Below are 72,089 nucleotides of genomic sequence, written 5' to 3' on the forward strand. Positions count from 1 at the left end.
TAAGAGAGTGTTGTGAAAACACTTTCTGGGGTTTCAGTTTATGCAAAAGGCAGCATCATATCACTAAAACTGGTTTAGAAATGAGAATTGTTTTTAGCCTAAGTATAACACCACTCATGTAATTTACTGATTGGAATGTACACAGTGCAAGGTTTTCTATATTTGACAGACAGAGAAACGCCTTCAACACCGCTTAGCGGAACACAGGTACACGTATAGGTAGGCTATGAAGACTACCCAATGACAAGGCACTACAAGTCTTTAAACTATGGTGACCCTGCCTCCATACTAGGTATGGGTCATGTTCCGGACTCAATTAGAAAAGGGGAACATCCTAAACAGCTAAACCAAAGGGAACGTTTTGGGATTTACAAACTACAGATCACTAAGTTAAGTATCCTGTTTTAATTGAAGATATGGATTTCTCAACTTTCCTGTAGAGTTGTGAGAAGTCCCTTTGCTGTCATCTAGTGGACATATTGCTTTATTGCCCTCAGCTATGTTTAGACTGCTGTGGTCTTGTGACCTCACACACCAGAACAGAAGGTGGCGTTGTATGCACCTAAAAGTTGGATTCAATCCACCAACCAAATCTCAAAGAAGAAGAAGTAGGATTTTCAATGAAAGAAGCAAGTGCAAAATCCCAAATTCTTGCAGGTCAACCTCCCAGGGTAGGCTCCTTAGAGGAGGAAGGGGAGGACTGTCCTCTTCAGAGAATTTTATGGCAATAAAAATAGTGAAACATTAAAAACGTTATCCATTTTAGATAACACTGTACTAATTATATTCCCGTCACCAAATAATTAATGAAAACACACTGTTTTGCAACGAAGGTCTATAGTAACCTCAACAGCACTCTGTAGGGTAGTTAATAAAATGCAAGTTTCTTTATTGTGGTGTATTCTGAGCATGCCACCCAAAACGTATACAAGGATTCGGCACTCCTGAGCTCATTCCTGATTTGACTTGATGTCTGGAATTCAAATCAACTCAGTTTTAATTGAATTGCGGCCTAATCAGCAAGGGTGTCGTTTCATTAGCAAGGGAGGAGAATTCTCCACCTGGGCGGACTGTGAGAGGAACACGTAAAAATGCAATGATATCCTTGGGCATGCTGTAGTCTTCCCATATGGTGGAGAAGTTGTCCCTCAGCTGTTTGGTGAAATCTTCCATCACCTCTGTGATAATGCTGTGGCCTGGTCCCCTCTGCCTGTCGTTTCTTCAGTGTACTGAAGTGTAGCAGCCTTCCAGATGACAAGTCCAAATCGAACAACTCAAGCTTCCTAGTAAAGGCCTCACATTTTCCCACCATGTAGGCTACACAACCGTTTTCCCTCTTCCATGTAACTGCAGATTTAACCAGTTTAAGTGACATAATATGTCCGCCAAAAAAGCCTTGTGTAGCTTGCAGTTATTAACGCTTCAATGTTTCTGCTCCGGCCTCTGTCTGGGGCGGGGAGGCCACTTTGAAAGTTATATGCTTGGATTTTTAATGACGTCTGAGATTGAATTATTTGCAAACAGGGATATTTTCATTGCAAATAAGACACATTGGCTCGGGATTTGGAAAATATGGAAAGATAAACCTATCTCTGTACGATCTTCCCTGAAACTTCAATTTTTATTTCCACCTTTCTTATGATACTTATCTCTTGCTGTCAAACGAATTGTTCTGAACAAATGTTGAAGTATAACAAAGACTTGTAGCCTACAGTAAGCTACATAGACCTTTTTTTCCCACCAATTAACCCACAGAGATATAGACGAAAATAGTAATTGAATAGAGATGTGATTTTGTGAGAATATTTATGAATTCATTATGTACTAATCAGATGAGTTAAAAATGTTGTTCAAATTGTAGTGTAGGCCGAATGAATTGAGCTAATATTACATTACAACTTATGTTCTGGCCCGACGACTATTGGCTCCGACACAATTTGGCCCAGGGCCAAACCTAGATGACAAACTCTGATTTGGGGGATGTCTATAGACACCGCAGGAGTGCAGGGACGGTTTTAAAATTGCCTTTTGTCTTTTGAAGAACACTTGAAGTACACCACAAAGGCTGCTGCTGGGATAAGAGTATGTTCATCCATGTCTCTCATCTTTGTGTGGGTGAACAACAAATACAATACATTACACACATAGTGTACCTCACATAAATAGAACACAGAAGCATACAAGGTAATACAAACTGCAAACAGTTTTGATTTGATTTTATTCGGATCCCCATTAGCTGTTAAAGAATCAGTAGATATTCTTCCTGGGATCCACGAGCGCAAGTATATAATTGTATAAGATCACAGTGAAATTCAAACTGTTCTCCAATCTAATCACAGGTTAATCGCAAATAAATTTAAAAAAGTAACCTTTATTTAGCTAGGGAAACCCCAAACCCCAATCAATAAATCATCCACATCGTAGAACTCTGCAATGTCCTTTCATTTGAATTATTAGGACAAACAGGATTTCACTTAAGGTTCAGGCGTAGTGGGAAAAAAGGCTGCTGTTATGTTCAGCACAAATAATTCCTTTAACATAATTACCACCATGTTAGGCTGCAATCAATAAACCAAAAGCACATAATTTAAGTTAAAAAAAGATAAACCTAGGCCTACATACCGACAAGACATACCAGCCTAAACTTAAGTTTAGTTCTCCATGTCCTAATGGTTAGGACCTTAAAGGTGTATGTGAGATCTCAACAGACCTGATCTCACCACCAACCTAACCTCTTACTCCCTCTGGAGGTAGAGAGAGAACATTACAACTCCATTTACAGTTGGTTAGCTGCCAGTCCTGTCACGAAACAGACCATCACTGTCAACATCACTACACCCTGTGAAGATGGAGGCCTTGGAGATGAAGAAGGTAAGATACATCATTATCCTTTATTGCCATCAGCTCTGAGCTAAATACACTGTTGTTTAAATCTTTTTGAGACGAGGGCTTAAGACACTAACAGCTTACAGACGGTAGGCAATTAAGGTCACAGTTATGAAAACTTAGGACACTAAAGAGGCCTTTCTACTGACTCTGAAAAACACCAAAAGAAAGATGCCCACAACACCTGCACAGGATCGGGACATCCGAACATCACACCTGCTTGACAGGTACAGGATGGCAACAACAACTTCCCGAGTTACACCAGGAATGCACAATCCCTCCATCAGTGCTCAGACTGTCAGCAATAGGCTGAGAGAGGCTGGACAGAGGGCTTGTAGGACTGTTGTAAAGCAGGTCCTCGCCAGACATCACCGGCAACAACGTCACCTATGGGCACAAATCCACCGTCGCTGGATCAGACAGGACTAGCAAAAATTGCTCTTCACTGATGAGTCCCGGTTTTGTCTCACCAGGGGTGATGGTTGAATTCGTGTTTATCATCGAAGGAATGAGCATTACACCGAGCCCTGTACTCTGGAGCGGGATGGATTTGGAGGTGGAGGGTCTGTCATGGTCTTGGGCGGTAAGTTGCAGCATCATCGGACTGAGCTTGTTGGGTTGGGATTGCAGGCAATCTCAAGGCTGTGCGTTACAGGGAAGACATCCTCATCCCTCATGTGGTGCCCTTCCAGCAGGCTCATCCTGACATGACCCTCTAGCATGACAATGCCACCAGCCATACTGCTTGTTCTGTGTGTGATTTCCTGCAAGACAGGAATGTCAGTGTTCTGCCATGGCCAGTGAAGAGCCCGAATCTAAATCCCATTGAGCACATCTGGGACCTGTTGAATCGGAGGGTGAAGGCTAGGGTCATTCCCCCCAGAAATGTCTGGTAACTTGCAGGTGCCTTGGCGGAAGAGTGGGGTAACATCTCACAGCAAGAATTGGCAAATCTGGTGCAGTCCATGAGGAGGAGATGCACTGCAGTACTTAATGCAGCTGGGGGCCATACTAGATACCGACTGTTACTTTTGATTTTGACCCCCCATTTGTTCAGGGACACATTATCCCATTTCTGTTAGTCACATGTCTGTGGGACTTGTTCAGTTTATGTCTCAGTTGTTGAATCTTATGTTCATACAAATATTTACAGCAGTTGACAGTGAGAGGACATTTCTTTTTTTGCTGATTTTATGTTCCCCCCCATTTAGTATGTTACATTACTTTCTGTTAGGTTACATTATGAATGGAAGGGCGTGTGTACATTATCACACGAAATAGAGGAAGGTATCATAGTTCCTCTGAATCGGATGATGTAACTTATCATACATTTTGGAGGATGTACAGTGCATTCGGAAAGTATTCAGACCCCTTGACTTTTTCCAAATGTTGTTATGTTACAGCCTTATTTTAGAATTGATTTTTAAAAAAAAATCTATCTACAAACAATACCCCATAATGACAAAGCAAAAATAAGGTTAGACATTTTTGCAAATGTAAAAAAATGAAATATCCCAAGTATTCAGACACTTTACTCAGTACTTTGTTGACGCACCTTTGGCAGCGATAAAAGCCCTGAGTCTTCTTGGTTATGATGCTACAAGCTTGGCACACCTGTATTTAGGGAGTTTCTCCCATTTTTTCTGCAGATCCTCTCCAGCTCTGTCAAGTTGAATGGGGAGCGTCACTGCACAGCTATTTTCAGATCTCTCCAGAGATGTTCGATCGGGTTCAAGTCCGGGCTCTGGCTGGGTCACTCAAGGACAGTCAGAGACTTGTACTGAAGACACTCCTGCGTTGTCTTGTCTGTGTGCTCGTCGTCCTGATGGAAGGTTAATCTTTTCCCCAGTCTGAGGTCCTGAGCGCTCAGGATCAGGTTTTCATCAAGGATCTCTTTGTACTTTGTTCCGTTCATCTTTCCCTCAATCCTGACTAGTCTCTCAGTCTCCTCTGCTGAAAAACATCCCCACATCATGATGCTGCCACAACCATGCTTCACTGTATGGATGGTGCCAGGTTTCCTCCAGATGGGATACTTGGCATTCAGGCCAAAGAGTTTGTTCTTGTTTCTCAAGGTCTGAGAGTCCTTTAGGTGCCTTTTGTCAAACTCCAAGCGTGCCTTTTACTGAGGAGTGACTTTCGTCTGGCCACTCTGCCATAAAGGCCTGATTGGTGTAGTGCTGCATAGATGGTTGCCCTTTTGGAAGTTTCTCCCATCTCCACAGAGGAATTCTGGAGCTCGGTCAGATTGACCTCGGGTTCAACTGTCAACTGTGAGACCTTATATAGACAGGTGTGTTCTTTCCCAAATCATGTCCAATCGATTGAATTTACCACAGGTGGACTCCAATCAAGTTGTAGAAATGTCGGAAGGATGGTCAATGAAAACAGGATGCACCCGAGCTCAATTTTGAGTCTCATAGCAAAGGTCTGAAAACGTATTTAGATAAAGAATTTAAATGTAAAAAACGTGTTTTCACTTAGTAATTATGGATTATTGTTTGTAGATTGATGAGGAAAACAAGTACTTTAATCTATTTTAAAATGAGGCTGTAATGTAACAAAATGTGGAAAAGGGGAAGGGGTCTGAATACTTTCAGTATGCACTGTATAGTATTATACGTCTTTCTCTGAGACCAGGTTGCTTGTTGTGTTGTAACAACAAAGAGAATTACGTGGAGAATTTATGTTAGCGGTTAGGAAAAGCAACAACAAAGGTTAGGATAATTAAGTAAAAGGTTACGTGAATCGGGATAAGGTTAGAATAATGGTTAGGGGAAGGGTAAGCTAAAATGCTACAGTTCACCCTGAACAACTTGAACACACAACCTTTGGATTTCTAGCGATACACACCTTTCCCATCCTCCCCAACCAACCTCCCTCCTATTTTTTTGTCTTAAGTAACCTTCTGTCTTTGTAATCAATAGTACTTATTGGAGGTGAAAAGATTTACATAAAATACCAAACATCTGTCGATTGAGTCCATAACTACAGAGTATGCCAACACTTGATTGGTTGTTTTGATTCACAAGACATGTGGAACAATTATTATAAACTCCACATTTATAGTGTCTGTGTCTGTTAATTGATTCATCTCTCGTTAGAATTTAACTGAATTAAATTTTCCTCTGAAAGATGACTTTCCTTTTCTCAAACTATAACAGGAATTGTATAGACTTGTTTGTGTTTCTGAGAAGGGAATTTATATGTTTAAGGTAATGACTAAAGAATTCCACCCTGAAACGTATAAGACTATATTCCAATAATACATGTGTGGGACAAGTTTAGAGGGAGAAATGTGTGGAGAAAACAGAGGCTGGTAGACTACACACGATAACTCTGAAAAATCTGACAACAGGAGGGCCCTTCCTATGCCTCTCTTATCAGGGGAGGAAAAAAATGGCGAGAAACTGGCAAGGCTGGTAGAAATGTAATAAAACTGTGTGTGTGTGTGTGTGTGTGTGTGTGTGTGTGTGTGTGTGTGTGTGTGTGTGTGTGTGTGTGTGTGTGTGTGTGTGTGTGTGTGTGTGTGTGTGTGTGTGTGTGTGTGTGTGTGTGTGTGTGTGTGTGTGTGTGTGTGTGTGTGTGTGTGTAGAGGGGGTTATAAAGACTGCTCACATTTTGGTTGACTTTAGAGATCTCATGAATAAACTATAATGGACCTTTGCAGAATCTGAGTCTTTGCCTATTTCGCATTAACCCTAGCTATAGGGTTAATTAAATTTTTTTTTTTTTTTTAAAAACCCTAGCTATACAACCTAGGGGAAATTGCTCAAAGCTATCGTGATTGTTATCATCACTGGGATTGAACATTCTCGTGACAGTTTCCCATTTCAATTAAGTTTGAGGACAATTCCTTCTGTGATGATGTAACTATATATGGAGGATGTGTCCAACCAATCTATTAGAACGTAATAACGATCAGCTTTTCATTCATGCATTTCATCCAAAGTAGGCATGGATTTACACTGCATCTTAAAGGTGAGTTAAACTGCTCCACTCTAAACAGAAAATATTGGTGGTTTCTGTCATGTAGAGGACAGATGGTAGAGTGAAAGACGAGTGGTTGAGGAACAGGTAATGTGTTTATTAAATAGATCATGGGCAGAGAAATGAGATGGGTGTAAGGGTTTTCCTGTGGTGAAGGAGTGGCGGACCAAAATGCGGCGTGGTGGTTATTCATGTTTTTAATAAAGACATGAACAGACTAAACAAAACAAGAAAAGTGAAAACCTAAACAGTCCTATCTGGTGCAAACACAGAGACAGGAACAATCACCCACAAACACACAGTGAAACCCAGGCTACCTAAGTATGATTCTCAATCAGAGACAACTAATGACACCTGCCTCTGATTGAGAACCATACTAGGCCGAAACATAGAAATACCCAATCATAGAAATACAAACATAGACTGCCCACCCCAACTGACGCCCTGACCATAATAAATAATGACAAAACAAAGGAAATAAAGGTCAGAACGTGACAATGGGTGAAAATGCTGCAGTTAGTTTCCAGACAAGTGTTGCAGCATGAGCAAAAAAAGACTGCCGTTTTTGGGGGTCTTAACTGGAAAAAAACAGGCTCTAAATTTTGTAGCTTATGTATATAATATATACTGTACTTTGTGAGAAGTATGTTGATACTGAGATATCTAAGCTATCTACTCTCTGAAGCCCAGCATTCAGCCCAGTCTGAAACTCAGCAAGTGAAAGAGATTGTAGAGATTGTAGAGATTGATTGGAAGTATTTTTTTCCAGAGCAAGTGTTGGAAGTGGGCAGTTAATTTATGAAGGGCAATGTTGCACAGTGTAGCTGGCTAAACAATGCATTATCGACCATAATCAGAGATTTGAAAAGATGGTGATGTTATGTCAGACCACTTTATCGTAAAGTTGTTTTTAAAATATAAAATATACATGTTATTTAACAAAACACCGGAATCACAACATTGCACAATCTGATCTTTGTGGAAAAATACATCACATAAATGCACAGAATGATAAATGAAGCGCTCATGTTTTCTGACCAAATGTGTTTAAACATATCATTGGCATGGCATAATATACAAGACATGTTTTTATATAAAATATAAATTGGCACAATAATGAATGAGCACAGTCCAAATGTAAAAGCATAGAAAGGTTTGAGAACATTTTGCTGACACATCTTTCAAGACTTACACTATACGGTACACTGTCTCAGTGTACAACATGGTGTAATATGTACAGTACAGTATACAGTATACTGAAATATAAAAATGTTAAACCACTATATGTGGAAAATACATTAGAAGAAAAAAACATTAGGATTAGTCAATATTTTAATATTAGAAATGTACAGCTGCCTGGCATTAAAAGTAACAGAACAAAATGTCCCAAATAAACAGGACAAAATGTCCCAAATACACTTAAACTCAATAAATAGAGAAATACACTTGAAAACCACCCAAACAATTACAGTGTTCCCTCCTAATTTGCCGCTAGCAGTAGGCTACATTTGGTATTTGGTCATTTATTAGGATCCCCATTAGCTGTTGCAAAAGCAGCAGCTACTCTTCCTGGGGTCTACACAAAACATGAAACAGGACATATTATACAATGGGGGTCTAATCCTGAATGCTGATTGGTTAAATGCATATTCCAGCCGGTGTCTATTCCACAGGTTTCCTCCGGATAAATCTATAACGTTAAAATGCCTATTTACTCTGTTCCATCTGACTGCGCAATCTACTGTCTCATCAGCCCAGCCAAGCAATTTATAAACTTGATCTCCACTACAAAAAGCATCCAGACATTATCTCATATTTCTTTTAGACTAACATGTAGTTATCAACAGCAGAGATTTGTATAAACCTTGTTGTCTGTCTCTCCAACATATGCAATATTTTTTCAATATTCAGATTTGATCTCCAACTGTCCCATTAGTAATGAATGTGTAGGGGTCGGGAGTTGGGACGAGAGAGAGAATTAGGCAGAGTTTCTCAGCCTGTCAAAATCATGAATCAGCTGGCATCATTTTTATGGATATATACAAGGAAATGTCAATTGAAAAAAGGTAAAACAAAGTTAGTTTGCAGTCTTTCCAGTTTCAGATGGAAGTAATTGTGTTAGCTGTATTGTTGGCTAGCTCCTCTGAAACATTTTCTGTAAGTCTTCACAAGGTTTTCACACACTGTTGCTGGTATTTTGTTCCATTCTTCCATGCAGATCTCCTCTAGAGCAGTTATGTTTTGGGGCTGTTGCTGGGCAACACGGACTTTCAACTCCCTCCAAAGATTTTCTATGGGGTTGAGATCTGGAGACTGGCTAGGTCACTCCATGACCTTGAAATGCTTCTTACGAAGCCACTCCTTCGTTGCCCAGGCGGTGTGTTTGGGATCATTGTCATGCTGAAAGACCCAGCCACATTTCATCTTCAATGCCCTTGCTGATGGATGGAGGTTTTCACTCAAAATCTTACGATACATGGCCCCATTCATTCTTTCCTTTACACGGATCAGTCGTCCTGGTCCCTTTGCAGAAAAACAGCCCCAAAGCATGATGTTTCCATCCCCATGCTTCACAGAAGGTATGCTGTTCTTTGGATGCAACTCAGCATTCTTTGTCCTCCAAACACGACGAGTTGAGTTTTTACCAAAAAGTTAGATTTTGGTTTCATCTGACCATATGACATTCTCCCAATCTTCTTCTGGATCATCCAAATGCTCTCTAGCAAACTTCAGACGGGCCTGGACATGTACTGGCTTAAGCAGGGGGACACGTCTGGCACTGCAGGATTTTAGTCCCTGGCGGCGTAGTGTGTTACTGATGGTAGGCTTTGTTACTTTGGTCCCAGCTCTCTGCAGGTCATTCATTAGGTCCCCCCGTGTGGTTCTGGGATTTTTGCTCACCGTTCTTGTGATCTTTTTGACCCCACGGGGTGAGATCCTGCGTGGAGCCCCAGATCCAGGGAGATTATCAGTGGTCTTGTATGTCTTCCATTTCCTAATAATCGCTCCCACAGTTGATTTCTTCAAACCAAGCTGCTTACCTATTGCAGATTCAGTCTTCCCAGCCTGGTGCAGGTCTACAATTTGTTTTTCTGGTGTCCTTTGACAGCTCTTTGGTCTTGGCCATAGTGGAGTTTGGAGTGTGACTGTTTGAGGTTGTGGACAGGTGTCTTTTATACTGATAACAAGTTCAAACAGGTGCTATTAATAGTGGTAACGAGTGGAGGCCTCTAAAAGAAGAAGTTACAGGTCTGTGAGAGCCAGAAATCTTGCTTGTTTGGAGGTGACCAAATACTTATTTTCCACCATAATTTGCAAATAAATTCATTAAGAATCCTACAATGTGATTTTCTGGATTTTTTTTTCTCTCATTTTGTCTGTCATAGTTGAAGTGTACCTATGATGAAAATTACAGGCCTCTCTCATCTTTTAAGTGGGAGAACTTGCACAATTGGTGGCTGACTAAATACTTTTTATGCCCCACTGTATAACAAAGTATTGAGATAAACTTTTGTTATTGACCAAATACTTATTTTCCACCATAATTTGCAAATAAATTCATAAAAAATCCTACAATGTGATTTTCTGGATTTTTTTTCTCTCATTTTGTCTGTCATAGTTGAAGTGTACCTATGATTAAAATTACAGGCCTCTCTCATCTTTTAAGTGGGAGAACTTTCACAATTGGTGGCTGACTAAATACTTTTTTGCCCCACTGTATACTGTATGTGGGCTAATGTAGGTGGAGCACAACATGCTCTAATAGGGGAGTCTGCAGGAGGGAGTGATTATATTCTTAAGAGATCATGAGCTACATACTGTGTACCTAGATAAGGACAAGCAATAAAAGGTCCTTCTTAATAAACTAAACTCTGACTTTCGTACATTCAAACTGCATGAACACAGTTGTAGTCAAAGCAAGATCTGAACTACACTTAATCATGTCTGCATTTTGTGAAAAGCAATAACAGTAAAATCTCACCAAAGATCACTTTCTGAGTCAAAAGGCAAACCAAGATCTACCACTCAGAAATGTTTCAACAGAATCTATATGGTGGTTTCCAACGTAGCCCAATAGCCATTGTGCTGAGGAGTAGGCGGCTTTATCTCACCAAACATCTGTTTTTTTGTACACAGCTGCTATCTACTGGCAAGCTAAACAATGACCAGCTATAAAAAGATACAGGGGAGGCACCTACATTTAAACAACAGAACAGACAGAACTGAAAATAAGTTTTGGCCCAGCTGTAGCGTAGCAAACACACTAGTGAATTGTATTAAAAGAGGTTCCATTTGTTTTGATCTATACATTGGGATAATGGGCACTTGAAAAGAGGGATCACCCTACTAATAACCCTAGGTATAGTTATTTAATTTGTCTGCATCAGTGAATCTCATCGAGGCCCCAATTCAACAAGAGACTGAGAATGACCAACAAAGGAGGTTTGAAATGATAACAGCACAATTGTTAAATGGGAATTTTATCCAGGAACAACTGTACAAAAGTGTTCTAGATGAATATTTACTATAATCTTGTCTCAAAGTCCACTTGGATGTGGATTATCATGTCACCCTCTCATTAACTTCTTGTTCTCTCTCAACCTTCATGCAGTGTTAACATCCTCGCTGGCAGCCATGCGATGTTACTGGAGTCTATAATAAACTAATGTCAGGTCAGGGTTGTCTCTAAGTGACTCCAGTTCTGGCATACATCTTCGTTCCTCCTAGACAGGGAGGGAGGGAAGGATTGAGAGGGACAAGGAAAGAGGAGCAGAGATGGGGGACGAGAAAAGGTGTAAGAATAAAGTTAAAGAAAAATGATGATGTGTTTGGTTATTAGATACTTTGTACCAGAGGAAGGAAACAAGACACGTCTGATGCTCTGTTGTTTAATCTCATTGTTCTGCAGAAAGTAACTCAACAGTCAACACATCTAGAACCATTCCTAAATATAGTGGGAGGAACAAAGAAGCCAAGCTTAAAAGTTCACTGACTTGACACATACTGTTTAAGGCACAAGAAGATCAAAGGCATTGCTATACTGAACAAAAATATGAATGCAACTTGCAACAATTTCAAAGATTTAACTGAATTACAGTTCATATAAGGACATCAGTCAAATGAAATGAATTCAATAGGCTCTAATCTATGGATTTCTCATGACTGGACAAGGGCGCAGCAATGGGTAGGCCAGGGAGGGCATAGGTCCTAATGTGGTGGTCCTGGTTGGTATGGTTACATGTGGTCTGCTGTTGTGAGAAAAGTTGAATGGGTAGGTGTGTCCAAACGTTTGACTGGTACTGTATGTACAATATGCAGTGTGGCGTCTCATTGTGTAACCCAAACATTTAATTTTGGCAAAACTGATTGCAGTGACATCAGACCGGTTATCAAACTCAGGTGGTAGTTGCAACTCAATACCACATTAGCCCACTGACACAGAGCTAAAGCCAACAGTTGTAGACAAGAGGGCTGATAAAGCAGCTGTATTACATCTCCTATGTTTATCAGCCTGTAGAATTATTACTAACCTGGTTTTCTGCTGGTTTAATGTGAGTTATCTCTGCATACTGAACGTCATCTTGCTCTCTTTCAGGTGAATCTATAAAGGCAAATAACGTAAATTAAATATACAGTGTGGGTGGGAGTAACTGACAGATATGCACAAATGCTCATCCCCAAGACAGGTTCTACAAACACTAAAAAATCATGTTACTATGGATTCCTGTGTCTGTGAGGTCTGTTTGGCACCAGAGAAGCTATAAAGTAATGATTGTCAGACTGTGCTTGTGTGTGTGTGCCTTCTGCTTTTTCAACATTTAGAGAAGTGGTCTGAGATAATGCAACTGTCTGACCAAGCAGAGGAAGTGTGGAAGATACGCCACTTCATTTGACCTGCATCTGTTGTTCAGGCAAACATTTCCTACATTTATAAAACACTATCCATGATAATTAAAAAAGGTTGTGCACAAGATGTTTTGACTTTGACAAGGAGAATGACCTCACCCCGTTAAAAGCTAAATACCTGCATGTGAGTGTCCGTTTCTCCTCTTCTTCAGATATATTGCAAGTCCAACAAGTCCTGAGGCAACCAGAACACAGATTACAGCAATAATAAGACAATCACCATCTAAATTAAAAAGAGAGAAAACAATACTTTTATTAAAACATTGGGTTTCATAAAATGAGCTCTACCATACTTATTGTTTCATATAGAAGTTGGTATTGTCTGGATGTCTGTAATGTAACATTACTACTGTACATGTGTTTACCTGTCACCTTGAAGGGATCACTCTCTATACAGGAATGTGGAACAACAGCTGTCTCCTTGCTGACTGGGTTGGCAGCCTCACATCTGTAAGAGTCTCTGTTCTGTTCATCCACCTTGAGAGGTATAGAGAGGGTGATGTTGTGGTCAGGGCTGCTGGTCTGGTTGAGTATCTCCCCTCCTTTGTACCAGGACAGGGTCACCTCTCTCCCGTTCTCCACAGAACACACAACACTACAGGAGATGTTATCATGGACTGTGACCTGAGGTTTGGACAGAACATCTGGAAGACAAATAATGAATTAATGGGATTTGGTGAAATGGATCTTATCTTTAAAGTAGCAAAGAGCAGTTTCTACATTCATTTTTGGATTTAGAAATGAATTAAATGTACCCATTGATTCTTGAAGAATATTTATAAATGCTTTTTGAGCTTAGAACCCATAAAAAGTTTTACTCTGGTGTTTGTAAACAAAGAAATTGTAAACAAATACTATATATCACCACACTATAATGTTTTACATGATGGCTGATCAGTCCTTGAATCCATAGCTCGGTCTATGAATTTGAGAGTGGTTACATTTCTCCAGAAACATCCCTCAGCTCTTTACCAAACCAAAAGGTGACAGCTTTAGTATTGTTTCTACTGCTGATTGCCACTTTAATGATGTTGTAATTTACAGCACACACACACACACACACACACTTACAGTACACAGTCAGCTGAAATGTATGTTTTGTCTTCCCTTCATCTGTATTCTCCACAGTATAAACCTCAGAATCATCTATTTGTAGGTCTGACAAAGTGAAGACTTCAGTAACATTGTTCCAGTGAAGGCGGTTTTTAAATCTCTTCTCAAGGTTGGTATTACTTTGTTTACCAGGGTGCACCTGTGCAATACTGCCAAGGTCTTGATTAAGTAAATTGCCAGAGTTCAACACCCTTTCTGGAAAATAGAAAAACGTTCCCACGATTCCATTCACCTGCCGAGTCTCAGGTTGGGCTGAATGCTGGGCTGAGCAGAGTACTGTGGAGAGGAAGAGAAACTCAATATCAACGCATTGCCTTAAATATCATAGTTATTCTCTAATAATATAGCAATGTAGCAAATTGCAGTTTTTCTTGATAAAATGTGTCCAAACAGAATTAACGTTTTCTAAACAATTAACATGCAGCCCAAAACTGAAACACGTTGGCCAAAATGATACATTTAATTTGCAAAATGCATTAAAACTCTCAAAACATTAAATACATGACACAAAATTAACTCCCTCCATCCATAACTACCTCCATCAAAACATACAACTTGTTATCTAATGAAAAGTTATTTCAATAAATCGTTACACAACGGCCCAATAAATACAAATTACAACTATCAATATACTCTAACATGGTTTACCCTCTTTCATATTTCTGTGCCATTTGTTGATACTATAATTATAGTATGCGCCATAAAAGACGAGTAAATATATTATCACAGCATGGGTTGTGTTATTTTTTCCTAAAATGATTTAACCAAAGATGACCAACACAGAAAGAATGTCACTGAAGAGCATGAATATCCAGAAACAGAAGGCTTTATTTGACCTTTTTCCATGTTGTCCTTCACAAATGCAGTGATGCTGTACAGTATATACAGAGAATCAAAATAAAATACACCAGGCTAACAAATCACTGCAAAAACAAAGCAATGTAGAAAAGGCAACATGTAACGGTTTTCTTCCTGGGAAGGAGAGGAGGACCAAAATGCAGAGTGGTTATGGTTGAACATCTTTAATAAAGATGATAACGTGAACAATATACATATACAAAATAAGACAACGTTGAAAAACCGAAACAGTCCTAACCTCCTGGTGCAAAACACAGAGACAGGAAAAAATCACCCACAAGATACCTAAAGCATATGGCTGCCTAAATATGGTTCCCAATCAGAGACAACGATAAGCACCTGCCTCTGATTGAGAACCACTCCAGGCAACCATAGACTTACCTAGAACACTCAGCTGAACACAACCCCATAGACTACAAAACAAGACACATAAATCACCCATGTCACACCCTGGCCAACCAACATAATAAAGAAAACACAGAATACTATGGCCAGGGCGTGACAGTACCCCCCCCCCCGCCCCAAAGGTGCGGACTCCCGGCCGCACACCTAAACCCATAGGGGAGGGTCTGGGTGGGCGTCTGAATAATAAAATTTACACACTTACCAAGAGAACATCCCTGGTCATCCCTACTGCTTCTGACCTGATGACTCACTGAACACATGTTTAGTTTGTAAGTTATGTCTGAGTGTTGGAGCGTTCCCCTTGCTATCCGTACATTAAAATAAACAAGAAAATGATGCCGTCTGGTTTGCTTAATTTAAGAAATTTGAAATGATTTATACTTTTACTTTTGATACTTAAGTATATTTCAAACAAAATACTTTTATACTTTTTACTCAAGTAGTATTTTACTGGGTGACTTTCACTTTTACCTGAGTCATTTTCTATTAAGGTTTATTTACTTTTACTCAAGTACTGCTTAATATACATCCAGTGATGCTGCCGAGATGGTGCTATGTCTTGTTCAGAAGCCTGACTGATGAACATTAAGATTAGATTTCGTAGCAAGCAAAGATCTAAGCTGACAGTTGATTAGAGATTCAACAATTTCGTCAAACTGGTTCTTGACTAAAAATACTTTCAATGAAAATGTTATTTCTTAATTTGTGTCCGGGAAACCAACCCTAAATGCCTACATTGACATGGTGCTCTGTGTTTTTTTTGTCTATTTGTTGTCATACTCATCCAGGATAAGCAAACACTGACATGAGAAAAAACAAAGATCAGAGTATAGCTTTATGCACTGTTTAATAAAGTGTTAAAATAAAACACATTCATCTTCGTCGAAATTGACCAAGACAAAAGAGGACAAAAGATATTTGCATACATGACTTGTTACACAAACATACAGCTTCAGAACTGGCCAAAATATATTTTGTACAGGCTAAATGCAGCGGTATGATTTTGTTTATATTGTTAGGGACAGATACAATATATACAGTGCTCTCCACTAATTTTGGCACCCTTGGTAAATATCAGCAAAATGGGCAGTGAAAAAACGTCTTTATTGTTTATCCTCTTGGTCTTTCATTTACAAAATCACACAAATACAAACTTTAATTAAAGTTAAATAATTGAAAGAAAAAATACATTCTTATCATAAAACATTTTTTTTCTTCTCAAATATAGAGTACCAGTCAAAAGTTTGGACACACCTACTCATTCAAGGTTTTTTCTATATTTTTACTATGTTCTACATTGTAGAATAATAGCACATATGGAATCATGTAGTAACCAAAAAAGTGTTAAACCCTTTGCCTTGAAGACAGCTTTGCACACTATTGGCAATCTCTCAACCAGCTTCATGAGGTAGTCACCTGGAATGCTTTTCAAACTGTCTGGAAGGAGTTCCCACATATGCTGAGCACTTGTTGTTTGCTTTTCCTTCACTCTGCGGTCCAACTCATCGCTAACCAATTCAATTGGTTGAGGTCAGGTGAATGTGATGGCCAGGCCATCGGATGCAGCAATCCATCAATCTCATTATTGGTCAAATAGCCCTTACACAGCCTGGTAGTGTGTTTTGGGTCATTGTCATATTGAAAAACAAATGATTGTCCCACTAAGCGCAAACCAGATGGGATGGTGTATCGCTGCAGAATGCTGTTGTAGCAATGTTGGTCAAGTGTGCCTTGAATTCTAAATAAGTCACAGACAGTGTTACCCGCAAAGCACCCCCACACCATCACACCTCGTCCTCCATGCTTTATGGTGGGAACCACACATGCGGAGATCATCCATTCACCTACTCTGTGTCTCTCAAAGACATGACAGTTGGAACCAAAAATCTCAAATTTGAACTCATCAGAACAAAGGACAGATATCCACCGGTCTAATGCCCATTGCTGTTGTTTCTTGGCCTAAGCAAGCCTCTTCTTCTCATTGGTGTCCTTTAGTAGGGGTTTCTTTTCAGCAATTTGACCATGAAGACCTGATTCACACAGTCTCCTCTGAACAGTTGATGTTGAGATATATCTGTTACTTGAACTCTGTGAAGCATTTATTTGGGCTGCAATCTGAGGTGCAGTTAATTGAAAATGTCTGAGGCTGGTAACTCGAATGAACTTATCCTCTACAGCAGAGTTAACTCCGGGTCTTCCTTTCCTGAGATGGTCCTCATGAGGGCTAGTTTCATCATAGTGGTTGATGGTTTTGCGACTGCACTTGAAGGAACTTTCAAAGTTCTTGAAATTTTCCGGATTGTCTGACTTTCATGTCTAAAGGTAATGATGGATGTCGTTTCTTTTTGCTTATTTGAGCTGTTCTTGCCATAATTTGAACATTGTCTTTTACCAAATAGGGCTATCTTCTGTATACCAACCCTACCTTGTAAGACACAACTGATTGGCTCAAACTTATTAAGAAGGAAAGAAATTCCACAAATTAACTTTTAAAAAGGCACACCTGTTATTTGAAATGCGTTCCAGATGACTACCTCATGAAGCTGGTTGAGAGAATGCCAACAGTGTGCAAAGCTGTGGCTAGTTAGAAGAATCTCAAATGTAAAATATATGTAGATTTCTTTAACACTTTTTTGGTTACTACATGAGTCCATATGTGTTATTTCATAGTTTTGATGTGTGTTATTTCATAGTTTTCACTATTATTCTACAAATGGGCATTTTCAACCTTTATACAATGTTCTTTTAACCATTTCCTGATTTGTGCAGCCCAGCAACATTTTGTTGCACAACATTACTGTATTCTCGGGTCTTTACCATAGCGATGGATAAATATGGGAACTTGGCCTGTATGTCACCTCCTATTTATACCCCGGTGAAACAGGAAGTCATGGCTTACCACTTAAGCATTCCTAATAACTCAGGTGAACTTAAAAACGTAAAATATGAATGGGAATATACTTCAGTTAGATTTACTCATAAGAATTTCTAGGGGTGCCAATAACTGTGGCACACATGTTTCGGAGATAAATATTTATCACATTTATTACATATTTTTTTTCTCTTATTTAACAGCCTGTATTGAAATCACAGCCTCCCTGGTGCTGTAGCATGCGCTCATTCAGTCTCTTGCTCTGGTTTGATATTACAATATTCTGCTTGTCTCCAGTCATGTAAAATGAAGTAGAATTGCATAAATGTGTTTATAAAAGGCAATTTCTTCTCAGAACTCAAATAAGATGATAGATTCATGCAGTGCTTTTATTATAATGGAGATCTTTTCCCCTCTACCCTTGTCCGTGGTGGAATGTAAATCCACAACTGTCTGACAATTTTGGCATGTAGGCTAATGCTTACAAAATGAAGAACAGCTTCTAAAACTGCATATCTAAAGGCTCTGGTCTGTCCTAGGATTGAGGGTAAACGGTAGGCATGTTCTCTGCTATCCACTTTGTTTCATTTTGGGTAAAGGGGAGGGTCACTTGTCTCACTTGAAACGGTCAGGGAGTATAAAAATATATATTACTGAAGGGTCATCCATATTCATTTCAGAGAGGTCCGATTTTCTCCAGTTATCCCTCATTATAAATACCTTACAGTCCCTTAACAGTTCACAAGCACCTCAGTCAAGAAACTCAAGATAGATCTGACAGACAAAACCAAAACCTGAAAACCCACATCATTTCCTCCTCACACTACATCTTAAATACTTTGAGGGCTTGTTTCCCAGACACATATTAGGCCTAGTCCTGGACTAAAACCCTGTTTTAATGGAGATTCTACATTGTGCATACTTTTTAGTCCAGGGCTTAATCTGTGTCCAGGAAACAGGCCCTGAATGTTTGATCTATGGGGGTTCTTCATTTAGTTGATGGACCTACAGTATGCTCATTGTCCTTCAATGATACAACACCATGGAGGAGATTTCCAACTCTAGTTCTTATCATGACAATAATGTTTTAAAACGTCATACGAAACATAAACACAGTTGTTCATGTTACAGTTTCAGAAAAGGGGAAGTTGTTTAAGAGCAGCACTTTAGGCAAGTTGGACAAACATCTAATGCAGTGAGTTGATAAAATCTAGTTACCAAGAGGAAATGCTCTCTCTTCCCCATCCTGAACACAGAGGGGAATGACTTGTGTGAGCTCACATTCAATCCCAACATTCAAATAAGAGGCAAATTGGTTGCAGTCAGATCATTTGTCCCAGAGAAACAGATAAAGTCACGTTGAGTTACTCAAGTTGATCAACTTCGCTTTCTCTATGAGATAAAACAGAGAGTTTTTTTCACACAACTGTTGTTAGGTGTAGCCATCGACGCTTGTGAACATAGCCACGTGAAATTGGGGTGCTGTAGCACCCCCTGAAAAATAAAAGTGGAAAAAACGGACCAAAAAACATCACCCAGCCCCCAGTAATTGCTGTTGCACATAAAAACTCCCTACAACATTAGCAAATGGGTCGATGCCTCCTTTTTATATCAGCTGTGTAACTTGAGGGTGTAGGCTACGCCTGGAACAACAGTGGAAGTCCCATAACATTGTATAAAGCATCAGGTAGCCAAGCCTGCAGACACAGTAATTACATTTGGGAACATAACTAATAAGACTAATAAGCCTACATGTATAGCTTACCTATATATATATAATATATATGACGTTTCTGTATCACATGGAAAAATGTCTAAAGGTGTCACACATGAGTTTAACACAGCTGTCTCTAGTCTCAAGTCTCCACAACCACAGTCACAATAATCAAGAGGCACATACCGAAGAGATGCAGCAGCGTCACCTTCAGTTTTTTTCTCTGAGAAAACAGCATTGTAGCCTACAGTCCATACAATCATCCAACTGGTTCCACTAAATCATCTACAAATAACATGACATAGTCTGAGATTCTCGACAAGAGCGCCCAGACATTGAGTTTGTTAGTTTAAGCTGTCCCAGGGGCTGGGTGGGTGGAGTTTGTGAGGGGTAAAAAAAATTATTGCATTAATTTTGAAACAACTACAACTCCATCTACAGCTGTATTTGCTTTTCACATACAATACAAAAAAGAGGAGGGGCATGGAGGGAGATATTATCCTGTTATCAGAGCAGCAGCCTTGGTGGTGTACCCAGGAATCTTTGCATCTTTGTGTTTTTCAAAATGATGAAACCGCATCAAAGGTAACACCTTTAATTTGTCTCTCAAAAGACTGTTATAGATGCACTTATCCTGTGTGCATTCTTTCTATCCCAGATAATTGTTGAATGTTGAGTGATGGTGGATGAGCATTCCATTTCGAGGCAGAGAACAGAGAGAGAGAGAAAGAGAGAGAAGGGGGAGAGTGAGAGAGGGGGAGAGCGAGAAAGGGGGGAGAGATAGAGAGGGGAGGAGAGAGAGAAAACAGACAGGAACACTCTCTAATCATTCTCGATTAAACATTTTTTTAAATATTTTTTTTTAATATCAAATAACATTTTATTTTATTGGTCACACGCACATATTTAGCAGATATTATTGCGTGTGTAGCGACATGCATTTATTTAAAGGATATTGTATGTTTGTGAAGGATTCACCATCCTGCTTTGTTAACAATTTGACCAGGTGACACAATAATGATCCATTTGAACATGGCGTAATGTGTTTAGTGTCTGTGTGTGCAGACTGTCAGCTTTAAGTTGAGGGTATTTTCATCCATATTGGGTGAACCGTTTAGGAATTACAGCGCTTCTTGTTCATAGTTCCTCCATTTTAGGGGACCAAAAGTATTGGGACATTTGGTTTAGTTTGAAAATGTGTTGTTGGTTGTGTAGATCAGTGGAGAAAAAAAATCCCAATTGAATCCCTTTTAATATTTAAATTTGAGGTGGCAAAATGTGTAAACTGTGCAAGGGTGTGTTGAATTACACTAGGCACTGGGGGCCCTATTCAGACTTGAGACAAGTTGATTTAATATGGACTTAAGCCCCCCAAATTATACTTAAGCCATTTTTTGGTCAATTTATCTCAGTCTGAATCGGGGCCTGTAAGAACTAAACTACCTAACCCAACACTATCAACCTCCCATCTCCATAAGTTGGTTCCACATTAGCCTTATATTATCAGAGAACAATGTTTTTTTTTAAACTAATAATAGCTCATTGAAATCAGTTACAGTACACTCAATAATAACAATATCCCTACTTTTTAGCACTTTGAGATTGTTTTTAACTGAAAGCAGGATAAAAAAGAAATGTATTATTATTGATTACTTTTACTCTTAAATAACATGCATGTCGAGCAAATATGTCTACCTAGATAAGCTTAGTCACAGACACGTTCAGTTATTCTTCAGTTCCTCACAGCTCGTTAAATACATTCTTGTAACACCTGAACTGACACATTTGTGAAAGATAGCAGGACAGACAGGTTTCATCTGCATTCTGATTGGTTTTCACAACTTTTGTGACATTATTTTAAGGATATTGTATAGTATTTTTTTTCCTATTCATTTTTGGAGAAGAGTCTGTAGTTTGTGATTTATAAGAAATTGTGGAGTAGATGCCTTGGAATCAGGACAAGACCCGAGGTAAGACAACAACGGACATATTTCTGTAATAGGGTGAACTATAACTTTTATAAGATACACCGGACGCAAATGACATGGCGACAGACTGCTGAGCTGGATGTAGATGGGTCTTTAATGGTCATGGGACAGACGGCACAAGCTGTGGTCAAAGACAGACTCCAGAAGAAGATAGTTGCAGCTTAATGTCCCACATGGGAATAAGAGGACTGAGTAAGTATAACTTTTAATGCTAAGAAATATTGTAAATTTGAACCTTTAAAATCTTGAAATTAATACCACAATCATTTTGACATCCCGGGCAGTCACTCACATACACGATTTTTGGTAAATAGTAAGCTTCTTTGAATGGAACATGGATATGTTGCCAGTAAACAGTGTTTATATTGACTCATTACAATATCTCTAGAAAAACACATTTATGAAAACGATATTACCAATTAGAGATAAATATAGTATTTACTTATCCTTTAACCAGACCCTTGAGGTTAGAAACCTATTTTGAGAGGGTTATGTTAGCTAGTTAAACCATGTAGTGGTTAAGTCAGTTAATTCAGATGTGCTAATGGCACTAAATAAGTCTCTTTTCTTGTCCTACGGGAGTGTTTTTAAACAGAACAAGAACAGTTCACCACGTTCAGACACTCAACTGTGACACTATGACAACTGCGACACCCTCATAACCCACAGCTTTTTTTCTTCTCACGCTATAACAGTATCATTATTGAGACATTCACAGCATTCTCAACCATCTTCCCCATCTCATTTACTGTTCTGACCACATTTACTTTTTACGTGAAGCCCACTACCTGTATCCTCAACCACTTGTCTCTCGCTCTTCTCTATGTGACAGACATTTCCTTTTTAAAGAAGAACAGTCAACCATTAAATGCGACAAAAAGTTCAATCCACAAATAGTATAAACCTCAACTTACTCTGATCTTGCAGTTGTAGGGACAGTGCCTTCAGTGTTCCCGCAACTCTTCATCTCCTGCTCCAGGATCCTCCTGCAGTCTGTTCACCAACATCAGTCTGTCGAATATTTCCTTTTTGATGGTAAGCTGGCTGTTGCCTGTGGTGATACCACAGATGAGATGTAAACTCACAGAGGTATATAACCGAACAACAGCAATGATTGCAACCTACGCTGAAGATAAAAATTAAACCACAATAGATACCTTCTGCAGTCATATACTTACTGTTGCCAAGTCTCTCCCATGGCCACACAAATTTGTCGATATTCAGCAGCTTGTCCACTGTGGGGAGCCTAAACTCTGCCTGCTACTCGTGAAGTTGAGCAATGGCAGCTGTCAAGGCCGCCTTGTCCTCAACAATTTCTCAGAATCTGATGCCTCCTCTTGTTGCCATCTGAAAAAAAGGGTGATTAGATGGACTGTAGATTTAAACATTAAGGGCAGAGGGGGTGTGGTATATGGCCAATATACCACGGCTAAGGGCTGTTCTAATGCACAACACAACGGGAAGTGTCTGGATACAGCCCTTTAGACGTGGTATATTGGAAATATACCACAAACCCCCGAGATGCCTTATTGCTTTTATAAAACTGATTACCAACGTAATTAGGGCAGTAAAAAATATATGTTTTGTCATACCCGTGGTTTACGGTCTGATATACCACGTCTGTCAGCCAATCAGCATTCGGTGCTCGAACCACTCAGTTTATAATCAGATATATTACATGACTGTAAGTTATAGAGCTACAAGAGAGGCACAAACAAAGAGAGTACGAAGCATTCAACTCAAGTTACACTGCTGTTTAAGGTCACGTAATTTCACAGTTTAATTAAATGTTTACATCAATTAATAACATAGGTCATGCCAATATTTTATCAGAAACATGGTCTGATGTATATGAATCATGTATTGTATTTCACAAATGAGTTGTACTGCTTGATGAACAATGTGTTTGAGGTCATATTGTTGTTGGGCCTTACCTGTCAAACGGTAGAGGGAGTGATTCCTCGGTTTCACACTGAGGTAAAGCGCCTCAATCTTCTTCTGGAGATGCCCTGTCTGCCCTGTCTGACTATCCTGAAGTATGGCTGTCAAACATCAATGCAATTCCGAAGTTGAGAGACAGGTTTCTACCTTCAGGCCACTGCTGCACCTCAGCAAACCCAAGCCTGAAGCGCACCGTGGTCCAAGAGTGGGCAAAGCTGTCATCAAGAAAAAGGGTGGATAATTTGAAGGATCTCAACTATAAAATATATCCGTTTAACACTTTTTTGGGTTAAAACATGATTCCGTATGTGTTATTTCATAGTTTTGATGTCTTCACAATTATTCTACAATGTAGAAAAAAAATCTAAATAAAGAAACACCCTTGAATGAGTAGGTGTATCTGAACTTTTGACTTGTATTGTATGTGAAGTCAGCGTTAATGCACACAGTACACCACAAAGAGTCGCTAGAGCGCGATGGAACAAGGACATCCCGGCCGGCCAAGCCCTCCCCTAACCCAGGCGAGACTGGTCCAATTGTGTGCCGCCTCATGGGTCTCCAGGCCACGGCCAGCTGCGACACAGTCTGGGAATAAACCCGTGTCTGTAGTGACGGCTCAAGTACTGCGATCCAGTGCCTTAGACCGCTGTGCCACTTGGGAAGCCAATCAAATATATATATGGTAGATTCACACATGAGAGATGTAATTTGGTAATTATTGTGGATGGTGGATTTTCTTTATTGTGAGGACAGCGCTACATTGTGCAAAAGCAAAAGGTAATGCCTCCACAGTTAAACACACAAATGATACTAATCTGCTTTAATTCCTTAACATCTCAGGTGCAATGCTGATATTACTTTTTATGAACTATGTTTGTATATTCACATTTACACAATTGGTATACAGACAGCAAAAAGAGATTGACAGTTTACAGTTTTTACTGGTGAGGTCGGAAGTTTACATACACCTTAGCCAAATACGTTTAAACTTTTCACAATTCCTGACATTTAATCCTAGTAAAAATTCCCTGTCTTAGGTTAGTTAGGATCACCACTTTATTTTAAGAGGGTGAAATGTCAGAATAATAGTAGGGAGAATGAATTATTTCAGCTTGTATTTCTTTCATCACATTCCCAGTGGGTCAGAAGTTTACACACACTCAATTAGTATCTGGTAGCATTTGCCTGTAAATTGTTTAACTTGTGTCAAACATTTCGGGTAGCCTTCCACAACCTTCCCACAATAAGTTGGGTGAATTCTGGCACATTCCTCCTGACGGAGTGTAACTGAATCAGGCTAGTAGGCCTCCTTGCTCGCACACGCTCTTTCAGCTCTGCCCACACATTTTCAATAGGATTGAGGTCAGGGCTTTGTGATGTCCACACCAATACCTTGACTTTGTTGTCCATAACCCCTATATTAACCCCTATATACTGTACAATGAGGAATTCAACTACAAAATACTAGTCTTCTCCCATTTTGTGGACCATTGACGACACCCACAAGATGTATAAACAACAACCATAAATAACAATAAAATAAGATACAAAATAAAAACGTGAAGAACATAAATCAATCAACTCTAATTATCACATGTAGGACAGTATGCTAATGTGTGCATGGACTTTGTAGATGTATTTCTCACAGGTGCAGCACTTAGTATTTGTTTTACAGTCCTTCCTTGTGGGGCAGAATTGGCATCTCCTCCTCTTGCCTGCCCCAGCTGCAGCCTCAGGTGGATCAGGACACCTGAGGATGCGGCAGGGTAGCCTAGTGGTTAGAGCGTTGGACTAGTAACTGGAAGGTTGCAAGTTCAAATCCCCGAGCTGACAAGGTACAAATCTGTCGTTCTGCCCCTGAACAGGCAGTTAACCCACTGTTCCTAGACCATCATTAAAAATAAGAATTTGTTCTTAACTGACTTGCCCAGAAAAATAAAGGTAAAAAAAACATTACAAAAATAAGATTCAGCCCCCTGAACAGCTTTCACAAGCGCTGAATGTGTGGGGTTACAAGTGCCTTTCCCAGCTGCTCCAGGAACACCCTCCTCTTGTTCCACTTATCAGGCATCCAGGTAGGGTTGATCTTGTTCCATATCACGAAGGCATTGTATGAAGACACAATGATGTTATGGAAGATGACCAGGGGCCAGTGGGCAGTCATCCTCCTGCAGCTGTAAGTTTAAATCACCTTGTCCAGGTTGTCCATGCCTCCTTTATTGTGTTTGTAGTCCACGATGATAGCTGGCTTCCTATCCTCACGATCACTGATCTCAGCAGTTTTGTGCAATGAGCTCAGGAGGACCATATTCTTGTTCCTCTTTGGGAGGTAAGAAACTAGAGTGGTGGTGGGGGTGAAGGAAAACTTTGATGAGAAGGCCTCTCTCCCCCTTGACGCGAGGAGTGCAGGGGGGAGCTCAGGCTTGTTCTTTCTAACTGTACCCAATCATGGGGATCTTCCTCTTCAGGAGCTGCTGGCTGAGTTCAATCAGTAGCACACAATCTCAATTGTGTGTGTGTGTGTGTGTGTGTGTGTGTGTGTGTGTGTGTGTGTGTGTGTGTGTGTGTGTGTGTGTGTGTGTGTGTGCGCGCATGTGTGTGTGTCTTTGTGGTTTTTGTGGTGTGTAAATGATTTTAGAACTGCCGGGTCAAAAATGACCCTAAGACAATTTTTGTACCCTGGGGGTCTACAGCTTTCATGGAAATATGAATAAAGGTGATGTTTCGCTTTTTCTAATGTTGGGGTCACTCTAGGAAAAGACATCCAATTTCAAGTAGAAAAAATATAATTTAGGGGGTTTTCTCTGCTGTTAAACATAGTGGCTTTGGAAGTATGCTTAGGGTCGTTGTCCATTTGAAAGACCCATTTGCGACCAAGCTTTAACTTCCTGACTGATGTCTTGAGATGTTGCTTCAAAATATCCACATAAATGACCTCCCTCATGATGCCATCTATTTTGTGAAGTGCACCAGTCCCTCCTGCAGCAAAGCACCCCCACAACATGATGCTGCCACCCGCGTGATTCACGGTTGGGATGGTGTTTTTCGGCTTGCAAGCGTCCTCGAAACATAACGATGGTCATCATGGCCAAACAGTTCTATTTTTGTTTCATCAGATCAGAGGACATTTCTCCAAAAAGTACGATCTTTGTCCCCATGTGCAGTTTATAGCGGTTTTGGAGCAGTGGCTTCATCCTTGCTGAGCGGCCTTTCAGGTTATGTCGGTGTAGGACTCGTTTTACTGTGGATATAGATGCTTTTGTACCTGTTTCCTCCAGCATCTTCACAAGGTCCTTTGCTGTTGTTCTGGGATTGATTTGAACTTTTTGCACCAAAGCACATTCATCTCTAGGAGACAGAACATGTCTCATTCCTGAGCGGTATGACGACTTGCGTATTATTGTTTGTACAGATAAACATGGTACCTTCAGGCGTTTGGAAATTGCTCCCAAGGATGAACCAGAGGTCTTGGCTGATTTATTTTTATTTTCCCATGATGTCAAGCATAGAGGCACTGAGTTTGAAGGTAGGCCTTGAAATACATCCACAAGTACACCTCCAATTGTCTCAAATTATGTCAATTAGCCTATCAGAAGCTTTTTCTGGAATTTTCTGGAATTTTCAATGAGTTATAAGTTATAAGTGATACAGTGAGTTATAAGTGAAATAATCTGTCTGTAAACAATTGTCGATGAAAAATGACTTGTGTCATGCACAAAGTAGATGTCCTAACCGACTAGCCAAAACTATAGTTTGTTAACAAGAAATTTGTGGAGTGGTTGAAAAAGTTTTAATGACTCCAACCTAAGTGTATGTAAACTTCCGACTTCAACTGCATATATGGGACACATACAGGCCATAAATAAAGTAGCTACACCATCAAATATCTAATTAAGGGTTGATGTGCTACATAGATTGGGGCAATCAATAAATGGTCCATCATAAAGGAAATGAGCTAAAATAAAAGCTACAATTTATCCCAGCCCTAAATTTTGCGAAAAGCGATAAAATGTCACTCAAGATCAAACAGAAAAACGGAAGATCTTCCTCTCAGAAATGTTTCAATACAACATACACGGTGAAAGGAAAACATTGTACATATGGACCTTTTGTTTCTAAAGCAGCCTAACAGCCTTTGCTTCTAAGGAGCAGGTGGCTTTATCTCAAACGCCTGCTCTTTTTATATGATGTACACAGCTGCTATCCACTGGCAAGCTAAACAATGACCAGCTATAAAAAAGATACAGGGGTGGCACCTACATTTAAACAACAGAACAGACAGAACTGAAAATAAGATTTGACCCAGCAGTAGCATAGCAAACACACTAGTGAATTGTATTAAAAGAGGTTCCATTTGTTTTAACCTAAACTGTACATTGGGATATGGGATAAAAGGCACTTGAAAAGAGAGATGATCCTGATCCTGCTAATTACTCAATGCATAGCTATTGAATTGGTCCTTATCAGTGGATGTCATCGAGCCCCCTATTTGACAGAAAGACCTGTAAAGAAAGCCTGAAATTATAACATCAGTGCAAAAGTTCCAGGGGAATGTTCTCCCATAACAACTGTGCCTCTAAAAGGTTTTCTGGGTGAATATTTTTTTACTTTCATTTTGTTTCAACGTCCTCCTTATGACATACCGTCCTCTCCAGGATATGAGTTATCATGTTGGCCTCTCAGCATGAAGGAGCAAAATGGAATGTCGCTGTGTCAACATCCCCGCTGGCAACGCTGCGATGTAACTGGAGTGTATAGTAAACCGATGTCAGTTCAGGGTTGTCTCTAAGCCATTTCAGTTCTTGTGTACCTGTTCGCTCCTCCTAGGCAAGGAGTGGGAGGGAGGGGAGGGAGGGATGGAGAGCGACAGGGACATCATTACAACACTGTATATATACATAATATGACGTTTGAAATGTCTTTATTCTTTTGGAACTTCTGTGAGTGTAATTTTTACTGTTCATTTGATTGTTTATTTCACTTTTGTTTATTATCTTCTTCACTTGATTTGGCAAAGTTAACATGTGTTTCCCATGCCAATAAAGCCCTTGAATTGAAATGAATTGAATTGAGAGGGGAGATAAAAGGGGTAGGAAACCAACAAATATAAAAAAAGATGTTAGGCCTCTTTATAATAAAACTTTGTGCCAGGGGAAGGAGGAAGGAAACGGTTAACTGATCAAATGCATTATATTATACTATATGTGCTGTGTTGCTTCTCATTGTGCAACCCAACCATATCATATGGGCAAAACTGGTTGCAATGACATCAGGCCTGGTATCAAACTCAGGTGGTCTGTGCAACTCAATACCACATTAACCCACTGACACAGAGATAAAGCCAACAGTTGTAGACATGAGGGCTGCTAAAGCTGCTGTATTTTCAATCAGCCTGTAACATTTTTACTAACCTGATTATCTCTTCGTTTTTTAGGAATTATCGTTGCATACTCAATGTCAACTTGCACTCTTTCAGATGAATCTATGAAGACAGATAAAGGAAAGGAAATATGGGCCGAATGTGAGGTGTGAATAACTGACAGAGGCATACAGATGCTCACCCCCCTGGACAGGTTCTGTAAACACTCAGGACTCATTTGTTACTATGTAAATCAGTTTCTGTGCTTGCAGTCTTTAAGACAGTGTCAGATGAGATGAGCTTTTCAAGTAATCATTGTCAAGAGTGTGTGTGCCTTCTGCTTTTTCAACATTTAAAAGTCGTCTGGGATAATGACACTGTCTGACCAAGCAGAGGAAGTGTAGTATATATTTTACCTGCATCCTGGGTTCAAGCAAACATTTCCTACCTTTGCCAAAATACTACCATTGATTGTAAAAAAACACACACAAAAAAAACAAGGCTAAAGATGTTTTGACTTTGGGGAGTGAGCTCACACCTGTAACAGATAAATACCTGCCTTGTGAGTGTTCATTTCTACTCTTCCTTAGATAGATTGCAAGTCCAACCAGCCCAGAGGCAACCAGAACGCAGAATACAGCAATAATAACCATACCCAGAGTCATCTCGCCACTGTCTGAAATAAAACACAAGGAAATTATTTTTGTAAAATATGTTTTGAATGAGCTCAAATACACTTCAGTTTGACTTGGTAATTGTTATTTTCTGGATGGAATTAATTCAAAATGTCTCTTATCTGCATCATTAGCATGACCATATTCACTGCAACATTTTGGGACAAGAACTGTCTCAATGCTGACAGGGTTGGCAGCCACACAGCTGTAGGTGGAGTTGTAGTTCTTTCCCTCTACCTCCAAGTGGAGAGAGAGATCGGTGGTGAGGTCAGGACTGCTGGTCTGGTTTAGTATTTCCTCTCCCCTGTACAAGGTCAAGGTCACCTCTTTTTCGTTGTGCACAGAACACACCACACTACAGGAGCTGCTGTCACACTCTGTCACCTGAGGTTTGGAAACAACATCTGGAAGAAAAAATACGAATAAATTGGAATTGGAACCTATATTAAATGTTTCTGTAATATACAGCACACACACACACACACACTTACTGTATACAGTGAGCTCAAATGTTTTTATTTTTTTCTCTTCGTCTGTATTCTCCACAGTATAAACCCCAGCATCGCCTATCTGAAGGTCTGACAGAGTGAAGTATCTTGTAACATTGTTCAAGCAGAGGCGGTTTTCAAATCTCTTCTCAAGGGCGATGTTGCCTTCTTTACCAGGGTACACATTTGCAATACTATCAAGGTCTCCATAAAGTAAATTGGCAGTCTTGATCACCCTCTCTTGAAAATAGAAAGACTGTCCCACGATGCCTTTCACCTGCTGAGTCTCAGACTGGACTGTTTGCTGGGAAGAACAGAGTACTGGGGAAAGAGAGACTAAATATCAACACAATGACTGCAGTCGCACACTATATCTCATAATACCTGGATAAGTGTTTAATATGTCAGTAACCGCATCCATATGATATTGTGATCTGATGTCAGACTGCACTGAAGATGACATTAAAATGCAACCATTAGTTCATGTTTTCTGCACGTCTGCAATGTAGTCATCTGGAATGACACTACTGACTTGAGTATCACAGTTCTTCTTAGATATTTACAGGTCTAATGGGATGGTTGGGGACAGGAAATAATTGTTTGGACTAGTAGTTTAATATTTTGTCCGAAATTAAGAAATTAAATGAACATTTTCCAGTGCAGCCTTTTAAACAGCCTAGAATGTGTCCTTTTTGATTTTCAGGGTCAGAGGAACATTGCAGCATGATAGATGACTAATGTAGGCGTTAGAAAATGTGATATTTGTTGAGAACACAGATACAGAGATCAGGGGCATGGTTGTCCTACCAGCAGTAGGAAAGAGGCAGGAATTCTGTACATATGGACACTGCAGACATATTATGATTGTAAGCATCTGTAGCCTGTAGAAAAGTGTCTGCTAAATTACTCAAATGTAATTATCTAGACTGAAGTAATGTATATCAATAATCAGTGTAATAAAAAGCACCTAATTGTTATACTTGAGTAAAAGTAAAGATACCTTAAATAAAAATGGCTCAAGTAAAAGTGAAAGTCACCCTGAAAAAAACTACTTGAGTAATAGTCTAAAAGTATTTGATTTTAAATCTACTTAAAACCTGTTATGGCTGCATCCCTTTGTTCTCAATTTCCACCTGAAGACATACCCTAATCTAACTGCCTGTACCTCAGCCCCAGAGGCAAGGATATGCATATTCTTGGTATCATTTGAATGGAAGCATTCTGACGTTTGTGGAAATGTTAATTGAAGGTAGGAGAATATAACACAGATCTGGTGGAAGAAAAGAGAAAGAAAGAGCATACGTTTTCTGTTTTTTATTGTTGTAGTATCATCTTTCACGTGTACTAGAATAGCCACACAGTCAGATAGGATGCTGGAGATCATTTTGATGGATAACACAAGAGGGCAACTGTAGGTGTGCAAAGTTTCAGACTGATAACTACAGGAATGGGTGAGCTACATGACATTTAGCATGAAGTCACCCAGGTGTCCCACACAAGTTGCCCAAATGTACCCAAGTGGCCGAATTGGTGAAATGACCTATAACTATATACAGCAGTGCAAATAACTATATACAACATATCATAAAGCAATTCTAACACACACACACACAACAAAAAAAATGTTTAAAAAATATTAGAAAATAAATATACAGTGCCTTGCGAAAGTATTGGGCCCCCTTGAACTTTGCGACCTTTTGCCACATTTCAGGCTTCAAACGTAAAGATATAAAACTGTATTTTTTGTGAAGAATCAACAACAAGTGGGACACAATCATGAAGTGGAACAACATTTATTGGATATTTCAAACCTTTTTAACAAATCAAAAACTGAAAAATTGGGCGTGCAAAATTATTGGAACTTGCCATTTCCAAAAAGGAGCTCGGTGGGGAGTCGGAGATTCGCTGTTTTATGATCTGTTGTCTACCTCAACAGCAAGGGTTTCATTAAATCGGCCAAGGCACCATATTTTTTTTTATTACATATTTAAATAAACATGACGCATTTGGTGATGTTCAAGTTCAATTTAAATTCATTGTCCCACAGCGTGCGTCAGACCTGGCTCTCTGGCTTGCATAGCACAGGTGGTGGTCGCCTGCATTCACTGTAGTAGGCTAGGCCTAATATAGGCTCCAATACTAATGGTGGCTTAATAGCCCAGCCTATGAATGAACTTTTTTGCATAAACATTGTGATCGGAGGACAGCTGTGAGGGTTATACAATCAGGATCAAATCCTCAGATTTCCTTGAGCTCATTATTGAAAGAATGTTCATATTTGAAGATTGCCAAAAGGCAAGTCCTTTTGGCAATGACAAGGAGTGGTAACGAGTGGAATGTTAGCTAAGAGACTGGTACTCAGGCTAGAGGTGAGGTCCCTGAACCAATAACAGTTGCCCAGTGACAGTGGTTGTATTCATGAAAGTCATATTGGGTGGAAGCTATTTAAAGGGCAATTCCGCCACTTTTCAACATCATATTCATCATCTTCAGCACCAAACCAGTGTCTACATATGTGAAAACATCGTATTTCTGTGGTTATGAAGATAAGAAGAAAGTTTCATCACAGGGTAGGATTAAAGATTATAAACAGTGATTTTCAAAACCTGCAACAAGTTTCTAGGCCAAGGGAGGGTATTTTTTTTGCTCCCCACATCACCGCAAATACTTATTTTTTGTTGTTGTTGACAAAACATAGGAATGTGCCGTTTTCACATATGTTGACACTTGTATTGTGGTGGAGATTATGAAAATGAGTTTGGAAAGTGGTGGAGTTGTCCTTTAAGTTTTAAGGAAACATTTTTTTTTTTTACATGAAATGAATAAACATTTATCAAAACAATAGACAACGTAAAAAAACGTGCTGTTCGGTGGATCGGATTAGAAGAGGCCCATGAACCTATAATGGTTGCTTAAGTTCGGAATGCAATTAGCGGAATTCACATTCGGTCTGTGCTCTAAGCACTAGTCTAGGCTTCCTTGTCAGGAAAGTCAACAATCGTACAAAAATAGACCTAAATGTGTTTTACATTTCCAAAGCTATTAATTAAAACATTGTACATTTCAAATCTAACAATAATTAGGCTACTTATCTATCATCTCCCACAGACACTGTTAGTTAGTGCAGCAAATCAGTAAGAATAAAATAAACATACCATCAATGGCAAAATATAGCAGAATGAACGTCAGTCTGGCAAGCCTTCTCCTTCTGAACAAATGGTTCATTTCTCTAAAGCTCGAGTTGTTCAGTGGTGTGATCTGTAAAGAACCAGAAAGATGTGACCTTGTCTTGGTACAGAGAAGAGAATAGACTCAACCAGATCAGCAGCCCTCTGGTGTGTATTCATTACACCAATTCTGTTGTAAAACCTTTCTTAAACGGAAGTAAAAAAAAGAACAGGGAAGGACGTACCTGAATTTGTCCAATAGAACCTGTTGATTTAGTTGCAACTGTTTGGACTAATGATTACACCCCTGATCTCATCACCAGCCTGTCTCTCCCATCTACAGTGGTGTAGTTGCAAACACTGTTGGTAATTACACTTCACCATAAACATCACTGAGGAGATGGAGGCCATCATCTCTGAGCTCATTACACTATAGAACAGTTAATAGACTTGTGTAGTGATGAACCAGGGTGTAGGTTGTTAAATCAAATAGATTTTTATTTGACACCTTATCAACAATGCAGGTTATAAGAAAAATAAGAGTTAAGAAAAATATTTACCAAATCAACTAAAGTAAAAAGTAAAAGATATATAACAACAACGAGGCTATATACAGGGGGTACCGGTATATGTGCAGTGGTACAGGTTAGTCGAGGTAATTGAGCATGTTCAGCAGTCTTATGGCTTGGAAGTAGAAATTATTAAGAAGCCTTTTGGACCTAGAATTGGTGCTTGCCGTGTGGTAGTGTAACGGATGTGAAACGGCTAGCTTAGTTAGCGTGGGCGCTAAATAGCGTTTCAATCAGTGACGTCACTTGCTCTGAGACCTTGAAGTAGTAGTTCCCCTTGCTCTGCAAGGGCCGCGGCTTTTGTGGAGCGATGGGTAACGATGCTTCGAGGGTGACTGTTGATGTGTGCAGAAGGTCCCTAGTTCGCGCCCGGGTATGGGCGAGGGGACGGTCTAAACTTGTACTGTTACATTGATGCTGTTGACTCGGATTACTGGTTGCTGCGGAAAAAGGAGGAAGGTCAAAAGGGGGGTGAGTGTAACGGATGTGAAACGGCTAGCTTAGTTAGTGTGGGCGCTAAATAGCGTTTCAATCAGTGACGTCACTTGCTCTGAGACCTTGAAGTAGTAGTTCCCCTTGCTCTGCAAGGGCCGTGGCTTTTGTGGAGCGATGGGTAACGATGTTTCGAGGGTGACTGTTGATGTGTGCAGAAGGTCCCTAGTTCGCGCCCGGCGAGGGGACGGTCTAAATTTGTACTGTTACAGTAGCAGAGATAACAGTCTATGACTAGGGTTTTTGGCAATTTTTAGGGCCTTCCCCTGACACCGCCTGGTTTAGAGGTCTTGGATGGCAGGAAGCTTGGCCCCATTGATATACTGGGCCGTACGCACTACCCTCTGTAGGCCGAGCAGTTGCCATTCCAGGCGATGATGCAACCAGTCATTATTCTCTCGACGGTGCAGCTGTAGTACATTTTGAGGATCTGAGGTCCAATGCCAAAACTTTTCAGTCTCCTGAGGGTGAAAAGGTGTTGTCACGACTCTCTTGGTGTGTTTGGACCATGATAGTTTCTTAGTGATGTGGACACCAAGGACCTTGAAGGTCTCAACCTGCTCCACTACAGCCCCGTCAATGAGAATGGAGGCGTGATCAGGCCCTCCTTTTCCTGTAGTCCACGATCATGTCCTTTGTCTTGATCATGTTGAGGGAGAGGTTGTTGACCTGGCACCACACTTACAGGTCTCTGACCTCCTCCCTATAGGCTGTCTCATCGTTGTCGGTGATCAGGCCTACCACTGTTGTGTCGTTGGCAAACGTAATGATGGTTTTGGAGTGGTGCTTGGCCACACAGTCGTGGGTGAACAGGGAGTACAGGAGGGGACTAAGCATGCACCCCTGAGGAGCCCCCGTGTTGAGGATCAGTGTGGCAGATGTTGTTGCCTACCCTTACCACCTGGGGGTGGCCCATCAGGAAGTCCAGGATCCAGTTGCAAAGGGAGGTGTTTAGTCCCAGGGTCCTTAGCTTAGTGATGAGCTTTCAGGGCACTACGGTGTTGAATGCTGAGTTGTAGTCAATGAACAGCATTCTCACATAGGGGTTCCTTTTGTCCAGGTAGGAAAGGGCAGTGTTGAGTGCAATTTGTATGCAAATTGAAGTGGGTCTAGGGTTTCTGTGATGATGGTGTAGATGTGAGCCATGACCAACGTTTTAAAGCACTTCATGGCTACAGACGTGAGTGCTATGGGTTGGTCATTTAGGCAGTTTACCTTAGTTTTCTTCGGCACAGGGATGATGGTGGTCTGCTAGAAACATGTAGGTATTACAGACTTGGCCAAGGACAGGTTGAAAATGTCAGTGAAGACATTTGCCAGTTGATCAGTGCATGCTGGCAGTACACTTCCTGGTAATCCATCTGGCCCTGCGGCTTTGTGAATGTTGACCTGTTTAAAGGTCTGGCTCACATCGGTTATGGCAAGTGTGATCACACAGTCGTCCGGAACAGCTGGTGCTCTCATGGAGGATTCAGTGTTTCTTCCCTTGAAGCGCGTGTAGAAGTAATTTAGCTCATCTGGTAGGCCTTTGTAGTCCGTAATAGTTTGTAAGCCGTGCTACATCCAACAAGCATCGAAGCCAGTGTAGTAGAGCACATTCTTGTAGATTAAAGAGCACCTTCTACTGGAGAAAATTGAGAATTTCACTGTGAATGGTTTGCCGTTTTCATTATCTTGTATGTTTGCCTTCTATGTTCTATTATGTGAGGTATATACACTGAGTGTACAAAACATTAGGAAAACCTGCTCTTTCCATGTCATAGACTGACCAGGTGAATCCAGTTGAAAGCTACAATCCCTTATTGATGTCTTGGCCACCTGTTAAATTCACTTCAATCAGTGTAGATGAAGGGGAGGAGACAGGTTAAAGAAAGTTTTTTAAGCCTTGAGACAATTGAGTCATGGATTTGTGTATCCATTCAAAGGCTGAATAGATATGACAACATTTTTAAGTGTCCCTTGAACAGTGTATAGCAGTAGATGCCAGATGCACCGGTTTGAGTCTGTCAAGGTGTAGGTTTTTCACGCTCAACAGTTTCAGGGTGTGTATCCAGAATGGTCTGCCACCAAAAAGACATCCAGCCAACTTGACACAACTGTGGGAAGCATTGGAGTCAACATGGGCCAGCATCCTTGTGGAAAATTTTTGACAACTTGTAGAGTCCATGCAAAGGCAAATTGAGGCTGTTCTGAGGGCAAAAGTGGGTGCAATTAATATTAGGAAGATGTTCCTAATATTTTGTACACTTAGTGCCTTCAGTAAAGTATTCAGAACAATTTACTTATTTCACATTTTGTTGTGTTACAGACTAAATTCAAAATGGATTAAATAGATGTTTTTTCCTCACCTATCTACACACAACACCCCATAATGACGAAGTGGAGATGTTTTTAGAAATGTTTGCACATTTATTGAAATATAAACACAGAAATATCTCATTTACACAGGTATTCATACCCCGAGTCAATACTTTGTAGAAGCATCTTTTGCAGTCATTATAGCTGTGTCTTTCTTGGTAAGTCTCTAAGAGCTTTGCACACCTGGATTGTACAATATTTACACATTCTTATTCTTCAAGCTTTGTGAAGTTAGTTGTTGATCATTGCTAGACAGACTTTTTCAAGTCTTTCAATGGATTTTAAGTCCAAATTGTAGCTACTCAGGAACATTCATACTCAGCTACTCAGGAACATTCAATGTTTTCTTGGTAAGCAACACCAGTGTAAATTAGGCCTTATGTTTTAGGTTATTGTCTTGATGAAGGGTGAATTTGTCTCCCAGTGTGTTGGAAATCAGGCTGAACCAGGTTTTCCTCCAGGATTTTGCCTGTGCTTAACTGTATTCCGTTTATTTGTATCCTAATAAACTCCCAGAGCCTTGCCAATGTAGCCACAAACATGCTTGAAAATATCAATAGTGGCACACAGTGATGTGTTGTGATTGATTTGCACATAATGCTTTGTATTCAGGAAATAAAGTTAATTTCTTTGCCACCATTTTTGCAGATTTACTTTAGTGTCTTATTGCAAACAGGATTCATGTTTTGAAATATTTGTAATTCTGTACTGGCTTAATTATTTTCACTCTGTCATTTAGGTTAGTATTGTGGACAACTACAATGTTGTTGATCCATCCTCCGTTTCCTCCTATCACAGCCATTAAACTCTGTAACTGTTTTAAAGTCACCATTGGTCTCATGGTGAAAACCCTGAACAGTTTCCTTCCTCTCCAGTAGCTGAGTTAGGAAGGGCGTCTGTATCATTGTAGTGACTGGGTGTATTGATACCCCATCCAAAGAGTATTTAATAACTTCACCATGCTCAAAATTATATATTAAATGGTTTTCTTTTATATTTTTACCCATCTACCAATAGGTGGTCTTCTTTGTGAGGCATTGTAAAACCTCCCTGGTCTTTGTGTTTGAATCTGTGTTTAAAATTCACTGCTCGACTGAGGGACCTTACAGATTTACAGCTTTAACATTTAAATTAATAATTTACTCTGGCACAATCAGACATACAGTGCTGAAAGTATCATCAACATCATATTTGCATATAACTGTACCGGTCTCTGACTCTCTCATTCCCTTCATAAGTTAACCTGGTGTGTGTTGCAGTACAGTAAAAGTAGCATTGTAGCATGACCTGCATTACAGTAGGATTAACTGATGTAAAGAAAAGTAAATCCCAGAATGTGTAATAAAATTTAAAGATTTTTTGCTTTCATAAAGCAGTGAGGGAAAAAGTACCCAATTGTCATACGTGTTGTTGTTGATTGTTAGTTGATCTCATGTGTTTACATTGAATAGAGTATCAAGGTGTTTTGACACTTGAACAGGATTTTCTGGTGTATCTCTAGATCAGGGTTTCCCAGGCTCGCTCCTGGGGCCCCCCAGGATAACTTCAACAGAGCTTGATGATGAGATGGTGACTTGAATAAGCTGTGTAGTGCTAGGGGGGAAAACACTAAACGTGCACCCAAGGTAGGTAAACCCTGCTCTAGATGACAGATTGATAAAGCCATCACCTGCTCCTTATCTATTGCATCATATTTTCAATCAGCCTATGAAATACGATGCATTAGATAGAAAGTAAAACTGCTATAAAAAGTGCAGCTGCTACATCTTTTCAATAATGTATTTGAAAGTTATTACACATGTTGCCTCTATCAGATCAGAATAGCATGTCTCTTTCTGTGAGCATGGTGTGGTCCTGATAGAAATGTGCTGTATAGAACTATAAAGCCACCTCTTCTGAACATCACTCTGCAAGAATCTTTGAAGAAGGCCCTGATGTTAGTCTCAAAACAACACCCACAAACGGATAGAGAGTGGGAGCCTTGTGGTTGCTATATCTCGAGCAAAACTACACAAATACATGTATCAAAATGAACGTGTCAACATACATGGATTCCATCAAACCCCACAACACCCCCACATTGTCTGTGTACGTGTGGTAGTGTGCGTGTGTGTGCATGGACGCTTCTCTATTGCCATCTATGTCAAGGTGTGGTTATCGCTTATTTGTTCTCTCTGTTGTCAATAGCCTATATGGGTCAGTCGCTGTCATTCTCATTATAGGGGAGATGTGGTACCTTCCTCTATCTCTGCACAGCTTTTCTCAAGCAAGAAAGCTGTCACCACAAACCATGCTCTCAGTCCCCTGCACCCACATTTAGCAGACACTTTTATAAAGTGACTTACAATAAGTGTATTCAACTAAAATAGGTAAGATAACCACATACAGTTTCACAATAATTCCCCAAAACTTATATCGGCCAATAATTCTGTGCAAGTCAGATCTGTGCTAGGTAGCTAGTCAAATGAAGCACTCCTGTGCCTAACCTTTAACCTCAACTTAGTTTTAACTGAACAGAAGGGGAAATGAACAGAACAGATAATGACACATGTTGTTCTGTGGTCAGAGGCAGTAGGACGGCTTCCAACTGTGACCTGTTATCAAAATGCCCCTCTGTTAGTTCTCAGGAGAGCATAGTCTTCCATAGCTCATTTGTAGAGCGTAGCCCTTGCAACATCAGGATACTGGGTTTGATTCCCGAGACCACCCGTTAGTAAAATGTATGCACACATGACTGTAAGTCACTTTGGATGAAAGTGTCTGCTAAATTACATAACGATTCTACAATGTATACTGAATAGACTTTCTAGCTGCATGCTGACATTTTAACATTAAATGGCCTCTCACTTTCACAGGATAGAGATAGAGAAAGAGAGGAAAGAAAGACAGACACAATGAGAGTGATGGAGAGAGACACTAGAGAGAAAGAGAGTCAGATATAAGATAATGTATTATGGTGTGGTAATTATGATTTGCCAGGATTAGACAGAGCTTGAATGTGTGGTTGCCATGCATAGACAGGAGGGTAAGAGAGATGGGGTCTTAGTGTTTAAGATGTGTTCATTAAGTACACCACCACAAGCTCATCAATAGCATCTTAATTGGATTAAACGCTCATAAGATCATTTTAAGGTACAAGGGGTATGATCAATGATATTTATTTATCTTTATGGAGACGTGTAGTTAAGGTCTCTGTCTCTTAGCTAGACAGGATGTGGTGGGGCTGCAGAGAAACACAGATGATAGAAAACGGGGGAAGGGAGAAGTACACCATCTCTGACTGATATCATCAACCACACGGCCAAGGTGACAAGCACCAAAAACCTGATGAAGACAGCTTGTCTGTCGAAACGTTGGCTATTAGGTTATTAAATGATTGCATCTGAGGTCCTAGAGTGTGCAGCTCTCCTTTAATTTGACAAGTACCAAAAACGTTACTAGATTAACTAGATGAATTGAAAATGTTCAAAATGTGGGATTCAGAGTAGGGCTAATGCCAAATAAAGTAGTGTTAATTGTATAGAATCTGACCTTTTGAGAATATAGTAAGTGCTTTATTGTCTCTTTACCATGGTGGAGTCTTAGCAGAGATTAGGAATTGCTGCTGTACGAAACTGTAAAAGGAGAAAGTCTGAAAACAGCATGGTTGTGTACTGAAACCATAGAAAGTAGTGCACCTCATCAATAATCGAATCTAATCAAATATTATTGGTTGGATACACATATTTTGCAGATGTTATCGCAGATGCAGCGAAATGCTTGTTTCTAGATCCAACAGAGCTATACTGTAATATTGGGGCGTCAGAGGCCGGTGGTTTGGAGCATTGGGCCAGTAAGCGAAAAGTAAAAATATAGCAAGGCAATTAACCCTAATTGGGCCAGAGTCACCGTCAATATTGACTGAACCCTGGCTGTAACCCTACTCGATGAGGGTGTCTCAGGGGGAGGAGATCCTTCATAATCTTCTTGGCATTCCTGTGATACCAGATGCTGTAGATATCCTTGAAGGCCGGCAGTAAACTGAGATCTGGTGTTTGAATGTTTGATTGTAAGTGCTTTAAAGTGTTTTAATACATAGAAATTAAGTGCCCTGAAACATTCAACCTAAATATGTGTGTTTTTATACTGAAACTTTTGGGGGTTTCAGTATACTGTATGTAAAAGGCAGCATCAAAACACAAAAAATATTTTTCATACAATCAATGGTTTAGACATGCAAATGGTTTATAGCCTAAAATGTATTGATAATAAGGGCCTATTGAGAATATTCTTTGTGGAATTCCACCTTTAGTTTTTCAATGCTTTATTTAGACATATTGAAAACAGGAGGTGCAGTAAGATGGTACATTTCATTGGAACCAACCACATAGCCACACTGCAATAGGCTGACCACACTGCTCGCGTTGCGTTGCAAAATAAATTTAGAAATCCATGTTATTCAATTATTGCACCCAAACTGCTCGTGCGTCAACGAGCGTCTGCGTTGCCAAGGGCTAAAATAGAACTCCTTTCTATTTCTGAAGCAGATCGCGCTGCAAGTCCTGACTCTCCCATCTCCTCATTGGTTATACCCACGTGGGTGACTGAAAGACGAACTGTGTTGCCGGTCGGTGTAGTAATACTATGAAAGTTTATATGCCAATAAGTTCAAAGATGAAAAAGCCTGGAAGGAGGAGAGATGACTAGAAACAATTCGGTTGACCATTTTACGTGTGGATGAATTGTCGGAGGACCTTGTGCATTTCAGGTAAAATAACAACTCAATGTTTATATCCCAGAACAAATCAGCTAGCAACAGCAAGCTAGCTAAACAGGACAAATTAGCTAGCAAGTGCAAGCTAACTAGCTAAATTGCCATACATGTTTAATGCTTTTCGACCTGTCCCCAAATTCATGTAAATGGTTCAGAGTTTGTTTTTATATTTTAACCTGCATGTTGTGATCGTGTTTGGTGTAGTGGACAAAATAAATGTGTGCACGATGGCGCACACGCGCAGCTGGATTGTGTTCCGTGTAAGATAGTTCTGGCGTGAACTGAAATTTACAAAAAAACAAAAAAACATTTACTTAATAAAAATGTGGGCAAGTCATGCAGAGCCTTTGGTCTAGCGAACAGCGGCAACGCATCCAGCATAGACCCTTCACCCTGTCTCCACTGAAGACCGGGGTTAAAATCGCTGCACCGGCCCTTCAATCTGTATCTCCCACCTGTCTGTAACTGTCTAAATAATGTGTAAAAAAATATATGTATACATATATAGAAAATGTAGGCAAGTCATTTAAATCAATTGTTCATTTAATTTTACCAAAATAATGTAAGAATAAATCCAACTTAATGTTTTGCTCAAGATGTAAGACTATTTCATGAAGATAACCAAAGAGAGAGAAAATGTAATTATTGAACTCATTATAAGTATTTGGTTTTAATCACCTTGCATTTCTTATCTTGTTTTAGGGGATTGTGGGCAATACAAAAAATACTGACTTTATGATTCTTTCACACAATGTATGCATCATCCAAAGTGATACGCTACTATGCAAAGTCTTCCCAGAGCCACCAGTCATACGCTTTAAGAGATGTCCTACCCTAAATTACATATTAGTCCACAGCTACCTTATTGGTGACTCTAAAAAGACTTGGCTAGACCACAAACCCAGGGGCTCTTTTAAATGCAACCAATTAAGAAATATTGCACAGAAGAAGTATTTTGTTGACATAAAACGGAGTATCAAGATAAGCATGTGATTAACTGTAAAATCACTTATCTACAGATTGGAATGTCCATAGTGCAAGGTATTTCACATGGACATAGAGATGCCTTCAAGACCGCTTAACGGAACACAAGTACACCATATGGGTAGGCAACGAAGACTACCCCATGGCAAGGCACTACATATCCTTACACCACTGCAACCCAGACTTACAAGCTATACGTATTGATCATGTTCCAGCCTCAATTAGAAAAGGGGACTGTACCATCATCTTTAAAATGCAAGGGAAAGGCCATAATGTATTATTCCAGCCAAGGGCTCAATTTACATTTTGGCCACTAGACGGCAGCAGTGTATGTACAAAGTTTTTGACTGATCCAATGAACCATTGCATTTCTATTCAAAATGTTGTTTCAAGACTGCCCAAATGTGCCTAAGTTCATAACTTGAAACAAACAATAGCATGGTATTATTTCACTGTAATAGCTACTGTAATTTGGACAGTGTTTTTAGATTAACAAGAATTTAAGTTTTTATCCCACATCAGATATGTCTATGTCCTGGGAATGTTCTTGTTAATGACAACCTCATGCTAATCACATTAGCCTACGTTAGCTCAACCGTCCGGAGGACCCACCGATCCTGTAGAGGTTAAACAGCTAAACCGAAGTGAAAGTTTGGGGATTTACGTACTACGGGCCACTAAGTTAAGTATCCTGGTTTAAATGAAGATATGAATTTCTCACCATTCCTGTAGAGTTGTGAGAGGTCTCTTTGCCTACATCTAGTGGACATAATGCTTTATTGCCCTCAGCTATGTTGCTGTGGTCCTTGTCAGCTGTGATCTAGTGTATGTACTATAAAATAGATGTATCTCCTATACTCACCACTTTGCCCAGTCATATTCAAGGTGAGAACTTTTATTTATTGGGGGGGTTTTGATGCTTCTAACCTTGATTTGCATTTTGATAACATGTCTACAGTATTTCAACTTTTAATGTTTATAGTATTTTCACCTTTTTTAAACCAGGTAAACTAGTTGAGAACAAGTTCTCATTTCCAACTGTGACCTGGCCAAGATAAAGCATAGCAATTCAACACATACAACAACACAGAGTTACACATGGAATAAACAAACCAGTCAATAATACAGTAGAAAAATAGAAAGACAAAAAGTCTACATACAGTGAGTGCAAATGAGGTAAGATAAGGGAGTTAAGGCAATAAATAGGCCATGGTGGTGAAGTAATTACAATATAGATATTAAACACTGGAATGGTAGATGTGCAGAAGATGAATGTGCAAGTAGAGATACTGGGTGCAAAGGAGCAAGATAAATAAATACAGTATGGGGAGGAGGTAGATAGATGGGCTGTTTACAGATGGGCTATGTACAGGTGCAGTGATTTGTAAGCTGCTCTGACAGCTGGTGCTTAAAGCTAGTGAGGGATATATGAGTCTCCAGCTTAAGTGATTTTTGCAGAAAGGCAACCAAAGGAAGAATTGTTTTTGGGGGTGACCAGTGAAATATACCTGCTGGAGCGAGTGCTACGAGTGGGTGCTGCTATGGTGACCAGTGAGCTGAGATAAGGCGGGACTTTACCTAGCTTCTTGTAACTAGGGGGCAGTATTTTCATTTTTGGAGAAAATAACGTTTCCAAAGTAAACGGGCTATTTTGTCAGGACAAGATGCTAGAATATGCATATAATTGACATTTTAGGATAAAAAACACTCTAAAGTTTCCAAAACTGTAAAAATATTGTCTGTGAGTATATCGGACCTGATATTGCAGGCGAAAGCCTGAGAAAAATCCAATCCGGAAGTGACTCATGTTTTGAAAGCTCTGCGTTCCGATGCGTCCCTATTGAGCAGTGCATGGGCTATCAACCAGATTCCTTTTTCTACGTATTCCCCAAGGTGACCAGGTTGCATGCTGCTAGCTAGGCATAATGCTATGCTAGGCTATCGATAAATTTACACAAATGCTTGTCTTGCTTTGGCTGTAAAGCATATTTTCAAAATCTGAGATGACAGGGTGATTAACAAAAGGCTAAGCTGTGTTTCAATATATTTCACTTGTGATTTCATGAATAGGAATATTTTCTAGTAATATTTATGTCCGTTGCGTTATGCTAATTAGTGTCAGATGATGACAACGCTCCAGGACCCGGGATGGGTAGTTACAACAGGCTCTAGCAGAGACGTGTAGATAGCCTGTAGCCAGTGGGTTTGGCGACAAGTATGAAGCGAGGGCCAACCAACTAGAGGATACAGGTTGCAGTGGTGGGTAGTGTAGGGGTCATTGGTGACAAAATGGATGGCACTGTGATAGACTGCATCCAATTTGTTGAGTAGAGTGTTAGAGGCTATTTTATAGATGACCGATGACCGATCGCCGAAGTCCAGGATCGATAGGATGGTCAGTTTTACGAGGGTATGTTTGGCAGCATGAGTGAAGGATGCTTTGTTGCGATATAGGAAGCCATTTCTAGATGTAATTTTGGATTGGAGATGCTTAATGTGAGTCTGGAAGGAGAGTTTACAGTCTAACAAGACACCTAGGTATTTGTAGTTGTCCACGTATTCTAAGTCAGAGCCGCCCAGATTAGTGATGCTGGACGGGCGGGCAGGTGCGGGCAGTGATCGATTGAATAGCATGCATTTAGTTTTACATGCATTTAAGAGCAGTTGGAGGCCATGGAAGGAGAGTTGTATGGCATTGAAGCTCGTCTGGAGGTTAGTTAACACAGTGTCCAAAGAGGGGCCAGAAGTATACAGAATGGTGTCATCTGTATAGAAGAGAGACATCAGAGTGACATCATTGCACAGTAATGTTGCTTATCAATGGCGGTTATGATGTCGTTTAGGACCTTGGGCGTGGCTGAGGTGCACCCATGACCAGCTCTGAAACCAGATTGCATAGAGGAGAAGGTATGGTGGGATTCGAAATGGTTGGTAATCTGTTTGTTAACTTGGCTTTCGAAGACCTTAGAAAGACAGGGTAGGATAGATATAGGTCTGTAGCAGTTTGGGTCTAGAGTGTCACCCCCTTTGAAGAGGGGTATGACCGCGGCAGCTTTCAAATCTTTGGGAATCTCAGAAGATACAAAAGAGAGGTTGAACAGGCTAGTAATAGGGGTTGCAACAATTTTGGCAGTTCATTTTAGAAAGAGAGGATCCAGATTGTCTAGTCCGGCTGATTTGTAGGTGTCCAGATTTTGCAGCTCTTTCAGAACATCCGCTATCTAGATTTGGGTGAAGGAGAAATGGTGGGGGCTTTGGCGGGTTGCTGTGGAGGGTGCTGGGCAGTTGACCGGGGTAGGGGTAGCCAGGTGGAAAGCATGGCCAGCCGTAGAGAAATGCTTATTGAAATTCTCAATTATAGTGGATTTATCGGTATGAACAGTTTTTCCTAGCCTCAGTGCAGTGGCCAGCTGGGAGGAGGTCCTCTTATTCACCATGGACTTTACAGTGTCCCAGAACATTTTTGAGTTTGTACTACAGGATGCAAATTTCTTTTTGAAAAATCTAGCCTTAGCTTTCCTAACTGCCTGTGAATATTTGTTCCTAACTTGTCTGAAAAGTTGCATATCACGGGGGCTATTCGATGCTAATGCAGAACGCCACAGGATGTTTTTGTGCTGGTCAAGGGCAGACAGGTCTGGAGTGAACCAAGGACTATATCTATTCCTAGTTCATTTTTTTTTTAAATGGGACATGCTTATTTAAGATGGTGAGGAAGGCACTTTTAAAGAATAACCCGGCATTCTCTACTGACGGGATGAGGTCAATGTCATTCCAGGATACCCCGGCCAGGTCGATTAGAAAGGCCTGCTCTCAGAAGTGTTTTAGGCAGCGTTTGACAGTGATGAGGGGTGGTCGTTTGGTCCCAGACCCATTACGGATGCAGGCAATGAGGCAGTGATCGCTGAGATCTTGATTGAAAACAGCAGAGGTGTATTTGGAGGGTGAGTTATTTAGGATGATATCTATGAGGGTGCCTGTGTTTACGGATTTGGGTTTGTACCTGGTAGGTTCATTGATAATTTGTATGATATTGAGGGCATCAAGCTTAGATTGTAGGATGGCCGGGGTGTTAAGCATGTTCCAGTTTAGGTCACCTAGTAGCACGAGCTCAGAAGATAGATGGGGGGCAATCAATTCACATATGGTGTCGAGGACACAGCTGGGGGCAGAGGGTGGTCTATAGCAAGCGGCAATAGTGAGAGACTTGTATCTGGAAAGTTGAATTTTTAGAAGTAGAAGCTCGAATTGTTTGGGTACAGATCTGGATAGTAAGACAGAACTCTGCAGGCTATCTTTGCAGTAGATTGCAACACTGCCCCCTTTGGCAGTTCTATCTTGGCGGAAAATGTTATTGTTAGGTATGGAAATTTCAAGGTTTTTTGGTGGTTTTCCTAAGCCAGGATTCAGACATGGCAAAAGCATCCAGGTTTGCAGAGTGTGCTAAAGCACTGAGTAAAACCATCTTAGGGAGTAGGCTTCTAATGTTAACATGCATGAAAACAAGGCTTTTACGGTTACAGAAGTCAACAAATAAGAGCACGTGGGGAGTGGGAGTGGAGCTAGGCACTGCATGGCCTGGATTAACCTCTACATCACCAGAGGAACAGAGGAGAAGTAGGATAAGGGTACGGCTAAAGGCTATACGAACTGGCCTTCTAGTATGTTCGGAACAGAGTAAAAAGAGCAGGTTTCTGGGAACCGATAGCATAGATTCAAGGCATAGTGTACAGATAAAGGTAAGGTAGGATGTGAATACATTGGAGGTAAACCTAGGCATTGAGTAATGTTGAGAGAGATATGGTCTCTAGAGACGTTTAAACCAGGTGATGTCGTCGTATATGTAGTAGGTGGAACAACATAGTTGGTTAAGGCATATTGAGCAGGGCTAGAGGCTCTACAGTGAAATAAGACAGTAATCACTAATGAGGACAGTAATGGATGAGGCATATTGATATTAGAGAGTGGCATGCATAGCCAAGTGAACATATGGGTCCAGTGAGTGGTTGGGCTGGCTGGGGACACGGCGATTCAGACAGTTAGCAGACCGGTGCTAACAAGCTAGCAGTTAGCAAACCGGGGCTAGCAAGCTAGCAGTTAGTAGACCGGGGCTAGCAAGTTAGCAGAAGGGATGTCGCGATGGAGGTAAGTCTGTTTTTGCCTCTTTGTGTGGTGATGTCGACAGACCAGTCGTGGATTAGTAGGGTTCCAAGTAGCTCGTGGTAGCTTGCAGGCCGCGGTTAACAGAATGAGCCTTCACCGGACGTTGCGCCTAAGGGGCCTGTTGGAATCCTCGGGCAGATCATGTCGGTATTCCAGTCGTAGAGGATCGGCGGTGTTCTGTGCTCCGTACCGGCAGTAGAAGGGGTCCGGATGCTGTAGCCCAGGAGTGGGCTTTGGTGGTAGCCCAGGAGTCCTAGCCGGGATAGCTTCAGGCTAATTGGTGCTTGCTACGGGATGGAAACGCTTGCCAGGAGTAGTCACCCGGGATTGCGGCTAGCTAGTTGCGAAGATCCAGATGAAGATGTTCAGAGTTTGCGGTAGGAATCCGGGGATTTGGAGAGAGAAAAGAATAGGTCCGTTATGCTCTTTGAGTCACGTTGTACGAACTGGCGAGAGCTTTCCAAGCTAAAGGCTAGCTGATGACTGCTGGCAGTGGTTTGCTGATTGATAGCTGGCAGGTAGTTAGCTGGCTAGATTCAGTTGAGGGATTCCAGATCCGAAGTAAATAGAAATACTTTGGGAAAAAAACAGTTCCTCGCCACATTGGGTGATGTCACGTTCTGACCTTTATTTCCTTTGTTTAGTCTTTATTTAGTATGGTCAGGGCGTGAGTTGGGGTGGGCAGTCTATGTTTGTGTTTCTATATTTTTTCTATTTCTGTGTTTGGCCTGATATGGTTCTCAATCAGAGGCAGCTGTTTATCGTTGTCCCTGATTGAGAACCACATTTAGGTAGCCTGGGTTTCACTGTTGGTTTGTGGGTGTTTGTTTCCTGTGTCAGTGTTTGTGCCACACGGGACTGTTTCGTTTATATTCACTTTGTTGTTTTGTATTGTGTCATGTTCGTTTTATACTATTAAAACATGGACACTTACCCTGCTGTGTTTTGGTCCGATCCTTGCTACACCTCTTCAGATGAAGAAGAGGAACTCTGTAGTTACAGGTGAGGCGGGTTGCAGGAGAGTATTTAGAAGTTGAGGTTTAGGAAAATAATTTAAAGATATGCGAAGAAAAATATAGAAAAAAATATATATATACAAGGGACACGACAGGACAACGACGTCTGACTGCTACGCCATCTTGGATATATTTTGTTTGCTAGGTGTTGTCCAATGAATTCTGTAACCACTTCCTCTTCAAATCAGGGTTGATTGGAAAATGCTGTTCAAAAGAGGACATTGTATTATTGTATCTTTGTACTCTCTCTCTGATGCGTCAGATTTTGTAATCTTCGTGTCCATTGAAGATGCCATACAAATAAAGGCATTTTAATAAATTATATAAAGAGTGACTTGTAATGGTTCATGATGAACGGACATCAAAAACCATCAGGCAAATGAATGTTCAATGAGGACAGCACCCATTCCCACATCCAGGATTGTCAATGTGAAGGAATGTGTGGTATCGGTGGATAAAGTTGTATGTGTTAGTTGTGGGGGCTGGAGATCGGCGGTGTCCAGTGAGAGAAAGGCAGACTGAGTTTGCCAGGGTTGGAGTAGTACAGAAAACATATTGCAGTGAAGACAGTGGTAGAGGAAGATATGTACAGGGTGAGGGATCCTGAGAGGATTCCTGTGAGTAGGCAGAGACCAAGAGACAGTGATGGGAAGAATATGTGCTTCAGTAAGGTGGGCTTTTTAGCATTTATAGCCATGGTTGTCAATTATACTACAGAAATGCAATGAAAGTCACAGAAAAGAGGTTGTGGTGGCAGCAGCAGAGAAGTACTTGGGATTGGGAGGATTTACTGCAGGTGGTGTTGAGTGGTAGTGTTATATCCTCTCAGACTATTGGTCTGGAGTAGCACGAGAGGGTTAAATTTTTGTTAGAGAGGGCTAATAGTTGGCCGGGCAATTTTCCTTTACCTTTTTCCAAATGTTGTATTATCGTATCAAATAACAGTATCAAGAATAATGTAGATAGGTGGTGGATGGCCTCATACGGTGGCACTGTATGCAACTAAAAGTTGGATGCGATCCACCAACCAAATACGGAAGAAGTAGGATTCATTGAGAGGCAAGTGAAAAATCCTAAATTCTTTCAGGTCAACCTCCCAGCGGAGGCTCCTTAGAGGAGGAAGGGGAGAACCGTCCTCAGTGAATTTCATCAAATTAAAAATAGTGAAACATTAAAGTAATCCTTTTTAAATAAACTATACTAAATATATTCACGTCACCAAATAATTAATGGAAAAAACACTTTTGCAATGAAGGTCTACAGTAGCCTCAACAGAACTCTGTAGGGTAGCACCATGGTGTAGCCGGACAGCTAGTTTCTGTCCTCCTTTTACTTCAATACAAACCCCCCCCCCCCCCCCCCTCCATAGACTTACACAGTAACTATGAAAACTTCCGGACGACTTCGTACAACCTATCAGAGCTCTTGCAGCATGAACTGACATGTTGTTCACCCAATCAAAGAATCAAAGAATTAATCTAGTACTGAAAGCATGAGATACAGCTAGCTAGCACTGCATTGCATAAAATGTGCTGAGTAGTTGACTCAACAAGAGAGAAAGACAATAATTGAACCGTTTTGAACAAATTCATTTATTCAGAAAGGAAGGAGAAGCAAGAGAGAGCGAAAACTTTTTTCTTTACTTTCACAGCTAGCAAATGCAGCTAGCTAAGTCAGCCTATTCAATCACCCAGCTCAATTAGAGAGTGAAGCTATGTTACCTAACTGGCTATGGCTATCCAACATTGAAACTCCACCAAGTCAAGGTAAGCTTTTGGTTTTATAAATGTATTGCCATTAGCAACTGCTAAATTGCTTTCTAACTAAGATTGTAACGGGTTTACTAACGCTATGTTGACTTGAAGCTAGCTAATATGGTGACAACAATGTAGTCTGTGTGTAGCGGTTATGATATGAAGGTTTGGCTTGGAAAGGTTTGTTTGCCTGGTCACAGACAGCTGATTTTTTTTTGTGCACTCAAGTTCAAAAGCCAAGAGAAAAGGAACTATCCAACGATCAAAATGAAGAGATCATGCTGTTTATACAGTGAGGAGAACAAGTATTTGATGCACTGCCGATTTTTAGGTTTTCCTACTTACAAAGCATGTAGAGGTCTGTAATTTTATATCATAGGTATACTTCAACTGTGAGAGACGGAATCTAAAACAAACATCCAGAAAATCACATTGTATGATTAAGTAATTAATTAGCATTTTATTGCATGACATAAGTATTTGATCACCACCAACCAGTAAGAATTCCAGCTCTCACAGACCTGTTAGTTTTTCTTTAAGAAGCCCTCCTGTTCTCCACTCATTACCTGTATTAACTGCACCTGTTTGAACTCGTTACCTGTATAAAAGACACCTGTCCACACACTCAATCAAACAGACTCCAACCTCTCCACAATGGCCAAGGCCAGAGAGGGTGTAAGGACATCAGGGATAAAATTGTAGACCTGCACAAGGCTGGGACGGGCTACAGGACAATAGGCAAACAGCTTGGTGAGAAGGCAACAACTGTTGGCGCAATTATTAGAAAATGGAAGAAGTTCAAGATGACGGTCAATCACCCTTGGTCTGGGGCTCCATGCAAGATCACCTTGTGGAGCATCAATGATCATGAGGAAGGTGAAGGATCAGCCCAGAACTACACGGCAGGACCTGGTCAATGACCTGAAGAGAGCTGGGACCACAGTCTCAAAGAAAACCATTAGTAACACACTATACCGTCATGGATTAAAATCCTGCAGCGCACGCAAGGTGCCCCTGCTCAAGCCAGCGCATGTCCAGGCCCGTCTGAAGTTTGCCAATGACCATCTGGATGATCCAGAGGAGGAATGGGAGGAGGTCATGTGGTCTGATGAGACAAAAATAGAGCTTTTTGGTCTAAACTCCACTCGCCGTGTTTGGAGGAAGAAGAAGGATGAGTACAACCCCAAGAACACCATCCCAACCGTGAAGCATGTAGGTGGAAACATCATTCTTTGGGGATGCTTTTCTGCAAAGGGGACAGGACGACTGCACCGTATTGAGGGGAGGATGGATGGGGCCATGTATCTCGAGATCTTGGCCAACAACCTCCTTCCCTCAGTAAGAGCATTGAAGATGGGTCGTGGCTGGGTCTTCCAGCATGACAACGACCCGAAACACACAGCCAGGGCAATTAAGGAGTGGCTCTGTAAGAACCGTCTCAAGGTCCTGGAGTGGTCTAGCCAGTCTCCAGACCTGAACCCAATAGAACATTTTGGGAGGGAGCTGAAAGTCCGTATTGCCCAGCGACAGCCCCGAAACCTGAAGGATCTGGAGAAGGTCTGTATGGAGGAGTGGGCCAAAATCCCTGCTGCAGTGTGTGCAAACCTGGTCAAGAACTACAGGAAACGTATGATCTCTGTAATTGCAAACAGGTTTCTGTACCAAATATTGAGTTGTGCTTTTCTGATGTATCAAATACTTATGTCATGCAATAAAATGCAAATTAATTACTTAATCATACAATGTGATTTTCGTTTTAGATTCTGTCTCTCACAGTTGAAGGGTACCTATACCTATCAAATACTTGTTATCCCCACTGTATATGGTTGTTATGAAAGTGTACTGGGTTTGCATGTGATGAGGTGTATTCATTCCTCCGATTCAGTTAAAATGTTTCTTAAATGGAAGCAAGCGGAACGGAACGAAACTGAGAAAAAATACCTGGATTTGTCCAATGGAAACTCTAGTTTGCCACTGTTGGACTAATGACTATACTAGATTAGCTAGATGCAGGCAAGATTGTGCAAGAGAGTATTGATTGTGTCAATGTCTGTCACGTCGATTACTCACATCTCTCGACCTTGGCACTTACGTTTGAATATGAATGATAGTCATCTAATATGCTGTAGTAGAAAGAAGGCCATGCTCATAAAAACATTTAAAAAATCTTAAACAGCACCGACCGCCACTGAACACTGTGCTTGACAATGCCTAATAAAACGGTATAAAATGGCAAAGGATTAAATACATAGACGATGTTAAACATTGAGACACTTCAGAAAAAGGGATCTAATTCTGCACTATACAGGTTTAAAAAAAATCTATTGTGTTTAGAAGCTTAAGAGAGGGGGAAATACCAAAACAGAAGAAGGTATCTAATGCTGCTCGAAACAGGCCTCAAAACACCAAAATTGTGTTATCAATCTTGTCTGTTTTTCCCGCCGAGTTTCAGGCAAGGTGTTGCACAACACTTGATTTAGTGGTGTTACAATACACCCTGTAACCTTTCAAAACATTTCAGGATGATGTGTTTCAATACTCCCGCAAATTGAAGGTTTACTTTGCAAAAATTGCATTGGCCAACACAGCCGTTTACGTAGCGGACACTTTTATCCTAAGTGACAACAGTTCACACATTTTGGTATGTGACCCTAATGGGAATCGAACCCACAACTCTCATAAACTGAGCCATGTAAAGGACCACTACAGTACAATACAGGTGGAAGGTGTATGACTGCCATGCACATGAGCTTAAAACCCTCCTTCAAGCCATGGATGAGGTAATCAAAGATTTCAATCAAGACCTACCTGTATGTCAGGCTTGGATTCGCCATGCAGAAAAGGTTTTTCCCCAGGTGCATGAGCAATGAGGATATTTACAGCGATTTCGATGAGAACCTATGGCCAAATGCTCAAGACAGGCTTGATGCATACTAGTGCCTGCTAAACAGTATGTTTCTTTTTCTTTCCATCTTTTGATTATGTTGTCAAATGATCACAATGATCACACCTTTGCTCACACATGGAATAGAAATTATGGAAATTGGATGCTCAGTACATTTTAAATGGGTAGTGCAAGTCTATTGCCTAATGTGAAAACAGTAATGTGCTGGAATTTACACAACATTCAAAGGGGCAATTTTCGAAATATTTCTTACAAGTTTTGCTATTAGATTAATTGCTAGAATAACTCAACGCTATCTGCCAATTCATTTCCAGCAATATTGCGCCTGTCTGTCTGTGTGATGCCCGCATTTGTCTTTCACTCTGTGTGTAGCCAGTTGATGTGAAAACCCTCTTTTGGGTTGACAGAACCCTTTCTTCGCTCTATGCAGAAATCACTCTCTCCATTTCCTGGTTACTTATATAACTTTGTTTGTGACAAAAACAAGCAAGTATAATGTAGAGAATCATTGTACCATCCAAACCACTGTGGAATATCTTTTCCATAACCAAAAGTATTGTATTTTCAGCTGCTTGAAGCTGGTGTACAAAACCGAAAGTAAAACTTAACTTAAACACGAGAAGCATAGAAATAGTGCACATAGAAGCAGTATCTGTTCTTCGACTTTCTTTCAATGAGAATGACAGATATATAACTCAAATTTCTGTGAATTTGGTGGTCGCCCAAAAAGTTACATATTGCAACTAAGTGCAAAGTAGGCTAACCTGGCAGAAGTACAGTATATCATGAGTACATGTATTTGTATCTATTATTTGTTTATGGCAAACTTTGCCATGAAATGAGCAGCAGCAGTACAGAACCATCACTAGACTGGCACATTACACGCACATTCCTCACTGGCTAGACAAGATGTACAATTAAAGGGCCAGATTTGCAATCATAGGGGAATTACACAAAACATTCTTCAAGGCCATTTTTTTCTTCTAGTGTGATTTAAGCATGGACATGAAGAGATGAATGTGACTATTTGAAAGCTAGAAAAAAATATATATATACTGTTAATCTTTCATAGGAAACAGGGTTCAGAATTTAATTGGGAATGCCTCAAATTGCAATTCAATTCTTAAATTTGAATTAAATTCAAAGTACTGTAGCAAAAAGTAAACAGAATGTAATTAAAAGGAAATATTTGAATTCAGTGAAATGCCTGTTCTATATTAGGTGTAGTAGTCTATACAAATATACTTGTACATAAAACATAAACCATGTTGTTATACTGTATATATGCATATAAAAATATTGTTAACTAGATTTTCAGGACAAACTCTTAAAATGAATGGCCTTCAAAAAGACAAACAATATTGTATAATTGTATAATATAATTGTATAACATAATTGGCTATTTTATTTATTTAACCAGGAAGGGCTCATTGAGATTTAAAATCTCATTTTCAAGAGCGTCCTGGCCAAGATAGGCAGCACCAAGTCATTACAAAAATTACAGACAGACAACAAACTACAAGTAATCTAGTAAAAAACATTGAATTCACAAGAGTATAACAAAATTTTAAAAAGCAAATAAACATTGACAGGTCAGGGAATCAGCCTCAAAATCCTTAATCAGTGATTTAAAAACACCAATCGGGACAAGTTCTTCCAGTTTAAAAGTATTTTGTAAGGCGTTCCAAGACGATGGCGCAGAGTACATAAAAGCCCTTTTACCAAATTCAGTTCGGACATTTGGAACAGTTAGCAGGATAAAGTCCAGTGAACGAAGAGAGTACCCACCACATTTGTGAACAATAAAAATGCCCAAATTAAAAAAGGTAGTAAACCCAAAAATGGCTTTGTAAATAAAAGTATACCAGTGACTGAGCCTACGAGTGACTAGAGAAGGCCAGCCAACTCTGGTATACAAAGTGCAGTGGTGCGTAAGGGTTTTGCAGTTTAAAATAAATCTCAAAGTGCCATGGTAAAGAGTGTCAATTGATCTCAAACACTGAGCGGAAGTATTCATATATAAAATATCCCCATAGTCTAGTAAAGGCATAAATGTAGCTGATACTAGCCTCCTTCTGGCTTCAAAAGAAAACAGGCATTATTCCTAAAATAAAATCCCAATTTCAGCTTCAATTTTTTTGTAAGTTGTTGAATATGCAATTTAAATGAGAGGCAGTCATGAATTAAAATTCCAAGATATTTATATGAGGTTACAACCTCAATCTCCTTGCCCTGACAGGTAGTAATAGGTGAAAGGTTCAGAGGTCTATTTCTTGCATTAGAAAACACCATTAGTTTAGTTTTGTCAGTATTGACACAGGTATGTTGAACAGTATAAAAGGCAGTTTGCAAGCTTTTGTAAGAGACGAGGCACAACAGTAAATAACAGTATCAGCATAAAAATGAAGTTGTGCATTTGACTTTTGTCTAAAACATTTATATAAATAGTGAATGAGAGGACCATGTACGGAGCCTTGGGGCACACCATTTAGACAATTTGACATTAGCCCGTAAAATTGAGTGCACTGAGTTCTATCAGACAGTTAGCATACCATGCAACTGCATGCTCCGAAAGACCTACACTCGACAATCTCTGCCATAGTATAGCATGATCAACTGTATCAAAAGCCTTTGAGAGATCAATAAAAAGTGAGACACAGTGCTGTTTTGTCAAGGGCTTCAGTGATATCATTTAAAACCTTCATGGCTGCTGTAATTGTGCTATGCTTCTTTCTGAAGCCTGATTGGTACATTGATGAAATAGAGTTAGTAAATAAACTATTTTAGCTGTTCACTTACAAGGGTTTCAAGTATTTTCACCGCTATAGACCCCTTTGTGTTTGAAAACATTGCTTACTCATGAGGGCAAAGCACACACAAGTTGGTGGCAGAACAAAGGGGAGTTCTTATAGAAAGCCAGCAAGAACAGCCTTTATTTACATGTTGCTTATGAGTGCATTTCACACTACTTTTGGATTATAATAGGATTTTAATGTTGGTAAGAATGTCCCGCTTAGTGTTTTTTGTGTGTCTATACACTACAGTTCAAAAGTTTAGGGTCACTTTTAGAAATGTCCTTGTTTTTGAAAGAAAAGCTCATTTTTGGTCCATTAAAATAACATCAAATTGATCGGAAATACAGTGTAGACATTGTTAATGCAATTATGTTAGCACAGCTGAAAACTTAAGCTAAATAAAGAAGCAATAAAACTGGCCTTCTTTAGACCAGTATCTGGAGCATCAGCATTTGTGGGTTCGATTACAGGCTCAAAATGGCCAGAAACAAATAACTTTCTTCTGAAACTTGTCAGTCTATTCTGGTTCTGAGAAATGAAGGCTATTCCATGCGAGAAATTGCCAAGTGACTGAAGACCTAGTGCAATGCTGTGTCCTACTCCCTTCACAGAACAGCACAAACTGGCACTAACCAGAATAGAAAGAGGAGTGGGAGGCCCCAGTGCACAACTGAGGACAAGTACATTAGAGTGTCTAGTTTGAGAAACAGACGCCTCACAGGTCCTCAACTGGCAGCTTCATTAAATAGTACCTGCAAAACACCAGCCTCAACGTCAACAGTGAAGAGGCGAATCTGGAATGCTGGACTTCTAGGCAGGGGGTTGACTGTCATGCTCAATGGGTTGGAAGGTTTTTTGATGGTGACAGAAGAGGACTTTCTCCTCATCTTTCTCCCTGTCTTCTTTGGTTCGGTTTGGGTGTAGCTGGTCTCCTGGGTGGTGGGGATTATTGGGGGTTCAACCTGGTTGAGGATGAGGGTGTAGCTGGTCTCCTGGGTGGTGGGGGATATTGGGGGTTCAACCTGGGTGAGGGTGTAGCTGGTCTCCTGAGGGGCAATTGTGTCAGACAGTTCTTGGGCAGCAACAGGAGGAGGGTTGAAGTGTGGGGGCATGGGTGTTGATTGCCACTGCGAAATAGAACATATTAAGGAAATGGAAGAGACAAGTGGACAACAGTTTCCAATTGGCAGAGGTGAGCATGTATATTTAAGCCATAAGGCCCAAGGAGGTGTGGAATATGGCTAATAGACCACGGCTAAGGGCTGTTCTTATGCATGACGCAATGCGGAGTGCCTGAACACAGCCCTTAGCCGAGGTATATTGGTAATATATCACAAGCCCCAGAGGTGCCTTATTGCTATTATAAACAGGTTACCAACGTAATTAGAGCAGTAATACCCATGGTATACGGTCTGATATACCAAGGCTTTCAGACAAACAGCATTCAGGGATGGAACCACCCAGTTTATAAATAAACTCCTACACAGGATATGTGAAAAGAATGTGTTGAAATGTTGCTTGCCTGAACTACCTCCTCTACTTTAATAATAACAATAATTATACATCAAACACATAAGCTTTACAATTGTAGAAACTAACAAACAATCAAACACCAGACTAAACAAAAATAAAAACATTAACCAAAATACTTTGGCGCAAACATGCGTCCTTTGTCCTGATCTTGTCCACATTATGATTGTGCACACATTTTTTGAAATGCGTCGTCTACACAGTCTTAACCGCCCACTGTATCCGCAATGTGAACAGATTTACTGGTCCCACCTTGTATGCTAATTCTTTGACAGATATTCTTTCAAAATAAAACGTATTTTAAGACTCATATATTCCGTAAGTCAATGGTTGCCACCTGTCAATGATTTTATAAGGCAGGATGATTTAAATGGTTTCACTGTCACCTCCAGACGTGGTCAGGAAGATCTGAACACAATGCTTCTTTTAATCATCTACACATGTCTGAAAATGTGGGCACAATCAGACTGTGGACAAGATCAGGACATATAATGCATGTTAGAACCAGGTATAAACGGGGCTAAATAGAGTATGTGAGTGAGACAGCAAGGTGAGTGAGCAGGTGTTGCGCATATGTGAAACATAAGAGGTGTGTGTGAAAATGGTGGAGGTAAGGGTAGGCCATGGTGAGGAGGTGGGGTTTTAGGCGGGACTGAAAGATGGACTCAGTCATGGATGGCTGGAGGGAGGGAGTTCAAGAGCCTAGGAGCAACCCTGGAGAAGGCCCTGTCACTGAAACTCTGGAGCTTGGACCTGGGGATGACAAGGTGGCCAACTGTGGTTGAGGGGAGAGAGCATGAGGGCTAGTACGAGAGAAGAAGGTCAGAGAGGTAAGGGGTAGCAAGGTAAGGGAGAGCTTTTTAGGTCAGGAGGATCTTGTAATTAATGCGGTGGGAGACATGGAGCCAGTGAAGTTCAGAGGATATGCTGCCAGGATGATTTAGTGTGGGTTAGAAGATGGGCTGCTGAGTTCTGAACCCTTTGGAGCGTATCGAGGGAGTTTGTGTTAGTGCCGGGGAGTAGTGAGTTGCAATAGTCTATTCGGGAGAAGATGAAAGCATGGATGAGAGTTTTGACCAGCAGGACAGTAGAGGGAGGGGCTGGCTATGGCTAATTTGCGTAAGTGAAATAATTTGTTTTGTTTACAGTCTGGCGGATGTAGTGGTTGAGGGATAGGGTCTTAAGGTAGACAAACATACATATTTCTGTCCAAATACCTTTCATAATTGCCTCATACAACCTTTGGATTGCTGCCATTGAGGTCCGATTCATCATACAACTGTGAGGACACTGCAGTTGACAACAAAATGTTATCATTCTTCCTCTTGCTGAAGAGTAGCAGGGGGTACACTCATAACTTGTGGAACCTATGTACCTAGAATCATTAATGACAAAATAACTTCCAGAAACACAACAAATAATGAAATTTAGATGTAGTCTTAAATGACACAATGAGACAACAACAAATAAGTAAATAGGGCCTATCATTTCACTAAGCAATAATTGCAGAAATCTTTTTAGAGGAAAACATAATAAAGCTCACCAGCTTGTTTGTTGCATTAACCAAGGTTGCATATCTTCCATGTTTCAAGTTCTTATTTGCCCATTCATCTGTTGCCTGTATCCTTTAGCTGGGTTATTGCACCACAGAACTTGCACTTCTTTGATGCTACTGTGTTACAACTCGGACAGGAGCCATTCTGCATGAAAGGTGGATACGAAAGTGTCACAAAAAATAGCCCTATACACATAACTTTGACTGATGGAATGCACCAGGGAGGTCCACTCTGGCATGGGGCTTGAATTGACAAGGAGAACTAGGGATAAAAACCATACTAACAGCCATTAATAAAGAGAGTTTGGCCAACAAAGGCCGCGACGTTGAGTTCACAATAAACGTCAAGCCCTGACCTTTCTCAAACTAATAAAAGTGCTATGTGTGTGTTTGAAGGTGACAAGGGTTTCAATGACTCAATCATGAGTCAAATCTGATAATGGACCTCACCTGGTACTAAAACTAAGCCTGAGGCTTTAACATTACCAAACACGCTACACTTTAGCATAATGTGTACTAACTGACATACTAACTGACTACTATTGTAACCTAGATATAGGCTACCTGCCATAGCCTCAGGTGCATAGTGCAATGAGTGTTAGTTGACAGATGAAACAGTACCTGGGCCAGTGGGTTTTGGTTACTTATTTGAAGCTAAACATTTGAAATAATCTCCTCCAGTTGGTTTGCATGTTTAAACTACAACCTGGTTTAGTTTTTGAAAACACAAATGAGAAAGTCTCCACTTACTTAAAATGCAGCCAGAGGGTGGATCAAGAGATCTGTATCGAGGGGATGGAAAGAGAGAGAGAGACTAAAGGTGTCAGCCATAGGTCTGAAGAAGGGTGGTGAAGGTGTGAAGGGTCTTCATTTGGAGATGCAAAGAAAACAGAACAAAACAAGTTTTGAATTGTATTTCACCGCTGTATATGTAGGATACTTATTTTAATAAACATGTTTAACTGGGCATTAAAATGTACTTAATTTGTAAGTGGGTTACATCACAAAAACTACAGGTGGTGTAAAAAAATGTAAATAATGTGAATGATGGATAATAAGATGACCATTAAATAGAAACATAATTCACTGTGGATGGGAGGATCGTTGTCTTGTTGTCCCAATTCACCCATTGTTTGCTCCACAAGATCTAAAAACTGTCTTTAGAAAGGCTTTGCAAAGACAAGCTGAACTAGCTCTATTAGGCAGGGGTGTCCAACTCGTTCCACAGAGTGCCGAGTGTCTGCAGGTTTTTGGTTTTTCATTTCAATTAACACCAAGACAACCTAACCAGGTGAGGGGAGTTCCTTAGTAATTTGTGACCTTCATTTACCAATCAAGGGTGGAGCAAAAATCTGTAGATGTTGCCCAGAACAAAATCCTGCGCCCACCATGAAACTCCATAGACTTTAGCCTAGCTCTAGCTAGCTGAAACTGTTGAGTATGCGAAGATTTTAATTGAAAACCTTGACAGATCAGTGAAAATGCATACTGGTTTGAGAAGTGTCTAAAAAGCTATAAATAAATCTCCATAGCATTACATACTAGCGATTACAACCACATTGTTTTATTGCATACTTCACTCACCGGGAAAGAGGATGATCGCATAGGAACTTGGAATCCGGTACATTCCAAGTTGCCTTCTTTGTTGAAGTCATGATGCGCATTTGTGTTGTAGGTCAAAATACACAGATTCTGCACAGAATAAGAATATACGTTACTTAGATTCATTTAATTTTATATTCATAAATAAACCGAACAACGCAGAAAGTAACCTCCCCTGCAGCCGATTGTGTTGACGAGCAGGAACGCGCTCCGCATTACATTGTGTTGAAGTTGCCTGCACAGGACTGATCTTGGGTCAGTTTTCCGTTATTTTCGCATACGATTTGGAGTGGTGGTTGTGAATGGGTATGACGGGTGGACACGCCGCGACCCAGACCCTACTATTGTCTTTTACACATACCAATGCCTCGTTCAGGTGCCATCGGAGTTCTCGGAAATTCCTGGTTTCGACTGGGAAGTTTCACTTGAATGAACCTCCAAATAGGAAATACAAGTGGGAAATGAGAAAAATTATGTTTTCAATCTTATTGGTTTATGAATTATTCCGACTTCAAAAGCACTTGAACACAATCATGTTGGAGTTACACATTCCCATTTTCCCATGAAAATGTGAAGCCAGCATAATACAGCATTCACGTGCTAGTCGGTACTTGGAAACTGATATTTCTGACTTGCTAACTGATTGAACGCGTTACAGCTGCCTAAGTATATAACATGATTGCCATGTCCGTAATATTCATCATGGAAAGGCCTTGGAAGTGCCATAATTCATTTTACATGAACCTGTTTAACATGTAATACATGCATTATGAAGAAAATTGTGTAATTTAGGCTCCACAAAATATGAAATGTGTTTAAGAAAATCGTGTACTGTTGCCTACACGAAAAAAAGCCATTCTGGTTACAAGTGCACCAGTTTCCCAAAGTATTAAGCGAAGTCATGCATAGAAAACAGCATTGGCATTAATTAAGCAATTGTTCCCACGAATTAATTCGCACGTAAATGTGTCTTTTCTCACATTCGGTTCAGCAAACACTACATAAAAGCATTCAACGACACATTTTAAAACAGGGTTAAACAAAGACACCGTTTATGTATATTTATAACGTTGAATTAGGCATACAGAAGAACAATAGTCTATCGCATCTATGGTTGTTGCAAAGGCTTGTGTGTAGCCTACTGGTTAAATGTGTCTTTTCGCACGAATTAAGTATCACATACATTCGTGTCTTTTTTTATGAATTAAACCACACAAAAACGCACGAAATTTGCTGAAATGCGTTATATACATATGCACGCATTGAATGTGAGATTGTGTTGCATTTTGCAACACAATCTCGCAACAGGAGATTGTGTTGGAATCGCAGTGAAGTGAGGAGCACGGTGTTGTCACAGATCATAGAAACGCGCTGTAGACACTGGTTTGGTACTGGAAATAATGAATATGAGGTTGAAAAGTGGCGGAATTGCCCGTCAAGGCTATTTTTACAAACTAATGCAACAACATTTATTCAACCTTAAAATGAGTAACACATACATGGTCACATTGAGGTTACTGTAACTATACATTTCAAGTGTGCATGTTCACTGTACTGTAGCATGGAAAGGTGGCAGGTCTGTGGAAATCTTCACAATTGCACTATGTACTTTTAATGTAATCTAAATTGCATTCTAGGTCAAATGGTTATGCTATTAGATGAAGCACCGTGATAATACATTTAGTTGTTGTATAAATATAAAATATCTGACATTGTATTCCGATTTGAACTTTGTTGCAGTTTTATGGTTGAAAGCGCGATGAGAACACATTTAGATGACAACTTAACCAAAAATCTGACATTGTTTTTCCATTGGAATTCGGTTGTGCTTTTAGATAATTGAAAGCATAGAACATATTCGGAATTCATCCAACTGGTCTTTTTGGGTGGGTGAATAAAGGTGGAAATCTCAATGAACAACGTCTCAACCAAATATTACCCAAATTTCCACATTGAAATGATGTGGTGAGTCCAGTTGGAGGCTTCTAATACCGTAGTAAATACTAATATTTATTACGGTATTAGTATAATATTATTGTTTTATATGGTGTCTAACCCCCAGTGCTGGAAGAATAGGAGTGACATGGGATCCAAGTAAACTAATTAACCAGTCCAATAACAAAGTAAATGTTGCACATTACCATTAATGACATACCTACAAACTGAAGGCAGTGTTTCAATGTTGAGTTTGGTTGTCTGGTTGCTGACTGGGTTGGCAGGCACACAGCTGTAGATATTGTTGTCCTGTAGCTTTATCTCCAGAGGGAGAGACAGGTTGGTGGAGAGGTCAGGGCTGCTAGTCTGGTTGAGTCTCTCCTATCCTCTGTACCAGGACAGGGTCCTATCTATCTGGTTCTCCACAGAACACGCCACTGAACAGCCCCCCTTCTCTGATGAACTGTCCAGAAAATCACCTTGAGGGATTTTTCTGACTTGAGGAAGTGGTACTGGAGCTGGGATTTTAAAATGAAAACAATGATTCAACACAGATTCATGTCATTAATATTGGTCCTCTGGGTAGAAGGACAACTCTCACCAGTAACAAAATTGTGGTGAGCACATTCAGTTTTTTATTTATCACTTTGGTGCAATTTTCACAAGTATGTGGTACATTTTCACAACTTTAAGCACAAATCTAAACAGATCAAAACTGCTCAATTCAAAACTAAGCACATTCTCAATAGACTGAGTGCAACAAACAGTCACTCTTGTTCACTGCACCAAATCACCCTTTCAATTTGCATTCATATTCAAAGTATTTGCTCGTCACAATGGAATACTTGGTGTGACGTTGAAACAGTGGTAGGATTTTACAGTGAGGAGGCAACAATGCAGATCTGTTTTTTCTTGCCAGAGTGAAACGTTTAAAAGTGAAGAAAGTGAAGAATTATGCCGGTGACTGAACACTACATACAAAGAAAAATAACAAACAGGATAATACCCAAAAAATTATTATACAGCTCCTGCCTCCTCTGGGATAAGCTATTTCCTTTATACCCATAGGCTACACTGAATAAACTATGACCTTGAACGCACCCACTGTTTGACAGTGAAAACTCGTACCAATAAACAAACAAGGTAATCGTTAAATATTCGTTTTGATATACCTTCACGTTTTAATTGTTTATATGATCACATTGTGGTTGTAAGTTTCGATAAGTTGACCTAGGCTAAATATATGATTAGACAGAGCATTTTAGGCTACCGAGCAACACACGAGGTTTTGCGCGCACAAAGCAATTATCTGCGTTCCGACCACAAACTCTAAACATGGTTATTTTTATCTGACAGGTGATCAAAAAACAAGACATCGGATAACATGGCTAACCCCACATTATTACAAGAACATACATGTGATTCGCATAAACGGTTTCCATTCTCAATGTCTGGTTAGGCCTATTCATAACAATCGCTACAATTGGGTTGTAAATATCAAAATTGATACACTATGCTGACACTGTAGCAGTTACAGTAACAAGTCACATAGAAAAGTTGATATTTTGTAATGTTGCTTGTGGCAGAAATGGTATTCAGTATACTACGTCAATACCTTTTACTGTAGGCTTCTGTTTTACAATACATGCCACAATACTCTTGGGCATTGGGACCCACTTGAAACACTTATATATAAAACCAACACTCACCATAGATAGAATTTCTGAGATGTTTTGTGTGTATTGAAAATGTCTAGCTGATAAACTCCAGGGGCCTGTTGCACAAAAGTAGAATTAAGACATCCGGGATAAATGACTCAGCTGAGCTCAATGAAGCCAAAACATGTGCGTCCAGGCTTAATTGGTTGCACAAAGACCAAGCCAGGATGAGCAGACACGGATTCATTAAGCCAGGTGAAACCAATCCTGGATAGGTGCGCGCTCACGGCTCACTCAAATAGACCCCGCCACAGATCACAGATTAACTGATTTACCATGGCAACTAGAGCCGCGTACTTTTCCCCGTCGGAAGCACAAATCCTCATGGAGGCATACGAGGAGGTAAAATATATAATTAAGAAGAAAGGCAACACCGCCACAGTGATAAAGCAAAGAGAAAAAGCGTGGCAAAGTATTGCAGACCGCCTGAATGCGTAAGTAGTGCACAATTACACACTCACCGCTCCGCTGAAACATCACAATTACAATTCAAATATTTAATTCACATCTCCAAAAATGCAGTTGTACTGTAATTATGAAACGGTTAATTTTTTTTATTGAAATGCACTGCAGATATGAGTGAAATTGTGTAAAGTAACTCCATCACACTGTATAAAGCTATGATAAAATTTGATATTTTTACTGAAAACAAGACAAAAATACCAAGTAATGTTTTGCAGTGTGACTCCATTAAGTGTGTGTGTGTGTGTGTGTGTAGATTAAACATGAACGGGCCAAAACGGACATGGCAGCAGGTCAAAATCAAATACAAGAACATTCTGCAGAATGGTATGGTCCCTGACTAATATTTAACAAAGCACAAGCATATATTGTACCCAGAAGGTGCCTGCTCACACATTGTCTGTACTGTTTTAGCAGTGAAAAAGAATACCCACAGACAAGGCACGGGTGGTGGGTCACCAAAGGCTGACCTTACCCCAGCAGAGGACATGGCCTTGGAGCTAAATAAAGGCAGGCCCGTCTTAGAGGGGATCCCTGGGGGGAAAGAGACGAGCATAGGTTCCTCCCAAGATGCCACCCGCTTCATTCAAGGTATGTCCTTCCATCTCTACATGGGATACAACCACATTCATATTGAATCAATTTGGACTGTCTGACTTTGGTTTACCTATTGCCTTGCAGTGTCTGGCAGCACTGTGTTCCTGTTAGAGCCACCAGCACAAGCACCAGACGATGCTGATCCAGTGAGTACTCCATCAAAGGCATACTGTAGGCCTGGCATGTCTTGTCTACTAGCTTCAATATGAATCCGATTAAATGTGATAGGGTGAAGGCCCCAGTGCAGCAGCAACAGCACATGATGGAGACGATGATGAGGAGGAGACCATCTCTCTGGATTCCAGAAGGCATGAGGTATCATGTTAAGACTGTGAAAGTACTATTTACTCTACAATGGTGAGGAGTCCTCATCAAAATCAAAAAATCTAATTTCTTTTACAGGACCCAGATGCTATACAGTGGGAAAACCAGCCTGGCAACATAGTGCGTATTAATAAAAGGACACCACATCCTGCCAAATTCCAGCTGCGCTAATTGTATTGTGTTCACAGAGCTCACAAGCTATCAGAAAGTTGTATGGCAACCACCTCCGGTGCCAAATAGAACTGGCAGACAGACATTCAGTACAAGAAGAAAAAGATGGAAAATCTTGCACTGGAGTTCGAAATAAAAAAGAGGACAATTAGGAAACTGGACCTTGAAATAAAAAAACTTGAGAGGGAGGTGAGATATGCCTTCAATGTACACTGTATGCTAACTGTAACACAAATGTATTAATCATTATTTTTCTTTCCTCCCCCAGCTCCAAGAAGATGACACAGCTCAAAATAAAAATTAGGTATATTCTCGTAAAGTCAAGTGAGCCATGACATATGAGCTCTTATTGTGAGCACACAGGACGGTGGCATCTTTCTAAGGTTTTTTTTATTTTCCCAGCAATCAGTACAACCAAGTCATCGTTATAAGGCATCGCCCTCTTTTGCCCACCCCCCCAGCACCAGGTGTGGCCACTAGCCTATATGAAGGCCCAAAATTGTGTGTTCCTTTCTGCTCTGACAATGGCATGCCCATTCGTGCGAGATGTGGTGGATGAAGAAGCACTTGTGCTGAGGAGAGCCTTCAGGTGAGAAAGGGTCTTCAGGGACCGGTTGGACCCACTGGCCTTCCCTGATGACCATCTATATGAAAGATACAGGTTTTCTGCAGATGGCATCAGGTATCTATGCAGACTACTGGGTCCCAGGATTAAGCACCGCACTGCACGGAGCCATGCACTGAGTGTGGAGCAAATGGTTTGTGTGGCCTTGCGCTTTTTTGCTAGTGGAGCCTTCTTGTACTCAGTGGGGGATGCAGAACAGCTGAACAAGGCCACAATTTGCCGCACAATAAGGAGTGTGTGTCTGGCTATCAAAGCATTAGCAGATGTCTTCATCTCCTTCCCTGGCCACAGAAGACTCTGTGACATCAAAGAGGAGTTCTATAGGATTGCAGGTAAGAGGATCTACAAATTACAGGACAACTGTTAACACATAGTAGGATACTCATTACTTTGTGTGACAGGTTTCCCCAATGTCATTGGTGCAGTGGACTGCACACACATAAGGATAAAAGCCCCCTCAGGTGCCCATGAGGCCGATTTTGTGAATAGGAAATCCTTTCACAGCATTAATGTTCAGGTGAACATAACTTTTTGATATTGTCCATTGACGAACACTCTGCATTGCCAGTGATGTGCATTGATTGGTGTAATATTCCTCATCTTATGATTTCAGATGGTCTGCAATGCTGACTGTGTGATCAGCAATGTTGTGGCAAAATGGCCTGGCTCAGTCCATGACTCCAGAATCTTTCGGGCCTCTGAAATCTATCAGTGCCTATCACAAGGTAAGCCACACAACCCCTATTTATAACCATCATGGCTGTGTCAAGAATATCACTGTGTTTATGAGGTAGTAATGATGAGATTTTGTGTTGACAGGTGAATTCTCTGGTGTGTTGCTGGGAGACAGGGGGTATGGCTGCCAGCCTTTTCTCCTGACACCTTTCACAGACCCCCAGGAAGCACAGCAGGCCTACAACCATGCCCATGCCAGGACCAGGGCCAGAGTTGAAATGACCTTTGGCCTCCTGAAGGCACGCTTTCACTGCCTTCACAAATTAAGGGTCAGCCCTGTTAGGGCATGTGATATTACTGTGGCTTGTGCTGTCCTTCACAATGTGGCCTGCCTGAGGAAGGAGAGGGCCCCCAGAGTGCCACCAGCCATGGACTGGGACAATCCGGCAATCTTCCCTGATGACGACAGTGGTCGGCTGCTGAGGGACCAATATGTGTTGAATTATTTTAGTTAGTATGTGTGCTTTCAATTTTGGTTAAATATGTCCTGCGGTGGCAGAGGAATTTGGGTTTTTTTGGGTTCGTTTTTTGACGAATTTGGCCTCTTATGATGTTTGTGCGGTATACTGTGTGTAATACAAGGCTGCAGGGAGGCTACTGCATCCATTCATTTGTCTGTTCAGTTGATGTGTATGGATTTGTCCTGCATTTATTTTAGTGTGCAGACATGCAGGGTGTGTTATACACATTCAAAGGTCTGTATATGTATCATTTTGTATAATATGCTTAGATTCTGTGCTTTCCATCTTGTAGAGTCACTGTGACTTCAGTTTTGAAAGGAGCTGATGGTTTACCTGCTTTGTTTTGTCCTTATTCAATAAAGGAACATAATGTTACACATTGTGTTTTTATATTCATATGGAATGTGTATTTGTTTATATGACAGAGTACTAGGGCCACACTGAAGAAAAAGGATAAAGTCATAAATTTATGAGGCTGGTTCTTTCTGCAGAAAAGCTACATATTGTTTTTACAGTTTTGATACTTATGACAATGTGATACTTAATATTCTGGCACATCAGCATGTCTTTGTTTATGAAACCATACTGAAGTACAATTTCACGAAATGCCCCACATCTGTCATTTTAACAACTGTCCTCCTTTAAAACAACTGGTTACAATATTATGACTTGTGTTTTTTTCCCCTCTGTGGCCCTAATATTCTAGCATTTTATATATAGCCTTATAGTCTATGGGAAACTGTAAATTATCTAATGATAGCAACATCATCTAAAAATCATTTTTTATCCAAAATCATTGAAATTAATGATCACAAACGTTTAAATAACAGTGGGTCTAGTTATATGTGATAACAATGTATAGTGAGCAGTGAAATAACTATTGGTTTCCATTTGTGGTGACTGCTGACTGACATTAGGGATGAGATTAAATAGATCCTGGAATTTAGCCTGGTCTGGAGCAGGCTAGCTCCACAGAATAAATCTCCATGGTAATTTATACCATAACATATCCTCCTGCCCCCTATCCATCTTTAGTGCAACCGGATTACGGATCAATTGAGCCAGGATCACCAAGATATCCTGGCTTAATCCCTTATCCTAGTTTTGTGCAACAGGCCCCAGGTTGTTGAGGATGAGATCTCTGATGGTGAGAGAATCTGTTTATCTGTCCAGCTGCAGTCTGTCTGGGAATCTTCCTTTGAATTCTGTGAAGTTCTCTCCTCTGATGACCTGACTCTCAACTATTGAGGTGTTTGGAATGACTGGACCAAAGAACAAAAAAATATCTTATCAGCCTGTGGTCCAGTTAGTCCCGTGTGTAGAGTGACAGACTGCCTCTCTCTCCGTGTCAATGTAATCACTTCAGCATTCACAGCTCCCAACAGATCTGGAACAATGAATATGAGTTGTTCAGTAGCAAAGAGAAAGGGCACAAAACCACTTTATTTGTTTTTAGTTTAAGTTTTATAAAAACATTATTTTTCATTTGTATTATTTTTTTCAGTGTTAGGGACAGAAAGTTGCCTCTGTGTGGGAGGCTAGGAGCCATTTATGTTTTGGGGAACGTCACGTCATGCAGCTGTGGGGCAGTAATGGTGCGTTCAAGACAACTGGGATAATCATGACATGTGATGTATGTGTTCAGCGGCTTCACTGCAAGTATATTGTTTCTTTTAAATATTAATGAAAAAAATAATGAACTTCGGGTAGGAAAGTGGGAGGTCTAGAAAGAGGCCCGAGTTGGAATTCCGAGTTGGAACAAATCAAAACGATTTTTCCCTGTAGGAGCTTGTTTTCTTCCAAGTTCCTAGTTGTGTTAAACGCACTTGGTTCCGAGTTCCCAGTAGTTTTGACATCGGCATAATGCATAAAGTGATGGTTAGGTTTAATGGTAGATGACGTAGATGCACAGAGTAAACTGTAGTAGTGGGTCAATTGCCACAACCTGGTCCCGGTGTCCCAAAAGCCCAAAACATATCATTTTTTAGAACCTTCATAAGAACATCTTTAAATCTCCGAGCTGTTTCCCAAAGCAATCGTTATTAATATTGCACTTGAACACGCTCGTAATCTAACGCTGATAACTTACTTCAAAGTGGACTACAAATAAAGTTACCACTGTCTTTGCAAACCAGCGATGTATAAAAAGATGCTTCAAATTAAAACCGAGATGACTGCATTTAAATATAAATACAGTGGGAGAATAATATTCAAATGTATTTCATGTTCAATCAATTTAGTTATATTTTGATACTTGTAGGTTGTCTGTAATTTGTCTCAATATATTACATGATGTGCATTAGAATAAGCCGCCTCAATATTTGCAGCCATAAGTGATAATATATTTCTAGTGGCATCATTAAAAACACTCTTAAGCCTAAAATCCACCACAATCGGGGAAACCGGGCCCTGGAGCGTTGAGCAAGGCTAAACTTTTCTGCTGTTTTGGTCCCGTAGCTGCCACTTTTTAGCAACGTGAAGCACACCCTTGCAGATGCTCAGTGTGCGAAAACCGTTGCATTGTGCTCACCTCAATGTGCTTGTTCCAGCAACAAGTGTGTTGCATTCTGGGGATAAACATTTTCCAACTTGCGTCTGTCTACATGTCAACTGCATTAACTTTACAAAAATCATGTGAATTAATGTCATTAAATTTTGACTGCAGTCGACCGCAAGTTTCTGCAGTTGCTCTTTACAAACTCCTGCAGCCATCACATTTTGGGAGGCTCCAATTGTCAACCAATCATTAGGGTGTTTTTATTTGACACATGCGAACGTGACCAAAGACGCGACTGAAACGGGAACCAATTTTCTGCAATGTATGTGTACAGTGGATATATCCAAATAAATGCGAATTGAGTCTCCCTCACTAAGTGATTGTAATGGGGTGGCAGGTAGCCTAGTGGTTAGGGCTTTGGGCCAGTAACCGAAAGGCTGGTAGAACGGATCCCGAGCTGACAAGATACAAATCTGTTGTTTTTGCCCCTGGACAAGGCAGTTAACTCACTGATCCTAGGCCGTCATTGTAAATAAGAATGTTCTTAACTGACTCGCCTAGTTAAATAAAAAAAATATTTAAAATGTAGCCTACACACATCTATATTACATTATGATTTTAGTTTGTGAGTGTGTGACGTGGGGGTTTAGACGCATGTTTATTTTGACATTTTAAAGAACCTTTTTATAAACAATGCCTTACACTGCCATGTTGATCCGAGTCTTGCTGTTGGAAAACGATATTCGTTTCTGACTTTCGGCTGTCGCAGATGCACCTTCCCTACTTTATTTTTTTCTATTATTATATCTATTTCGTTTTTTTTCCCACACCAGATACAAACTTACACATACAAAAAACAACGTACAGACAGACACACACAAATCTGCCCAGACCCGCATGCCTCCTAGTGCCTGCATAATTGTTTGCCACATGGCCTTAAATTGTACAAAACAAAATTATTAGTCGCCCATTGTGTTAATGATGGCGGATTGTTTGATTTCCACGTTGTTAGTATACTTTTTTCAAGATGAGTGATAAGAGAATTGTCCATCCCATCGGGTAGCTTACTACACCTCCATATGCCAGGTCTTGAAATAGGTAGACAGACGGATTAAAAGTATGTTTACATTGTAATAGGCTACTTCTGACAGCCAAAGTTCTATCTCCGCCCATAACTTTTGGATTTTATAGCATTCCCAGAAATCATGGTTTATTGAGTCTTTGATGACTTTGCCGGTGTGCTGTAGAATGTGAATTTTGTCTTGAATAATAAATGATACACATTTGTTTATACTAGCCAACGGCTAGGAGACAAACTGTCTCTAGCATGTTAGTACAGGGGGGGGGTGGGGGTAAGGGAGATAACGAGGTAACCTTCTAGCAGGGCTCTTCCAATCCCTCCCTGTATGTCACCTGTTTTCAGGTGTCACTAATGATGTAAACCAAACGGGAGTTACCTCGGTACTAGTCCGTGCGCAAAGAGATTCCTGCAGATGGTGACGGCTGTTGATCGTTAACGGAAGGCGGCAGTCGGTCCTGGAATATGGGTCTTTCAGTCAAGCATGAAAATGTGGAGGGCGGTTCCACCAGACTCAATGATTTGCTGTGGTGCTCTTGTATGTGAATCCTGACCTTGACAGGAAGCCAATCAGAGAATGATGGCTTTAGCACATCCCTGGCTTTAGCTAGGAGGGGGAGTTAAGACCTGGGAGATGCTGATGCCAGT

General features: G+C 40.4%; 2 protein-coding genes and 3 long non-coding RNA genes across 9 annotated transcripts in view; 2 read left to right on the plus strand and 3 right to left on the minus strand.

Moving 5' to 3' along the window:
- Window positions 1-7,754: 7,754 nt before the first annotated feature.
- Window positions 7,755-20,121, minus strand: LOC110534349 (signaling lymphocytic activation molecule). Of its 3 annotated transcripts, none has more exons than XM_090187213.1 (7): window positions 19,932-20,117; window positions 13,855-14,172; window positions 13,149-13,427; window positions 12,902-12,958; window positions 12,408-12,478; window positions 10,507-11,600; window positions 7,755-10,273 (listed from the first exon to the last, which is right to left on the minus strand). In XM_090187213.1, exons 1-6 carry the CDS (start codon window positions 19,981-19,983, stop codon window positions 11,520-11,522), a joined length of 858 nt encoding a protein of 285 aa, XP_090043339.1. In that variant the 5' UTR covers window positions 19,984-20,117; the 3' UTR covers window positions 7,755-10,273; window positions 10,507-11,519. The 3 variants fall into 3 exon arrangements, with proteins under 3 accessions (XP_090043339.1, XP_090043338.1, XP_036789332.2); XM_090187212.1 differs by having other exon boundaries at window positions 12,902-13,006; XM_036933437.2 differs by having other exon boundaries at window positions 7,755-11,600; window positions 12,902-13,006; window positions 19,932-20,121.
- Window positions 20,122-28,242: 8,121 nt separating this feature from the next.
- LOC149980089 (SLAM family member 9-like) lies at window positions 28,243-31,052 on the minus strand. Its single transcript, XM_090188533.1, has 6 exons — window positions 31,034-31,052; window positions 30,199-30,516; window positions 29,833-30,111; window positions 29,593-29,712; window positions 29,086-29,156; window positions 28,243-28,497 (listed from the first exon to the last, which is right to left on the minus strand). The coding sequence occupies exons 1-6, from the start codon at window positions 31,050-31,052 to the stop codon at window positions 28,354-28,356; spliced, it is 951 nt and encodes a 316-aa protein (XP_090044659.1). The 3' UTR covers window positions 28,243-28,353.
- A 23,699-nt stretch (window positions 31,053-54,751) lies between these two features.
- Window positions 54,752-72,089, minus strand: part of LOC118936714 (uncharacterized) — a 21,001-nt gene continuing 3,663 nt past the window's right edge. Inside the window, exons 1-8 of one of the 3 annotated variants that reach the window (XR_016483842.1) lie at window positions 64,483-64,809; window positions 62,994-63,291; window positions 60,821-60,928; window positions 59,987-60,101; window positions 59,225-59,381; window positions 58,899-59,056; window positions 57,174-57,278; window positions 54,752-57,113 (exon numbers count right to left, since the gene is read on the minus strand). This is a non-coding gene — a long non-coding RNA (uncharacterized LOC118936714). The other 2 variants (XR_016483843.1, XR_005034184.2) reach the window with 2 other exon arrangements.
- Window positions 66,063-67,002, plus strand: LOC149980090 (uncharacterized). The gene is made up of 3 exons (XR_016483848.1): window positions 66,063-66,234; window positions 66,314-66,349; window positions 66,448-67,002. It is a non-coding gene; the product is annotated as an uncharacterized LOC149980090 (long non-coding RNA).
- Window positions 67,000-68,259, plus strand: LOC149980091 (uncharacterized). The gene is made up of 2 exons (XR_016483847.1): window positions 67,000-67,395; window positions 67,490-68,259. It is a non-coding gene; the product is annotated as an uncharacterized LOC149980091 (long non-coding RNA).

The sequence above is a fragment of the Oncorhynchus mykiss genome, chromosome 10 (assembly GCF_057628025.1).
Source record: "Oncorhynchus mykiss isolate SJ-2025 chromosome 10, ASM5762802v1, whole genome shotgun sequence".
Taxonomy (NCBI): domain Eukaryota; kingdom Metazoa; phylum Chordata; class Actinopteri; order Salmoniformes; family Salmonidae; genus Oncorhynchus; species Oncorhynchus mykiss.

Bases quoted from the DNA above. Each gene is read 5' to 3' on its own strand.
- LOC110534349 (XM_036933437.2), bottom strand. From the start codon at position 19,983: ATGCTGTTTTCTCAGAGAAAAAAACTGAAGGTGACGCTGCTGCATCTC. The intron at 12,479-12,901 runs GTATTTAGCTTT...TTGCCTTTATAG, and splicing joins AAACGGACACTCACATGCAG to ATTCACCTGAAAGAGAGCAA. The intron at 11,601-12,407 runs GTTAGTAATAAT...CTCCCTGTCTAG, and splicing joins TTAAACCAGCAGAAAACCAG to GAGGAACGAAGATGTATGCC.
- LOC149980089 (XM_090188533.1), bottom strand. The intron at 30,112-30,198 runs GTAAGTGTGTGT...TTTTTCTTCCAG, and splicing joins ATTTGAGCTCACTGTATACA to ATGTTGTTTCCAAACCTCAG. The intron at 28,498-29,085 runs GTTAGTAAAAAT...CTCCTTGCCTAG, and splicing joins AAAAACGAAGAGATAATCAG to GAGGAGCGAACAGGTACACA.